Source organism: Rutidosis leptorrhynchoides, chromosome 4 (assembly GCF_046630445.1).
Source record: "Rutidosis leptorrhynchoides isolate AG116_Rl617_1_P2 chromosome 4, CSIRO_AGI_Rlap_v1, whole genome shotgun sequence".
In the NCBI taxonomy this organism is placed as follows: domain Eukaryota; kingdom Viridiplantae; phylum Streptophyta; class Magnoliopsida; order Asterales; family Asteraceae; genus Rutidosis; species Rutidosis leptorrhynchoides.
The window spans coordinates 354,993,532-355,065,620 of NC_092336.1; the positions used below are offsets into that span (position 1 = coordinate 354,993,532).

Here is a 72,089-nt window from a genome sequence, read left to right on the forward strand (position 1 = left end):
TTAGAAACTGTATAATCGTTACTCTATTAGTACCATAGAAAGAAGATTGCAAAGGAGAAAAGAAGATTGCAAAGGAGAGACATACTACTATAGAAAGTGGAAGTGCCAATCCGGCCAAAACAATGCATAAACTAAAGACTCGAGCATTCATTGTTAACTACTCAAAGAATAGGCTTTTAAATATTATAACTATGGATTTACATTAGCATTTATCATTATAACTACTCAAATTATCTGCCACTTTATGTGTGTACGTTTTGCACCATCACTTATTCCAGTTCCATAATCTGCATATGTATACACAACTTCTACGGGATTTTATTATTTAAAAAACTTACACACTGATACACATAAGTATATAGAACAAAAACACACTTTTATAGTTACATGAAAACACCCAATTAACGTATCATTCATATGTAAATTATACACAATAATCAACATTCAAATAAATAAATTAAATCAAACATAAATGATGTTGAATTAAATACATTACTAATGGCATTTAGTTTCATTCAAGCATTTCAGCAAACAACTAACATGCATAACCAAATAAGGATAACAAAAAAAAATTTAAACCATCTATTCAAGTAATAAGACACCTTTGACCATTGTTAAAAGCCATATAAGAGAGCACATATGAGCATAATAATAGTTCAAGCATCAGGGATAGCTCCACCTCCTATACATTCATAGTTCTTTGTTCTATTAATCAAATTGTAAAATGGTCATGCCATAAAAGCAGGTCACTAAGCATGTCACCAAGTAGCTCAATTAGTATATAGCAAATTAACATAATCAAAAAGTTAATAATTAGTGGTAGTGATGTGTAGGCTGTAACTAAATAACAATTCCACCATTTGACCAAAGGGTGTCAAACATTTGAAGTAGTCATAATAACAACAATCCACCCTCTCCAAAAATTTATTTTCCTATTTTTATTACAACTATTCCAACTAACTTTGCAATATATCCAGTATATTCCACCCTTCCCAATTCATATAGCTAATAACATAGGTAGATATCTTTACATATTGAATGTCTAGATTGTCCGCTATTCTAATAGCTAAAGATTGTTTGGATCTTTGTACCTCAAGACCGTTGATTCATTAAGGATAAAATTCCAATCATTTAGGATAATATCATAACTTCTAATTTAAACTTTAAAAGATATTAAAAAGTACTTGTTTCAAACAATAACCATTAGAAACTTAGAAGTTATAATTATTCATAAATATAACCTGAAAACCCATATTATATTGTCCACCAAATCTTATTCATTGCTTACTCTCATGGTTGCAAAACTCGGCTGACTCGGCCGAGTTCTCGGCGATAACTCGGAAAAATTGTTCAACCGAGAAATCGGTGTCTAACTCGCTCTATTACTCGGTCAACGCCGGTCAACGTCGTCGGAAAACTCAAAAATTGACCGGAAACGAGGAACGATGATGAAAAAAAACAGAAACGGGAAAGAAGAAAGGATTGAGGAAGAAAACAAGACGAGATCTCAGATCCATAGCGAGCTTGTAAAACAAGATCTGGGATTTTTTGGATATTGGATGGTGACACGTTTTTCAAGAGAGAGTGCTTTTACTTTTTACAACTTGTTTTTATCATATGTCTGATGCAGTGATGCTCCTTGAGACTTTGAGTACCATATACGAGAGTATTTATTTTTAAAATATTTTAATTCAATATTCTTTTATCAAATGACAATAATAACCCCTAAACTTTTACTTAACTTTAATACCAAGAACAAAATTTATATGCACTCTTAAAATAAATATTTATATGTAACTAAACTTTACATATTTAACATATATATTTATAAATTTTATATATTTAACATATATATATTCATAAAATGTTTGTTTATAGCTAATATATATATTATATATCTATAATATATTGAAAATATTTAGTTATATTAGAAAAGTCAACAAAAGTCAAAATCCGAGTACTCCTCCGAGTACTCCCCGAGTTGCCGATTACTCCTCAAAAACCTCCGGCCGAGTACTCCCCGAGTCGCGAGTTTTACAACCTTGCTTACTCTAACACCTTTAAACCAAAATCATAAGAACATAGACGTTAGTATTAAGAGATACATCAATGTAATGCAAACGACAATAAGGGTCAGCTAAAACAAAACAAATTTTAGCTCTGTCATTTCATCGAGCACGTTGTGTGCATTCAACATGACAAACTTTTGAAACTAAGCATGAAGATATCTTCTTCAGCCTCATACTTCAAGTAGAAAATCAAAAATATACATTTAGAATGAAACGTAGCTAGTGTGATATTAGTCCAAATCTGAGCTGAAAGCTTAAACATATACAAATCTATAGAAATAAAGATTATATGGAACTTTCAGTGTGCATAATAGGTCTTCAATAACCATTACCCGATACCAATTTTAATTCGCCAGCTTAATATCTCTTGATAGCTACAACCTTCAATGATCAGAATAAAAGCTTTCCATGATCTCACTATACTGACTCAACTGTAACTATATATTTGTAGGAAAAACCCATACATTTGTAGGAAAAAATGACAAACTGATCCTTGGAATACTAACCTGCTAAAGCAAGACACTGTTGGAAAAAATGACAAACTGAAGGTTCTTAGCAATGAATAATTATTAAGCAACAGAGTTATTTATATTTATAAATTGTATAAAAAAGAAAAGAGATGGAAAAGAAATATTTGACCTTACCTTCTCAAATGGCGATGAAGAAGGAAGATAAGAATAGAAGATAATGAAAACCTAATACTCCGTATTTAATGTCACGTAATTTAAATTTTGAAATCTCTACCAAAGATAAAAAAGGAAGAGTGCAAGAGTAGATGATGGTGGAGCACGTGACTTCGTGGTGGTGCTTGTAGATGATGGCGGAGATGGTGGCGGAGATGTGGCGGCTATAGATTGGAATCAATTTAGATGATGCCTGGCAGTGGACATGTGGTGATGCCTGGCCCCCGCCTGACTAGAGGTATGAGGTTCCAGCCTCGTCACCTACAAAGTATATTATTTGAAAAAAATTCCTTGAGTGTGGTCCAAAATGATGGTTGACTAAGGTCCGGCCCGCCTGTCCCGTATAGGATGGTTTAAGGGTCGGATCCCCCTCAGTGTGGTTCGGGTTTCCTGTCCGAATACGTGTGTGTGCAAATGATGAATAGGCTTCGGTCCGAACTGATGCAAGTTTGCAGTTCAAAAAAAATTAGATGATGCCTGTAGATGATGAAGGAGATGGTGGCTGAAATGAATTTATGGTTTGTGTCAAATGAAGGGGTTTAAAGGGTTAAATTGTACAGGTAAAAGGCACGTGTGAAGCTTTTTTTAGCTGCATTTTTTAAAAATTTTATCTCTTTTTCTAATTACTAATTAATAATACAAAAATATTTAATTATTTCAATTAATTAATTACAAATAATGATGTAAGCATCATGTTATTAGAATGTGCTATGTGTCCTTGATTATTTTTTTAAGGTAATGTTTTAATTATAAAATAAAATAAAATGATAATTTACTAGCATGTATAGAAATAGAATAAAATACTTTTAATAAATCATCAACTATTCATAAATCTTACATGGCGCAACAACAACCTTAAATAAAAAAATAAAAATCTTAATCAAGACCCTTCATTTAATTGTATACGTTTTCTAAAGAGTGCAAACGTCATCAGCAAAAGAAAATTACAATAATATCCCTACTATATCAAAAACGTACGCGATAATCTATTTCTCATTTGCACATTCCCCACTACTCTTTTAATACTAGTTAACATGTAACAACGATGAACCTCAAAATTAGCGTAAAAAATAAACCCTAACAAGTTGGCGATGATACAGTTAGCGTACGCAAATTTTGTGCACTACTTGTGACGACCCGATAAAATCGCCATTGACGGCGCCGTCAACTTAGGTCCCGTTACGTGATCATAGTCCCTAAATGAGACGCGTTTGACCAAAATTATGTCGCATTCATTTGAAACTTGTATGACTTGCAAAGTTTTAAGTAAACCAAGCGGTTCGACAACAGGTTTAAGTTTACAAAAGTTAATAAGTATAAATGAAATAACTTGCGATATAATATAAGTTGAAAATCACGAAAGCTATCAATAGCATATGCATGTAAACATTAAGTTTGAATTCAAAGGTGCTATTACTAGCGTATGCATGTATGCTTGACCCCAAGCAAGTAATCAAAGTGTGCAGAAGCATGTATCAAGTAGCAAAGTATGAGCCTGAGAAACATATAGAGAACTGTCAACGAAAAACGTTGGTGAAATCATAGGTGTATTTGTAAACGTTGTTTTTGAACCACAAGATTTAGTTTGAAGTTGATTATCCAAATCGTTTGCATTTCAAAGTTGTTGTACGTTTGCCGAGCACCCAATTATCAAGGTTTAACTGAATGGTACCTCTGAATCATAGTGTTAGAACCTACACTATACCCGAAAATATATTTCATCCACCGACGGTAGCGAACCGTCCGAATGAGAGTTCGTCAAACCCGTATTGCCACACAACATAAGTTCACGCTTACACTTACACCCTGCAAGTGTAACTGGTGATAATTGGACTTGAGGATTTTTGTTCTAACTCGTGCGTGGAATGTTTGTCTCGTACTTGTGTTCAAAGTATAAAAGTATAAACCGTATATGTTTCTCATCCCATGATTTAAAAGTATAAAAATTGTTGAAAAGATGGGACTATGATCTCACCGTAGTTGCATGCCAAAGTACTTGAAATTAAACGTTGTGCAAATGAAAGTTGCTTAGCCTTGACCTAAACAAATAAGTTGTATCAATTACCGGTTACGACACAAGGTCGGGCGAAATGTGTTCAATTAGTCCTATGGCTCGTTACGACTAGATTATATAGCATGTGAATCACGTTGTCAAGTTTCATGCGAGATACAAGTACAAGAGAGAGATTATAACGATTAAACAACGTATTGGTTAAGTTTGAATAAAAGTCAACTTTGGTCAAAGTCAAAGTTAACGAAAAAGTCAACACGTTCGGGTCGGGTCTCGGACAATTTTTCTAAGTTACATAATCATATATGAGCATGTTAGAACAAGTTACATGTTAATCGGAGGTGCATAGCATAGTTATAATTAAACGTGAAAACGAAAATTTGAACAGCCCTTGACAGACCATCTGGACGGCGTCCAGCAAAGAAGGCATGGACGGCGTCTAAGGTTTGGGACGGCGTCCAAAAACACCTGGGCTGCTGAATGCTGAAATTTCACAAGTCTCGAACCAAAACTCTTTCAAACACAAATGATTAACCGCAAACACTAAAAACACGTATCTTATATCGTTGGAAAGGTATTTTGATGAGGGAAACAACTAAACACATATCATCAAACAATTACATCATTTAAAATGACCAAATCCTCGTCGAATGATCATTAAAAGTTCATTATTAAAGTTTCAAGTTTGTAAAACGCATTTCATGATTCGGGAACTTACTACACACATATAATATGCCATTTCGTAGGTAATTATGAAACAACCCAACCCGTATTAAACCGGCCCATAAAAATTTTTCCTTTTAATATACGTTAAATAACACTTTAGGTCCTATTACACAATTTCCAAAACGTATTTATTACCAAAGTAAGTTCAACGAATCTTGAAAACATACAATAATAATTAAAACTCCTTAATGCAATAATACGTTGGTTAAAGCATAAACCGGTTATAATCATTATGACCCGACTAGTTACGTTTACACAAAACCGAGCATGTTGATTTGGGACTACGCTACCCAAATTCTAATCGAGTCCAAAAGCAAGATCTTATAAAGCAACCTAGCTAAGATCTCTAATCCCCACGCTTACCCGAGCCTCCAACGCGCGAACCTATAAAAATATCAACAACGAGAGGGTAAGCTAATGCTTAGTGAATGTAAAGATACTATACACATACATATGCATAAAAATGGCTACGCATCATCAAACATCAAAATAACACATACCGGCTCCGCATGGTAAACAAACTACAAAAGAGCACATACACAAAGTAGCTACACGCTACGTAATCACCAAGCTAACGCCACAAGATTAGCTACAACACAATAATAAGTATATACGCGTATACCATAAATATAATCAACAATAACGATAAGGTTATCCCCTTAACCCAAACCACTTGAAGGTCGGCCGAACTACCCGAGCCTTAGTGAATTCGCACTACCCGAGATTCACTTCCTTCGCCACTTCTACAATCGAGGTTGGCCGAACTACCCGAGCCTTAGTGAATTCGCACAACCCGAAATTCACCACCTCATCACCAAGATGACCGAAACAACCCGAGTCATCATGAATCCGCACTAATCGAGATTCATTTCCTCAACAACAAATGCTAGTAACCTATCGCCAAAAGGGTTATCCAAAACGCTAGCCAATTCACAATGTCAAGGGTAAAAACCCACAACGCATAAGCGTATCACATGGACCCGAAGCACAAGGTCCATTCTCCCACACGAACTGATGTTATGCGAGGTGTATATAAAATAGCTTATATTTTTACAGGAAAAACCAAGGTTGTAAAAGTCGCGAGTCGGGGACGCATCGGTCGAGACCTAAAAAGGACGCGCCGGCCGAGTCGGGGACGCGTCGGGGGACGCATCGGTCATTGACCAACGTTGACTTTATTAATAATTTCTTAAATATATATTTATATATGTATAAAATAGTTGATTATGTATCATAAATTTCTTAAATAAGAACTTGAATCTAAATACAATCAAACTTCAAACTCAATTAATGTTACCGAGTACATAATCAGTAAGGACACAGAGAAAAGAGCGGCCCGAAAAATGAAAACAAACCCTAATTTTAAAACATATCACATTTTGACGAAAATTTGACTGATTTTGACCGTGTTTGACCAACTTTGACCGTCTTTGACAGACTTTGACTGAACTTTTAGCTTTGCCCGTCTTTTGAGTCGTTTTTAGAAAAAACGGGACGGAGAACCCAAAAAAACGACGCATCGGCCGACGCGTCGGCCAAGTCGGCCGACTTTTACAACACTGGGAAAAACTATTAAATACGATACAATTTTACACAAGATATTTATTTATTTATAGAATGGATATACTTAAACCTTGCTACAACACTTATAGGCAGTGTACCTAATCGTACAGTAGTATAGTTTTTAGTAAGTCCGGTTCGTTCCACAGGGAATCTTTTAATCAAAGCTTAACGCTATATTAGTTTTATTTTATAAAAATACAAATATATATATATAAGTAATATTATTATTATAAAGGGGGTTTTTACCGTTTAATGACCGGTTTGTCGATTTTAAAACTTTAGTCGCAGTTAAAACCTAATGTAAAATAATAAAAATAAATATAACTTAATTTAAAGCGTAAAGTAAATAACAATAATGAAATTGCGATAAATAAAAGTGCGATGAAATAAAATACAATAATTAAAAAGTACGATAATTAAAAGTGCAATTAAATACAATAACAATAAATTAAAGTGCAATAATTAGAAGTGCAATTAAATATAAAATAAAGGAATTTAAATATGAAATAAAAGAATTATGCTTATTTAAACTTCCGTAATCATGATGTTTGACGTGTTGATTTTAGTTTTATGCCCATGGGTTAATTGTCCTTTGTCCTGGATTATTTAATATGTCCGTCTGGTTTTTGTCCATAACAGTCCATCAGTCATAAATATAAAGTGCGAGTATCCTCGTCAAATTATCCTATTACCCGAAGTTAAATATTCCAACTAATTGGGGACTTAAACTGTAACAAGATTTTAATACTTTGTTTAATAATTACACCAGGTTATCGACTGCGTGTAACCCAAGGTTTTAATACTTTGTTATCAATTATGCCAAGTGTCCTTGTACATAATTTTACCCCTGTTTTAATAATTCTAGTGACTATTAATTCATTTCCGTGTCCGGTTAAATGAACAATTATTCGTACATATAAATACTCCGCCCATCGTGTCCGATCGAGTGTATATGGTTATTTATAGGAACGTCCAATTGTAAATCTTTATATTAAAATTAACAAATTATCATTTAGTTAAACAAATATAAAGCCCATTAATAGCCCATAGTCTAATTTCCACAAGTGTCGTTCTTTTGTCCAAACCCCAATTATAGTACAAAGCCCAAATACCCAATTTTAATATTTTTAGCCCAATATCATGATTACTTCAGATTAAATAAGCATAATAATAACTTAGCTACGAGACATTAAATTAAAAAGGTTGAACATAACTTACAATGATTAAAAATAGCGTAGCGTTACACGGACAGAATTTCGACTTACACCCTTACAACATTCGCTAACATACCCTTATTATTAGAATTAAAATTAAAATTATAATATATATATATATATATATATATATATATATATATATATATATATATATATATATATATATATATATATATATATATATATATATATATATATATATGTTTACGAGATAGAGAGAAAGATATGGATATATGGTACACCAGAGCTCGTGTTTTATAGGCCTTGTGAACTGAAAAAGTTGGCCATGCGATCGCATGGCTTTTGTGCCTCCAGGCCATGCGATCGCATGGTGGTAGGTGACAGCTCAAAATTCTTGTTTTCTTGTTTGTCGACGTTTTAATTAAATAAATATAATATATAAATAATTATAAGAATTATTTAAATATTATATTATATTTATGTGCATAGTTGACTTGTAATTTTTAGTCCGTTGCGTCGAGCGTTGAGAGTTGACTCTGGTCCCGGTTCCGGATTTTCGAACGTCCTTGCGAATAATTTAATATCTTGTACTTTGCTTTTTGAATCTTGTACTCTTGTAATTTTGAGACGTTTCTTATCAATAATTGGAACCTCTTTGATTGTATTTTGTACTTTTGAGCTTTTTGGTCGTTTGCGTCTTCAATTTGTCGAATCTGTCTTTTGTCTTTACCTTTTATTATTTAAACGAATATCACTTGTAAATAGAACAGTTGCAACTAAAAGCTTGTCTTTCTTGAGGGATAATGCTATGAAATATATGTTCGTTTTTAGCATTATCACGAACATAGAGTTAACCCGAACAAGGGTCACCCTACACACACGCACCCATTTTACACATACACATGTGCATAGTAAATTTACACTCACCTTGAAGTCTTGATGGATGCCAAACCAAAGTCCGCAAACTCCAATAGAACATACCTATTCCATTATCACATAACAAATAACACGATTATGGTGGATTTACAAACCAACCCAAACCGACAACTGTTCAATTTCGACCCAATTGCAATTCCAAGCTCAAACCATGCCCAAACTAACCAATAATCACTAACAATAGTGACAATGGTCCTAATACGCCAGTTAAACCCAATCATAGGTGTTAAACACCTATCTTGCCCAAAATGACACTTAAACCCTAATTTTGACCCATTTCAAAATTAGTCAACCACATGAACCCTAATGGCTTCCAACACCTCAATAATCACTAAATACTAGTGATTTCACCCATTTACAAGTCTTACAAGCTTACACTTGCTCACCAAACCCAAAACCCGCCAATAACAATAATAAACCCGAATCTTAGTGTTAATCTTCAATTAACAACTAAATGGGTTCCATCTATGAACATACAAGTCAAAAGCCCCAAATTTGAATGATGAACACAAAAATAAAATTCGGAGTTAGAGCTTACCGCTAGTATCACCTTGTAGCTAGGAACGAGGAGAACAAACTTGTCTCTTACGCTTTCGATCAAAACCCGCTTCTTCCTTTCCAAAAATCCCTTTGAATCAATTGGGGTTTGAAGTTTTTGAGAGGAAAATGAGAAGAAAAGGAAAAAGAAATATAGAAATGAAATGAGTGGATGAGATTAAGATCTCAAATCTGACTCACACACGAAAAGACCAAAATGCCCTCGAATATCCTTTAAAATTGCAAATCTGGTACCAGCTCGCCCAGAATGCCGCGCCGCGGCCTTAATCGTCGCGCCGCGACCTATAACGTATTCTGGTGGTTGCCTTAACATGCCTCCTGGAATTGAAATCAGCTGAATGCCGCGCTGAAAAGAACCGTCCTAATCCATCTGGACGAAGTCTTCAACAGTTGGTCCCATTTCTAGGTTCTGACCTCTATATGCCATGAACGACTCCATGTAATATGAGCAAATGCACAGCGAAAGATTTCTTTCACACCTGAGAATAAACATGCTTTAAAGATGTAACACCCTAGGCAAATCCCACATCGCCCATGGATATGAGTGATCATGGGATTATAAGGTAATACTCACGCTTAAATGACACAACGCGTTTTGGGACCACAGGTTGAGCAGAAGTGTGAATACGTTGAATTTAAACGTGCTCGGGCGAGAGCACTACCAGGATGGGTGACCTCCTGGGAAAGTGCTTCTCGTGCGTGGTCACCAAGAAAAAGCCGTGCGCCTACGGGCAAAGCGGACAATATTGTGGTCATGTTAAGTTGGGGTGTTACAGAATGGTATCAGAGCCACTCATGTGTTGTTGGGGGTGGTGGGGCAAACCTCATCGAAGACGATGAGTCCCTGAGGGGGGGTGAATGTAACACCCTAGGCAAATCCCACATCGCCCACGAACATGAGTGATCATGGGATTATAAGGTAATACTCACGCTTAAATGACACAACGCGTTTTGGGACCACAGGTTGAGCAGAAGTGTGGGTACGTTGAAGTTAAGTGTGCTCGGGCGAGAGCACTACCAGGATGGGTGACCTCCTGGGAAAGTGCTTCTCGTGTGTGGTCACCAAGAAAAAGTCGTGCGTCTACGGGCAAAGCGGACAATATTGTGGTCATGTTAAGCTGGGGTGTTACAAAAGTGTCAACCAAAAGGTTGGTGAGTTCATAAGTTTATCATAAAATAATAAAATTCATCATTTTGATAGACCACAAGATTTAAATCCTGCATGGTACAAATGGGCCCGAATCCTATACCCACCTGTAATGTACATGCGATATCTTTTAAATACACTACACCTTTCTCGTGTATGAAATCATCTTTCATAAATCTTAGTAACCGTACACATATCTCGTGCACAAAAATAACATACACATAACCTGTGTATAAAATCATTCTCTCGATACCTAACATTCACTTTTCATTTCTTTCATAGCTTAGCTTGGTAACCGACCTTTACATATAATGCGCATAATAATATCCCCAAAACAGAACATCTCGTCTGTATAATAATCATATAAACTTCGTAGTACTAAACACCACACCCACTAGCCCTTCCGTCTAGTGAACATTCTGGGTGGGGGTGTTAAACCCGGTAGCTACCTTTAGGATTCGCGTGAATTAGGGCCATACCCAATTCTAATTCTTAGGTTACCAAGCAATAATAATCAGGGAAAAAATATTCACAACAATTAGTGGCAATTATCAAGTCCACATAATTCAATAATAATCCATAGAACTTCTGTCTGCATAATAATTCATTCGAGGAATGTTTTGCTTGTGTCTATCTCGTCAAACATTTATAAAAGCATTTCTTGTATTCGCAGTTCAAAAATATATTTCAAAAGCATTTAATAAAGCAGTTGTAAAAACAGCGCATGTATTCCCAGTCCCAAAAATATAAAGAGTAAAAGGGAGCAAATGAACTCACCTAATGTATTTTGTAGTAAAAATACATATGACTATATTGAACAATGCAGGGTTGGCTTCGGATTCACGAACCTATATCATTTATATATATATTAACACATATAATGGTAATCGAACGAATTTATATATTACTACAAGTGATATAATTGTTTTATGTTTCATTAATTCATTTATTAATATTAATAAAATAATTTCTTATTAAGGTAGTTTAATAATTTATTCATAAAAGTAAGAACTTTACATTAAGGTCTTTATGATAAAAATATATAGTTTAATTACTAATATTTTATTGATAAAATATAATAATATGTAATATCAATATAATTGTAATGTATTTTTTTTATATAAATACCTTCAGTTTGCAAAACTTAATATTTGTAATAATACTAAATTAAGGATAATAATAATGATGATAATGTTACCTTTTAATGATGTTATTTTTTATACGGAAAATGATAGTTTTTTTTAATAATAACAAAATAATAATTTTAGTAAGAATGATACTTTTAATAATAATAGTAGTTTTTAATAAAATTCTAAGTTTAATAATAATGATAAAAATAAAATAATAATAATGATAATAATAATGTTAAAAATAATAATAATAATAATAATAATAATAATATTAATAATTAATAATAATAATATTAATAATAATAAGAATAAGAATTATAATATACCATGATAGTGGGCTAGTTCAAACTACCATTTCTACGGCCCATTCAAATGATAAAGTCCAAAACAGATTAGTTGGCCTGTTTATAAACAAACCGCTCCGGTATAAGTTGTTAATCCGGATCCAAAAACAGCTCTAGCACTCACAGTTTCAAATCATCCCTAAATCTTCAACCATAACCCTAATGTGTTTGTCAACGATTTACATCATAAATCAATCTCTGTTCGTCGACAAAAGCAGGAACCAGAATTTGATTATCATTAGGAATCGAGTAGAAGGAGGTTGTAGCAACAATCAATCGATTGAATAGGTCATTAATTCTCCTATCGATCAATAAATCATCGATTCATCAACGGATCAGGTATGTGATTGACTTCTCAATTTCTATTAATTTCTTAAATCCTTTGATATATCCGGTACTTTTATTTGATCGAACTAGGGTAACAATCTTTGGTGTTCTTGATGAGTATGAGGATGGTGATTAATAATTATGATGAGGGTTAGTGATTGTTTGAATAGTGATTCAAAATATAAAAAAATGAAGCGGTAGTACTATAGAATCTGAGTAACACTAGTCATAGAGGTTACAGGTTCAATAAGGATATGGAACGGGGTCTTGTTTTGGATCAGAAAGCAGAACAATAGATGATGTTCTTTTATTTAGTTACCTAATTATATAATTACGTATTTTTTTCTAAGCTATCATCGTTCATCATAAATTATTAATCAATTTATTATTATCTGTTTGATTTGTATATGAAGGATTGAGTATCATATTGTAAACAGGTTCGATTCATGATTTAACATTAGAAATCGAAGGTGTACTGGCTTGATGATTTGCAGGTGTAATAACAGCAAGTTAGTAGCACAACGGTGGTGCTTGGTTTGTGCTTGAGCTTGAAATAAAAAGTATTAAACAGTATGGCTGCAGTAGCAGTTCCTTCAATTGAAACAGACATGAAACCTGGTATACAGCAGCAGAAGTAACTGTTGTATTAGCAGCAGTCCAGTGGAAACAATAACATAGCAGGTAGCTTGGTGATGATGATGGTGATTATGGGCAGTTGAAAATGGCAGCAGCAGTACAATAATTGATGGTGATTACCTGGTGGAGGAAAATGGTGAACAAGGATTGCAGTGGTGTGTTATGGTTCTAGGAGGGTAGCTTTTGGTTGGTGTTTTGGTTCGATCCTAAACAGGAAAACAGAACCTGTGACCGGTGGTGTGGTGTTCTCGATTGACTGAAATCAAGAAGGCAGGTTGAAGTAATCAAGAAGGATGATTCATGTACACATGTTATATCTATATGTGCAATGTAATTATATAATATATGGTAAAGTATTATATAATTTTACTTATATTTGTGTGATTGTATCAATTAGAAATAGTGGGTAGATTGACACAATCAAAACATCCGTGATTATTGGTTATTTGTCCATTGGTGTTTGTCTAATAGAGAAGGAATATATGGTGGTTGATCATGCAATGTATGTGTCTATATATGCTTTCCATAAAACACATAATAAAGTTTCCACATGTCATTTACACAGTAAAGCATCTTGTGACCCAATAGTATAGTAGATATAATTATGAGTGGGTGTCTATATTTATGAGTTTATATAATATTGATATGTATACACATGCTAGTTGGTCCGAACATATATATACTAATATGATCTACTAGTAACCAGAATTATTAAAAATTCAGAAAATAGAACATGGGTGTGTTTGAGGGTTGATTCATGAATGTGATATATATAAAGTTTAAAATGATACTAAAGCAATACTACTAATCGAAGTGTCTTGGTCAAGGATATATAAAGTGTCTAAATTGATTACTATGTTGACCATAAACCATATATCTTCAATTCAAATTAACACGTGTAAAGGAATAAGTTAGCAGCCATTTTATTGCCTCTCATTATGCATATGATAAATGACCCCATAATTCACATGCATCAGTTGTTCTAATCAAAATAATAAACAAGTGTTACTTTCATACATTATTCTAACAATAAATCATATAAGATCTTTCTTACGTATTTCAATTTATTATGTAACAATATATATATATATATATATATATATATATATATATATATATATATATATATATATATATATACATATATTTATATATAAATTTATTTATCAAAAGTTGTTCATGAATCGTCGGGAATAGTCAAATGTTACATGAATTCATGGAAATAGTTCGAAAAACTTTGAGACTCAACATTACAAACTTTACTTATCGTGTCGAAATCATATAAGATTAAGTTCCAATTTGATCGAAAATTTTCGGGTCGTCACAGTACCTACCCGTTAAAGAAATTTCGTCCCGAAATTTGAGTGAGGTGGTCATGGTTAACAATAGAAATGTTTTCATGACGAATATGTGCTGATGAATAGAGTTTTGTTACTGTTGAGTAATATAGATAAAATAATTCGATTACTCGAAGAGTACGAGTGAAGCAATCGTAAAAAAAAAAATGAAATGATAAAATAAAGATTTCATCATAAATTTTGACTAGTCATGGTTGAATTTAGAAAATAAGGTGCGTCTTAACCTTTGACGTGGTCACGTTTGAATTCCAGAATTCAAGAGATTTAAAGAAAATCTTCAAAATCTAAAAGATCTGATTCTTCGGTGAATAGAGGAAATTAAGATCTCTATAATTAAATACGGTGATCTGTCTCGATTACCCTTTCTGATATTTCCATTATAAATTAAACTATTCCGTTCCATTATTCTCACCATTCCTATACTTTATTCCTAAATTCAAAAGATTGCGAAAATGTTTAATCCAGTTCTGATTCTTGTTCTTATCCTCACTATCGCAACAATCATTCTCCTTTTCCATTTACCACCGGTGGAATCTGTTTTCTTCTACTTCTCCCTTGGGGTTGTAATGTTTTTAATTTTCCCGTGTCTTTATGTTGCGATAAACATTGATATACACGGTTTGTAATTTTATGTGTTGTTATCGAGCTTTATATTCCCCCTTATATTTTGGAGTTCCATGCTTTCGTTTTCTCTTCCTGACTTCAAGTCAAGTGAATAATGATCCAGAATTTGTAGATATAGAGTTTCTTATGATTATAATATTCCAAGCAGGAAGGAATGGGATAGCACGATTTGATTTTCAAATTTATCAAAATCACGAAAGATAGAACCATCAAGAATACATTTTCTTGATATGTTCAGAAGTTGAATAGAATGAAAGAGTTATGTAACATAACACATGATGATGGTATGATCTACTATGAACCATCATGACGTTTCATTAGAAACTCAGCATGACTTACTGTAATATAATCACGTTGGCCCGGCGTCATTATATTATACTAACCCATGCTTCAATTCCCAACACTTCTCCACCATTCATTCATAATTTATACTTAGATTTTACAGAAGTTTCCAATATAATGGAATACAGAAAACACGAAGAGGTAGATAATTTCGGACAAGAATATTTATGAAAATATCCTCAGAAATATCGAAGATATTTATGATGAAATTTTGAAATTTCTAAGTTCGAAGGTTGATGAAGAAAAATTTTCCGCAAGATTTTAACATGACTTCGGAGCAAGATATTATCTAAAGATTTCATCGGATCCAGAATTACCTGGATTCTTTGAATATAGGTTTTGATCTGTGTATTTGTCCTTGGTCTCCTTCATGGTTAGCTCAATCCGTTTTCCAGTTCCAATTTTTCTGAGCTTTTCCAACATACCATTCTTTATCATCAAACTTCCGATGATTAAGGTCGTTTAAGGTTGTCTACGGTTTCTGCTGCTTCATTCAGCGTTTTCAACATTCAGAGTATTGATTTGTAGACTGAGTGCTTTTAAGAATTTCAGAATGGAATATCATTATTCTAAGAGATAAATGTTATACATATAACTGTTGATGTAGATATGCTGTGAGTTTTCAAAGTACTGATTGCTGATTCCCGGTAATTGGTATGTCAGTTTTCGTTACAAGATGCGGATGAGTATATGATAGGATTTCAATGAACAAAAATAATGATTTATCAAAGAGATTTAAGCCAAGAAGCAACGAGGTTGTTGGTACGTCTACTGGTAATATGGTGGAATATAAAAAGATTCCCTGGTAATAATAAAAGAGCACGCATATATGTCAAAGTTATAATAAGGTTGTTTCGAACGAAAAGTCGAAGTTGACTTGCTGGAGTTGTGACAAAATGAGCTACTTTGGAAAGGGATTGCAAAGTTATTTTCGGTAATAACAATGCCAAAGGAGCTAACACATATACATGTTAAATGTTTACTCAGGTTCCGAGTGTTTTCAGGTGCATAACTATATGCATCAATCTTTTCTTCCGTAGATAAAGTGCGGTTGGTTCATCTTCTTGATTGAGGTGTTTTCAAGAATCATGAAAGTTTGAACACAGATTGTAATCATCAAGATACAAATGAAATTTAAGGTGAAATCAAGTGGCAAACTTGAAGAAATGTTTAGTTTCATATGTTATAATCAGTATTTTAATTCATTTTAATTGTCCAATGTTATTAGTCCACAGTCGATAGTTCACAGTTAACAGTTCAATAATTCATATATAGTTTAATATATAATATTCGAATTAATTAAAATGTATCGTGTACATGTCTTAGACTCGATCACAACTCAAACTATATATATTATTGTAGAATCAACCTCAACCCTGTATAGCTAACTCCAGCATTACTGCATATAGAGTGTCTATGGTTATTCCAAATAATATATATAGATGCGTCGATATGATATATCAAAACCTTGTATACGTGTCCCGATATTTAAAGTGCGTAAAGTAAATAACAGAAATTAAATGACGATAAATAAAATTGCGAGAATTAAAATTGCGATAAATAAAATGCGATAAATAAATTGCGATACGGAATTAACAGTTAGCTAGGAACAGTTAGCTAGGAACAGTTAGCGTGGATTCTTAACAAAATTTCTCATAGTTAATTTGTTTGTTTCTAACAAATTTTATTTTGTCATATGTTTTCTTCATTATGCCACTTGTTGGATTCTGATAGGTCAAAATTCGAATGTGAAATTGAATGAAAATGGTTATTCTGCGGTGAACAGATTCGTATATCGGTGGTTGTAAGTAGGATAGTAAATGACTGTTGAATCAGATTTGAATAATGTACAATGTAACTTATTAATGTGAAATCTAAATATTTCTAGGGTATTACCTACCCGTTAAAATATTTTTACCATTAACAGTTTGTACAAAAGAATTTATAATTACAATCTTTATGAAAATATACTTACATATATATTTTCCTCGGATGTAATCATGAATTTAATTAGTTAATATGATATTAATCTCATTTGCTTTTCGGTTTGAGCTAGAATAAATAATCTCTAAGACTTTAGAGATTGCATAATCACCACGAAGAACGAAGGTAATTGATGTAGATCGATACGTAGAACGGTGATTATACTCGAGGTACAGAATGAGATGTTGAGGCGTGTGTTGTTGAAGCTTGTGTTGCGGATGTTGTTGTTGGTGGTACTGGTATTGCCGGTGCTGTTGCTGAAGCTGGTTGGTTTTGCACCACGTATTCCAAATTGATTACTCGAGCGCGAAGCTCGTTGGCTTCTTCTATTATTCCGGGATGATTGTCGGTCGGAACGAGTGGATGAATAAGGTTTAGAATTGTGGATAGAATATAATCGTGTCGAGCTATTCTGGAAATGAGGCTAAAAATGGTGTTTTGGATAGGTTCGCCGGTAAGTGCTTCAGGTTCATCGTCAAGAGGGTAATTTGGTTGGTGGAAAGGATCGCCCTCTTCTCGTCTCCATTGATTAAGTCGAATACGAACCCATCTCCAATTCATCCAGAATAGATGATGGCTAATTGGTTGATTCATTCTGGTGATGCTGCTTCCGGAGCTTAGGTGGATATCCATGTCGGAATAGTTGTCGGAATAACTATCGGAATAGCTATTGAAATCTAAGGGACTCGAACTGGTTAAGGGATTCATCTCGTACGATCAGATGAAGGATTTTCGATAAGAAATAGATTGTAGGATGTAGATTATTACCCTACAATACATAGTTTACATATGCATATATAATACTAAAATCCCATAAGTTACGAAGGAATCTACGGAAGCTGCCAGGAAAAGTTAACAATAACAGACACGCTAAGATATGAATTTATCTATATACTGTCTATGCAATAGAGGCAGTAAGACGTGTCTAGACTTTAAGGATGATAAGCTAATAATTTTCGACACTAAATGATAAGCAAAACTTTTGACATGCAGACACAGTCGAAGTCCAGACTCATTAATGCATCTAAACAACTACTAGTTAGACACATTAATGCAAGACCTGGTTCGCTAAGACCACCGCTCTAATACTAACTGAAAAGAACCGTCCTAATCCATCTGGACGAAGTCTTCAACAGTTGGTCCCATTGCGAGGTTCTGACCTCTATATGCCATGAACGACTCCATGTAATATGAGCAAATGCACAGTGGAAGATTTCTTTCACACCTGAGAATAAACATGCTTTAAAGTGTCAACCAAAAGGTTGGTGAGTTCATAAGTTTATCATAAAACAATAAAATTCATCATTTTGATAGACCACAAGATTTAAATCCTGCATGGTACAAATGGGCCCGAATCCTATACCCACTGTAATGTACATGCGATATCTTTTAAATACAATACACCTTTCTCATGTACGAAATCATCTTTCATAAATCTTAGTAACCATACACATATCTCGTGCACAAAAATAACATACACATAACCTGTGTATAAAATCATTCTCTCGATACATAACATTCACTTTTCATTTCTTTCATAGCTTGGCTTGGTAACCGACCTTAACATATAATGCGCATAATAATATCCCCAAAACAGAACATCTCGTCTGTATAATAATCATATAAACTTCGAAGTACTAAACACCACGCCCACTAGCCCTTCCGTCTAGTGAACATTCTGGGTGAGGGTGTTAAACCTGGTAGCTACCTTTAGGATTCGCGTGAATTAGGGCCATACCCGATTCTAATTCTTAGGTTACCAAGCAATAATAATCAGGGAAAAAATATTCACAACAGTTAGTGGCAATTATCATGTCCACATAATTCAATAATAATCCACAGAACTTCTGTCTGCATAATAATTCATTCGAGGAATGTTTTGCTTGTGTCTATCTCGTCAAACATTTATAAAAGCATTTCATGTATTCGCAGTTCAAAAAAATATTTCAAAAGCATTTAATAAAGCAGTTGTAAAAACAGCGCATGTATTCTCAGTCCCAAAAATATAAAGAGTAAAAGGGAGCAAATGAACTCACCTAATGTATTTTGTAGTAAAAATACATATGACTATATTGAACAATGCAGGGTTGGCTTCGGATTCACGAACCTATATCATTTATATATATATTAACACATATAATGGTAATCGAACGAATTTATATATTACTACAAGTGATATAATTGTTTTATGTTTCATTAATTCATTTATTAATATTAATAAAATAATTTCTTATTAAGGTAATTTAATAATTTATTCATAAAAGTAAGAACTTTACATTAAGGTCTTTATGATAAAAATATATAGTTTAATTACTAATATTTTATTGATAAAATATAATAATATGTAATATCAATATAATTGTATTTTTTTTTTATATAAATACCTTCAGTTTGCAAAACGTAATATTTGTAATAATACTAAATTAAGGATAATAATAATGATGATAATGTTACCTTTTAATGATGTTATTTTTTTATAAGGAAAATGATAGTTTTTTTTTAATAATAACAAAATAATAATTTTAGTAAGAATGATACTTTTAATAATAATAGTAGTTTTTAATAAAATTATAAGTTTAATAATAATGATAAAAATAAAATAATACTAATGATTATAATAATGTTAATAATAATAATAATAATAATAATAATAATAACAATAATTAATAATAATAATAATAATAATTAATAATAATAATTAATAATAATAATATTAATAAGAATAAGAATAATAATTATAATATACCATGATAGTGGGCTAGTTCAAACTACAATTTCTACGGCCCATTCAAATGATAAAGTCCAAAACAGATTAGTTGGCCTGTTTATAAACAAGCCGCTCCGGTATAAGTTGTTAATCCGGATCCAAAAATAGCTCGAGCACTCACAGTTTCAAATCATCCCTAAATCTTCAACCATAACCCTAATGTGTTTGTCAACGATTTACATCATAAATCAATCTCTGTTCGTCGACAAAAGCAAGAACCAGAATTTGATTATCATTAGGAATCGAGTAGAAGGAGGTTGCAGCAACAATCAATCGATTGAATAGGTCATTAATTCTCCGATCGATCAATAAATCATCGATTTATCAACGGATCAGGTATGTGATTGACTTCTCAATTTCTATTAATTTCTTAAATCCTTTGATATATCCTGTACTTTTATTTGATCGAACTAGGGTAACAATCTTTGGTGTTCTTGATGAGTATGAGGATGGTGATTAATAATTATGATGAGGGTTAGTGATTGTTTGAATAGTGATTCAAAATAAAAAAAATGAAGCGATAGTACTATAGAATCTAAGTAACACTAGTCATAGAGGTTACAGGTTCAATAAGGATATGGAATGGGGTCTTGTTTTGGATCAGAAAGCAGAACAATAGACGATGTTCTTTTATTTAGTTACCTAATTATATAATTATGTATTTTTTTTCTAAGCTATCATCATTCATCATAAATTATTAATCAATTTATTATTATCTGTTTGATTTGTATATGAAGGATTGAGTATCATATTGTAAACAGGTTCGATTCATGATTTAACATTAGAAATCGAAGGTGTACTGGCTTGATGATTTGCAGGTGTAATAAGAGCAAGTTAGTAGCACAACGGTGGTGCTTGGTTTGTGCTTGAGCTCGAAATAAAAAGTATTAAACAGTATAGCTGCAGTAGCAGTTCCTTCAATTGAAACTGACATGAAACCTGGTATACAGCAGCAGAAGTAACTGTTGTATTAGCAGCAGTCCAGTGGAAACAATAACATAGCAGGTAGCTTGGTGATGATGATGGTGATTATGGGCAGTTGAAAATGGCAGCAGCAGTACAATAATTGATGGTGATTACCTGGTGGAGGAAAATGGTGAACAAGGATTGCAGTGGTGTGTTATGGTTCGAGGAGGGTAGCTTTTGTTTGGTGTTTTGGTTCGATCCTAAACAGGAAAACAGAACCTGTGACCGGTGGTGTGGTGTGGTGTTCTCGATTAACTGAAATCAAGAAGGCAGGTTGAAGTAATCAAGAAGGATGATTCATGTACACATGTTATATGTATATGTGCAATGTAATTATATAATATATGGTAAAGTATTATATAATTTTACTTATATTTGTGTGATTGTATCAATTAGAAATAGTGGGTAGATTGACACAATCAAAACATCCGTGATTATTGGTTATTTGTCCATTGGTGTTTGTCTAATAGAGAAGGAATATATGGTGGTTGATCATGCAATGTATGTGTCTATATATGCGTCCCATAAAACACATAATAAAGTTTGCACAGGTCATTTACACAGTAAAGCATCTTGTGACCCAATAGTATAGTAGATATAATTATGAGTGGGTGTCTATATTTATGAGTTTATATAATATTGATATGTATACACATGCTAGTTGGTCCGAACATATATATACTAATATGATCTACTAGTAACCAGAATTATTAAAAATTCAGAAAAGAGAACATGGGTGTGTTTGAGGGTTGATTCATGAATGTGATATATATAAAGTTTAAAATGATACTAAAGCAATATTACTAATCGAAGTGTCTTGGTCAAGGATATATAAAGTGTCTAAATTGATTACTATGTTGACCATAAACCATATATCTCCGATTCAAATTAACATGTGTAAAGGAAGAAGTTAGCAGCCATTTTATTGCCTCTCATTATGCATATGATAAATGACCCCATAATTCACATGCATCAGTTGTTCTAATCAAAATAATAAACAAGTGTTACTTTCATACATAATTCTAACAATAAATCATATAAGATCTTTCTTACGTATTTCAATTTATTATGTAACAATATATATATATATATATATATATATATATATATATATATACACACACATATATATACACACATATATATACACACATATATATATATACATACATATATATATACATACATATATACATATATATATATATATATATATACATATACATATATTTATATATAAATTTATTTATCAAAAGTTGTTCGTGAATAGTCGGGAATAGTCAAATGTTACATGAATTCATGGAAATAGTTCGAAAAACTTTGATACTTAATATTACAAACTTTACTTATCGTGTCGAAATCATATAAGATTAAGTTCAAATTTGATCGGAAATTTCTGGGTCGTCACACGCGCCGCGGCCCTTTCTGTCGCGCCGCGACTCAAGGCGTGGTCTGGTGCCTTCCTTACCATGCCTCCTGATTCTGATTTGTTTGTAATGTCGCGCCGCGACCTACTCCTCCGCGCTGCGACCTTTAACTTGATCTGATCACTTTTCGCATACAAGAACTTTAGCGCACGAACATGTCTCAATTCCTTTATACACTTATCGTACATACGCGATACACCTGTAAATCATGTTCGGGGAAAAACGGGGTGTTACAAATTACGCATACAATACAACTAAGGACTTACCAACAAGGTCTCATACCATTCAAGGCATCAAAAGTCCGTTTTAAAATCTATCAAACCCTAACCAAGAATCACAAAATCGATAATCATGTTAATGTAAGGTTTTCATGTCCTCCAACATACCAAAACGAAGCTAATGATGCTAGTAACATTAACACATAATGTTTAACATCTAACAACACTTAATCAACCAAAATCAAAGATCTGACAAACCCATTTCAAGTATTCATGCTAGTTACTCAAAATAACGAGATCGAACAAACAAATCACATATTCATGTTAGACTTGAGCCGTAGACACTAACTAACACAATTTTAAGTTTAAAGGTCTAATTTTTGGAAATTAGAGATTTTGAAAAGCTTACCCCCAAGCTATGAAATTGGTACCAAATTGAAGAGGATGATGCAAGGATCACAAATATGTAATTTGTTTTGTGATGAGCTTCCTAGATTAGATTTAGATGATAATTGAATGATTTGTGAGTTTGAGAGAAAAAGATGGAAGTAGTAGAGATGATGAGGTGATTGAATGGAGTGAGTGGTGGTGTTGGGGTTTGACTAGTTGACATAGTCAACTAGTTTGACCCCTTGGCAACCTTGGTCCCTCAAGTTTGAAAACGGGTGCGTGAATTAACCAAACGAATTATTCCAAATACGCTAGAGTAAACGGGAGATGTTATAATTTAATAACGAAAATATTGAAAACGCTAATTAACGAAAGATACGAATCTAGATACGAAAGGTATTATTAAAAAAAAGACGGGCGTTAAAATAATTTAACGAAAAAAAGGCAATACTAGTAACTAGTCTACTACGCCGATATCCAAACTCAAATTGACGAGTTTCATAAATTTCCAAACTTATTTCAATTGTTAGATCAAAAATCCTAAAACTATTTATTGTCCCTAAACGGACAATCAATCTTTCTGTGTATTATGAAGTTTTCATTAGTAACTACTTTAACGGTTACGACGTATTCATATACTTTATTTCAGGAAAAGAAGGTAAGTGTTCATTGGAATTTGGGCTTTTCTTTTAGTTTTGTAATTCGATTATGAATCGTGTATTATTGTAGTCTGGCATTCAATTATTCTTCTATTTTCTATATGGATTTTGAATTGAAGAAATTGGAATCTAAGCTTTAGGTACTCATATATCGTCATGTTTTTTTATTGTTGAATACTTTCTTCATAAAGTCAGAGTAATTTCTTTGAACATTGGAACGTTATGTGTTTATAAAATTCAACAATAGATTAGGTTTTTTTTTTTTTTTTTTTTTTTTTTTTTTTTATTATGGGTGATGATATGTACACAACCAATTTTTACACATACATAACCAAACATACTTTACAGTGTTGTACAGTACAACACTGTAAAGCATTTTGGTTGTGTATGTGTAAAAATTGGTTGTGTACATAGCACTCTCCTTTTTTAATATCCAATTTTCATATCTTACAAATTGGATATTTGTTGGTCCCTATGACAACAGTGAGTTTGTAGAGAGGGTGAATACATTTCTTTTTGTTAATTAAAAGTTTTTGACAGTTTAGGTATATAATTAACAATCAGTTAAGAGTTTTTTATAGTGTTTTTCTCAAATCTGTTTGAGGCGGGTTAGAGTGAAGATAAGCTTATACTTTTTTCAAAAGTAAGATCTTTGATTCGTTCGGTTATCTCAACATAGAGCTTTGCTTTCTTTTTCTCAAATCTGATCTGAAAATTAGCTTCCCTCTTCTTTCGATGTTCTAAGTGCTTCTTGAGGTTAGCTATTTGATCTTTTCTTTGCTTCTGATCATCAGAGAGATTAGGTCGTTCAAAGATCTTTTGATGCCTTGTTCAGTAGTATTCATTGAAGCGAGCATTGAAAGCATCATTACCAGCTTGTTGTTTCCTCTGGTATCTCTCAACTAGGGATGGCAATGATCATCCGATTCGATGGATATCCACCCGATCCGATCCGCTTAAAGCGGATATGGATGATTTTAAATGTATATGGATACAGATATGAATGAATCTAAATGGATATGGATATAGATATGGATGAAATATTTCATCCATGGATATATCCATTTACACCCGAAATGCATATACAAATACAAAATATAGATGTATGCATACACAATAACTATTACAAATGTATTTACCATCACACGTACATTTTGTTTGCGACCATATAATGAATTCATTGTGAGGAATGACAATAAAACATGTAAATATAACTTAATAAACATAAATATTAGACATATAATTGGTCATAATTCATGTTTGATGGTAAATTTAACAAATTATGTTGAATCTTCGACAAAATTTTAATTTATGTTATGTTAAATTTATTTTTGTTATATTACGTTTTTTTTTTTCATTACATATTAGAAAATTTTATAACATTTCTTAAATATCCAATGGATATCCATTAACCCGCTTAATCTATTGGATATGGATATGGATGGATGAACTGAATCTAAATGGATATGGATATGGATATGGATATGGATAAACAAATACTAAATGGATATGAATGTGGATATTACGTCACCCGATCCATTGTTATGCCTACTCTCAACATACCTTTGCGTCTTTCTTTCAATACTTCAAGACACATATATTTGTTGGACGCAGAAAAGCCCATTAAGAGTCCAGCCTATCTAAGGCCCAGAAAGAGCTCGCATTATTACAATTCTACCCTTTCACACATTTTATCTTATATCGCCATTTCCATCTCAACCCGCCGCGCTTTATCAGAGCAACCAAGTTACCGGTAATTCATTCAACCTATTTACGATTTCAATTTAAATTATATTTGTTTGTTGTATTTGAATCTGTAATGCTATCAATAAATCGTAGTGTGTACATTCATCAATACTGTGTATGTAATGCTTATAAATGATGTTAAGCAATTTTTCCAACTTTCAGCTGAGCTAGTTCTTTTTTGTCCTAAGTTAGTTCTTATTTGTTTTATACTCCATATATATTTAGGGTTTTTGATATAGTCTTACTTAATAAATTGAGATGCATAACATTGTTATATCATATGTTAGGTTGTTTGTTTTATAGTTTAATATTTAATTAAGATTAATTATTAATTGAGATTGAGATGATATAACTTTTAAGTTGAGAAATATTAAGATTACGATCTAAATTTTGTTTTGCACTGCAGATGTAATACATTTTACTGATTCACATATGTATATAAATATTTTATAAGTTAATATCTCATAAAACATAAACAGTGAGTATACTACGTGATGCATCATTTATATTATGTTGTATATATTTACGAAAACAGATGTCATTTTATTAAATTTTTTATGAAGTTAATCATTTGGGCTAGATTATGTTGTGAGCTCGCTGTTAAAGTTATTATGTTATGATATTGAAGTTGAAAAGCATTGTTTTGTAGTGAAGGTGTAGAAACAATGGCACCAAAGAGTAGCAAGCCCCGTTCGTCAAGAAATCCTGACTTGATCAGAGGTGTGGGTAAGTACTCACGATCCAAGATGTATCACAAGAGGGGTCTTTGGGCTATCAAGGCAAAGAACGGTGGTGTTTTCCCGAAACACGAGAAGAAAGCTGCTGCTGCTGCTCCAGCTGAGAAGCCACCTAAGTTTTACCCGGCTGATGACGTGAAGAAACCGCTTGTGAACAAGCGCAAAGCGAGACCTACCAAGCTTAGGTATATGATTAATCGATTTGATGATGTTTGTGCTATTGATAGCAGATACATATATGATTAGTATTGATTTTTATGATGTTTTTGTGTATGTGTTTAGGGCTAGCATTACCCCAGGAACCGTGCTGATTATTTTGGCTGGGCGGTTCAAGGGAAAGAGAGTTGTTTTTTTGAAACAACTTACTTCTGGATTGTTGCTTGTTACTGGTACTCTAGTGTTCTTTTTTCTCTTAGCTCTATGTATATGTAAATCATATGTTCTATTCTTAATATAGTTTACATTTTTCTAGTTTTTGTCTGCAACATATGATGCTTACTGCTTCTTTAGTTTTGTTTAATTTTGGGAATTACTGTATGATACCATTACAATGTTAAGAATTAATATAACTGTGTTGCGCTCTTATTTTAATGATAACCATGATGATGATTACTGTATAATTTAAAGCTGTTAGTAGGGGAAACTGAACCTAACTGTTTTGTTTACTTTTTGTGGATTATTCTTCTTTTTAACGTTTCCAATTCGATAGTTGTTACAAATAAAATACTGCTGTACTAAGTCTTATGCAATGCAATAGAAAGGTAAGTATATCAATTGTGTTGTCGCCTTTGCTATTATTTATCGCAGTTTGTTTTTAATATGCATGCATTTCTTTCTATTTTTTTTGTCTTAAAGGAATTATTTATTTATTCATGCAATTTTTAATTTCTCAGGACCATTCAAGATCAACGGTGTTCCATTAAGGAGGGTTAATCAGTCATATGTTATCGCCACATCAACAAAGGCAGATATCTCGAAGGTAGATGTCGAGAAATTTGATGACAAGTACTTCGGAAAGAAGGTTGAGAAGAAGAAAAAGAAAGGAGAGGGTGAGTTTTTTGAAGCAGAGAAAGAGGTAATAACATCTTCACTCACTTCATATACATACGTTCTTGCCTGTAATTGTTTTTGTAGTTTCTGCTGTATGCGTAATCTGATTTATGTTTGTATTTTGTGTATTATAGGAAAAGAACACCTTACCTCAGGACAAGAAAGATAACCAAAAAACCATTGATGCAGCATTGATAACGTCGATTGAGGCTGTACCAGAGTTGAAAAGCTATTTGGGTGCTAGATTCTCACTCAAGGCTGGCATGAAGCCACATGAGCTTGTCTTTTAAGGGAAGAACCAAGAAGTATTACCAGCATTAAGTTTGTTTTTGTCAACATAGATCTAGAGGATGATGCATTGTTGGTTTTGTATGTTGAATCTATGGATTTCTTTTTCTATATGCTCCGAGTACAATGAAATTTTGCAAAGAATCTTCATATCAGTTGTCAGTTGTTATCTTACTAGTTTGTTTGCAAATTACCGGTGTGCAGTGTTGTAATAGTTTGCGAGTTAGGGCTACTCCAACCCAACTAGCCCTATATCGACTTGGCAATGGTGGTCAATGTCACGGTTAACATTTGAAGTGGGATTAATTAGTCAAAACTTTAAGTATTTAAACAATTAAATTGGTCAAATTTAAACTTAGGTTAAACTGTAAGTATTTAAACAATTGAACGATTATGCTTATATTTTTAGACATTTATAATTATGTTTTATAGTTGCACATAATTTGGAATTTGTTATTCCATTGTCGATAAGTTCTTGATTTGCTCTTCCGTTTATATATTTTACAACCTTGCCCTTATGTTTACATATCTTATCTGCTTAAATATTTCATTATTTCATGGCTTTATATCTCGATGTTATTATGTTAAATCTAGAAATATAATTAATATTGAAGGACATGGTGCCTGCTTTTCTTTGATATTAGCTTCATACAATTATTAAAGTTGATTTTGTTTGAATGAATTGCTACTTGCACAAGTAATACGAGATAATGCATGACAGCCAAATAATGAAATGAACTACAGTGAATTGTCCTAGTGGCTCTAAATACATTGAATTGCAGTGAAATGAACTATAGAATGGTCAATACTCCACCACACAATTGCTTCCAATTTAAAATTAAATTTATCATAAGACAGCAAGTAATTGTAATAACAACCTAGTTGATATCTGATATTTTAATCAACATTCAATTATAAAGATGGCAATTATCTAACTTTGGCCATATCAGTACATATTAAATCTGATATAGTTAGAGGTCCACTTTATATCTTTTAAAAGCAAAGTCAAAATTTGCAGTTCACCAATTCTGATTGGTCAAACTTCACAGCACATTCATTTGCTCAAAGTCCATATATAAAACATCATAACCCTCCATCACAAATATACAATCCTCCTCATATCAACTCATTACAAATGTTGCTACTTCTTTTCTTCCTTTTGTCGCCGTTGGTGGCAACAGGCGAGCGTTGCCACCCAGACGACAAAACCGCCATCCTCAAATTCAAAAACAGCTTCACAAACGGTCCCGAACTCTTGCCAGGGTGGACCCAAGATCGGGATTGTTGTGACATATTCGATTGTGATGAGACCACAAATCGCGTTATAGACTTTTCACTCACTTACTCTAACCTCGCAGGCACCATTCCTGACGTTATTGGCGATCTAACATATCTCAAATCCCTTCGTCTCAAAAAAATGCCATTCCTCGTTGGCCCAATTCCTCGAGCCATCACACGACTCAAGCACGTCACATTTCTTGATATAAGTTGGACCAACGTATCGGGTCAAGTTCCTTCGTTTTTATCCGAGTTACAAAATGTTATGATCCTTGATCTTTCATTCAACAACTTATCGGGTCCAATCCCATCATCACTAGCCACTCTACCAAATATAATCGGGCTAGATCTTAGTCGAAACAAGCTCACAGGGCCAATCCCCGAATCATTTGGGCATTTCGTGTCTCAATCCACAATATCGATCCTTTTATCTCATAACATGTTATCCGGAGAGATACCTAAATCTCTCGGTAACACGAATTTAGATAGTTTTGATGTATCAAGAAACAACTTTTCAGGGGACGCATCGATGGTATTTGGTGCATCGAAGAATACTACTTCGATCGACATCTCAAGAAACAATTTTGAGTTCGATTTCACAAAAGTGAACTTCATGGTTGATACATTAGTGTCGTTGGATATATCACATAACAAGATATATGGCGAAATATCGCCTCAAATACTACAAGCTTACATGTTACAAATGCTAAATGTTAGTTATAATAGATTGTGTGGAAGGATTCCTTCGCCGTGGAAACTAAAGTATCGATCTGAAGGCTTCGATAACTCTTCGTTCATACATAATCGATGCTTGTGTGGTTCGCCACTCGATGAATGCAAATAGATGTCAAGACGCCAAACTCTAAATAAAGTTTCAAACTTTCTACTTATTGAAGCATAACTCATTCAGTGTTTAAATTTACTTTGTCAAGTACATCAAATGGGTCTTAATTTTATTTTATTTTATTTTATTTTATTTTTGCTAAAATAACGAATACTAATAAAATAAAAGGAAACTTCATCAATAGATGGGAAAAAAAAAAAAATCCTAAACCGTTACAAGAAAATGAAACAAACAAAACGACGAGAGGCTCGAAGAGAGTAAACCAACCTAAAAAAATATAAATAAACGCTATCTCAATACAAGCCTAACTATGCCGAAAATCACACAACACAAACTAACCTATCAAAACACAAAAGCCCAATATCAGAACTGCCAAAATGATCAAAGCACAAATCCACAAAAACAGCCCCATGAGCGACAAACACAAACTAAAGATATCAGGACGGGAAGTCATTCCGTGAACCTTGTCAATGTGTATACCCTTACCTCTCCTAGAATAGAAATTGAAGGAGCTAACCTCTGCCGCATTACCGTTTAGAATCTTACCCGGGGCATAAGGTAGAATCACTCCACTGTCTGCTTGATCATCCGTTATTCCTTGGAAGAAACCTTTACCAGTTTACCGTCGTTGTTCGAATGAACCTCCTCATCCTCATCCCGAAGTATGAACGAAACTCTATACTTCTTTTTCTCGTTCTTGTCTTTCTTAGAACGAGGAGCCAAAGGACAAACGCCACCAATTTGGCCAGCACAAGAATTCTCCGGTGCGCAGTCCACTTGAGAATCAACCTCCAATTGTCTTCAGCCCCTCCTTCTGCACACTCTTTACTTAGAACAGAACCAGAAGCAGCAACAGGTACATCAAGAGATTCATAAACCGCAGTAGGGCCAGACACAAAGGTGCACTTAATAGAAACTGAAACATCATCAGGTGCATGCGAATCCGAAATGGAAAAAGTAGCAGTGACATGAGCATGATCCGCAACAGAATCAGAAGCATCATTAAGTGCAGGCTAACCAACCGAGACATTACCCACATATTCAGTCACAGAAGCTTTACTCCCATCATCTTGTCCAACAATATCATGATGTAAATAAACCATACAAAGTTGGGTCTTCAACTAAACCATATCATGATGTAAAAATCTTGAATGTGACGGTACCAAAGTTGTGATCAGCATGAGCATTGTGGAATTGGACACATCTTCTGACTTTGTTAAGACGTGTGAGTTGACTTTATAAAGAAAACAGACTAACACAAAAACAGAATTGAGATGATGTTGCAAGAAAAAGAGCACACTTTTATATAGTTGTCTTGAGACATTGTTTTCAGTCAGTTTCAAGTTTAAGTTTAAGATCTATATCAACTCAATGCCTGCAAAAGGTTGATACTTTATCATCTTAACTCAACTATGAAAGGAGAGCTAGGGTGTGTTTGACACCCTGACTTATTGGAGCTTATGAAAGTTTATAGGAGCTTGAGCTTATAATTTTAATAAGCTCCAAGCCATAAGAGGTTATGATTTTCATAAACTCAACTTTTTATATCTACCAAACAAAACTTATGACTCGTAGCTTATTAAAATCACAAGCTCAAGCTCCAATAAGTTTCCATGAGCTCTAATGGTGTATCCTATCGTATACACACATAAAAGGCATAATGGTTGCATAAAAGTAGCATCAGGAAGGCTGAAAACAACAGTTTTGTGGAGATTGTCCATCCAGCGTTCTCCGCTGTACAGGCTGCTCCGTCATGCGTAAGCCCTGAAGGCCGCCTAGCGCATAAGCCCTGGCCGGAGAGCGCCGCATTTAGCATAAATTTCGGAGCACATGTAACAGAACGTATCATCATTTGACACGTGTCCCCAAACAAATCTGGTAGATCTGACACTATAAATAGACCCCTTGGGTCGTCATTTTACACAGGTTCAGATATTCTGACAACTTTGAGAGCTGAGACTTCACTTCTCTTTCTCTCTCTACTTTCTCTCACTAGAAGTTATCCGGCTAGCACTCTTACGCTCTACGGACGACAGATTGATTAAGCCACCCCACAAGTTTCTACACTTGTGAACCGGGTCTGCAGGGATTATTTTCCGAGGGTAAAAATCAATCGGCAACACTCCGCCCTCCTAAAGCTAGATCACTTCTAGTCTCTTGTTGACATACTAAGCCTTACCTCATAAGGAAATAGGTGTTAACAATGGCGCCATCCACTAATGCAAAGAACACACGAAACGGAAAAGGAACGAAAGCAGCTGAAGCTCCATTTGTACTTGAAGCAGTCAATCATCCATCAACTGACGACATGGTCACTGTTGAAAATGTACCTATTTCACCACTAGATGGTACAATTGAAGAAACAGTTGCTGAAACTACAGAGAGGCTTAAACATTTGGCAACTAATTCGGAGAAAAGGCCAGTAATCGAAGAAGCGACAGCTAAAAGTGCAGAAAGACTTCCAAATTTTGTTACTAATCCAGAGCGACGACCATTGATGCATCCACGGCGATGTCCGTCATTTATACCTTTTCGGCGGATGGCGGATGGCAAAGACAAGCAGATAATGAAAAGGCAATCTATATCAAAGTACAAGTTATCTGTAACATCCCGCATTTTTCCGTTAAATTACTTTAACGCCCGTCTTTTTCTTTTTAAATAATACCCTTCGTATCTAGATTCGTATCCTTTGTTAAGTAACATTTTAAATATTCTCGTTATCGGAATTTAATATCTCCCGTACTCCCGTGAAATTTAAAATAATTCGTTCGGTTAATTCCCGCACCCGATTCATAGTTGAGGGACCAAACTTGCCAAGGGTTCAAACCTTTGACTAGGTCAAAGGGTCAAACCCCTTTCACCCATTCATTATCATCTCCATCTCTCTCTTTCTCTCTAGCAAGAACACACACCCATTTACAAAATTCATTCAATCATCATCTAAATCCGATCTAGGAGGCTTACAACAAAATAAATTACATATTCGTGATCCTCTCTTCATCCTCTTCATTTTGGTACCAACTTCATCTCGTTTGGGTAACATTTCTAAAACTCTAGATTTCTCTAAATTCGTGTTTTTGACTTGAAATGGTGTTAGTTAGTGTCTATGGCTCATTGTGATGTCGTGTATATAATTTGTATGCTCGATCTCGTTGTTTTAGTGTAACTAGCATGAACTTGAATTTTGGTGTGTTGTTCTTGAATTTTGGATGATCATATGTTGTTAGATGTTAAAAGTTCATGTTCTAATTGTGTTCCTAGTATCATTAGCTTCATTTTGATGTATAGATTGATTTAAGAAACTTCATAAACGCGATTATTGATTTTGTGAACTTTTGGTTAGGGTTGACAACTCTTAAAACGAACTTTTGATGCGTTGAATGCTTGTTAATGTTATTGATAAGTGTTTAGTTGTGTTACATGTTTCATTACCTTCAAAACGGCATATCATATGTATAAATTGGATTCCCGAAACTTAAATTTCAATTGATAAACTTGAAACTTGAAAATAAACCTCTATTGATCACTTGACGGGATTTCGGTTATAGTATATGATGTTTTTGCTTGATGAAAAGTGCTTAGTTGCGTTCCTTGTCGAAAGAGCTTTCCGATGATATAAAATACATGTTCTAATTGTTTGCGGATCATAAAATGTGATTGTTTGTGTTTTGGTTCGTCCATTTGAGGAATACAGCAAACAGGGCCTGGGAAAAGATCAGGACGCCGTCCAGATACTTGGGACGCCGTCCCAGCTTTTGAACCGGGACGCCGTCTAGCTTCTCGAGACGCCGTCCCAACCTTAAAACCAGGACGCCGTCTAGCCATTTGGGACGCCGTCCCATTTGACTAAAACTGGCTGTTTGCTTTGGTCATTTGACATGAAAATGTTTGCTATGCTACGGACCTCCGATTAACATGAAACTTGGCCAACATGCTCATATATGATTATATAACTTAGAAAAATTGTCGGATATCCAACCCGACCCCGTTGACTTTTCTGTTGACTTTGACCCGACCAAGTTGACTTTTAATCAAACTTAACCAAATAATTGTGCAATCGTTCTAACATGTTTTTATACTTGTACCTTGCATGAAACATGACAATTTGATTCACATGCTATTAGGATCGAGTCTTAACGAGCCATAGGACTAATTGAACATCTTTGACCTATCGTGTTTACCGTTATTGATACGACCTATTTGTTTAGGTCAAGACTAGCACTATCCTTCGCACACGTTATTTTGTGAAGTACTTTACTACTCGTGCACTCAAGGTGAGATCATAGTCCCACTTTTACTCTTTTTTTGAACTTATATTGGGATGAGAAAACATAAACGATTCTTTTGAACTAAGTGAACACAAGAACGGGAAAACAAACATTCTACATACGAGTTTAGAACAAAAATCCTCAATTCGATTATCATTAGTTACACTTGCCGGGTGTAAGCGAGAACTTATGTTATATGGCCATATGGGTTGACAACCCTCATCTTTGACGGTTCGCTACCGTCTACGGATGAAATATATTTTCGAGAATCAGTGTTTGTTCTAGCACTAAGTGATGGGGTATACAATGGAAGGAATGTTAAGCTTTGATAATTGGGTGCTCGTGAAACAAACTTTTGGAATGTATTACTATTATTTCATTGATGCAAATCTTGTGGTTCACTTGTACTTACTTACTTAAACCTATGATTTCACCAACGTTTTCGTTGACAGATTTCTATGTTTTTCTCAGGTCCTTGAACGATACATGATACATGCTTCCGCTCATTATTTGATACTTGCATTGGATGTCGAGTATATGTGCATTTCATGGAGCGTCTTTTGACTTTACTTTAAACCGTGTCGCCTAGATTTCATTCGTATTATAACGTTGTAACTTAACTATTGGTTGAACAATTCTTGTAAACTTTGGGAACAATCTTTATTTTGAAATGAAGGCGACATATTTTGGTCAAACGTTATCTTAAGGACTTATAATCAGGTAATGGGACCCACGTATCCGACGCCGTCACTTGACGATTTGTCGGGGTCGCTACAGATGGTATCAGAGCCTTGGTTGTAGGGATTTAGAGTTCATTTGTGTCCACCCCGAGTCATAGGGTACATAGGTGAATCTAGACTACAACCGGCATATAGACTGAAGTAGGAATTATTTGACTAATTGTGCATTTATACTCGAACTCTTCTATCATATCTAACTCGTATTCGATCTTGATCTTACGTTGATAAATTTTGTTGATGCGCCACCTTGACTTTATGAAGTAATGTTAAATGCACATGAGAATCAGGGTAATATAATTTCCGGGATTATATTACGGTGATTCACATGGACGTTCCGACATTATGACATAGAGAATTTAAGGCGAGTCAAGGAAAATTTTCTCTCTATCCTTATTCCATGCCACGGTTAGTATTGTTGAAAATACTAACCAACGATATTCTTGTCTCATGAAGGAACAATGGCTCACCAAGGTCAACACAACACTCCTCTCGAAACTCTAGAACAAGCTCTTCAACGAATGATAACCACCGCCGTGGGTACGGCCGTGGCCAATCACTTTTCTAACAACAACAATCATGGAGCCGGTAATTCAATCGAAGGTTGCTCCTACAAGAACTTCATGAAGTACAATCCTCCCACTTTCGATGGAACCGGGGGACCGGTTACTCTCACCCGATGGTTTGAACAAACAGAATCCGTTTTTAGCATAAGCGGTTGTCAGGACCAAGATAAGGTCAAGTTTTCCACCCTCACTTTCACCGGCATTGCTCTCTCGTGGTGGAACACGTATGTACAATTGGTGGGAAGCGATGAAGCCCACACACTCTCTTGGACCGAATTAAGAGAAAGAATGATCACCGAATACTTCCCGCGCGACGAAACTCGAAGGCTCGAGCAGGGTCTAAGGAATTTAAAAACGGTTGGGAATGACCTCGAAGTTTATAATCAACGGTTTACCGAACTAGTCTCGATGGGTCCAAATCTCATGACTCCCGAATCCCTAAGAGTCGAACTTTACATGGATGGCCTCCCTAAGAGCATTCAACACAAGGTAATGACATCTCAACCCACTAACCTACAAGAGGCTTTAACAATGGCCCGCCAAGCCTTAGAAACGGTGAATGAAATGGAAGCACCGGCACCAATGGTCGAGAACCACCCGAGTAACAACAAAAGAACATGGGAAGCCTCTCAATCAAGCAACCACAACAATAACAACAACCCCGCCAAGAAGCCTTTTACCTCCAACGACAAGAAAGGCTATACCGGAAAACTACCTTTTTGTAACGAATGCCACAAGCATCACTTTGAAGGATGTGGCAGGTTTCGCCACCGGCGCCAAGGACCCGTCGCTCGAAAGATGCCCAACGCACACAGAACGGGTGCTTGCTTCGAATGTGGCCAACTGGGTCATTTTAGGAATGTGTGCCCAAATAAGAAAATCAACCCCAACGCACGCCGTTGAACCTTCAACATCGACACCTAGGATGCCCGGAACGACGATGGACTAGTAACGGGTACGTTTCTTCACAACAAACCGTATACTTCATACTTATTCGATTTCATTACCGTTAGACGTTTTATAACCAAGTCTTTGACTCGTGCTCTTTGCACTCCACTCTTTCCCTAGATGCTACTTAGGCAATTTAAGCGACCAACGGAAAAATATTGTGTGCCTATAAATATTATCGGAGGATATACGTTAAGAAATTGAACTCGACACCAATAGAACTAAGGAACTCAAAACCTATTCATTAAGGAGAAATTGTTGCCCTACATTTATGTATAGATTATTGTGAACTAAGAAATTTTTGGTTGGAAACCGATACCCTCTCCCTCGCATCCATGACCTCATGAGTTTTTGCACGAATCCCGTATGTTCCAAATCGACCTCCGTTCCGGTTATCACCAATTGGGGGTTAAGGGAGACGATGTCTCCTAAGCCATTTCCGAACTCGCAACGTTAGTTGTAAATCTCTCTTAGTACCGTTTGATTTATTTAGGACTCCGTCCGTATTCATGAACCTCCTAAACCGCGTATGCAAATTCATATAGACTAATCTGTTATCGTATTTATAGATGACATCTTAACTTATTCAAGTAAAGAAGGAAAACGAACAACATCACCATCTTAAGCTCGAACTTTTGAGAAAAGAGCAACTCTATACCAAATTCTCCGAGTGAGAATTTCTGTTGAACGAGGTCCAATTTTCTAGACCATGATGTTAATGGTCAAGGCATTACAATCAATCTCGAAATCAAGCCACATGTAATCAGGAAACTCTCCCAACTCAGACTTATATTCGTAAAAATATTAGATCTCACCGGTTGTTACCGAAGATTAATTTCTGACTTTTCTCGTGTGTTATCGCCAAGAAAAAGCCGTGCGCCTGCGGGCAAAGCGGACAATATTGTGGTCATGTTAAGCTGGGGTGTTACAGAATGGTATCACACGGTGTCACACGACTTTTAAACTCGTTAACTCACTAAGGAAAACTCTAAACCTCTCCGTGTTCGAACCTTGAGCGTGATTCTTCACACCAACATTTCTAGTTAAAATCGTATAGCAACAGATGAAACTCGAACATGGAAATATTTTCTATTTGAACGCCGAAAGGCATACTCTCTCGACTAAAAAAAAAAAAAAAAAAAAAAAAAAAAAAAAATTCGAATACTAAATTGTGGATCCGATCAAACTTCCCGTCATCACGTACCACACTACATACCTCTGTTATTTCACCGTCACCGTCTGATATTACTGGAATTTAAGATAACACACAATCCAACGATACTTCACTCTTCTTTGACTTAACGCCCTTGTGTTTCTGATAATCGGTCAACTATTATTCAACCCCGAACTATACAACTACGTGTACTACCTCGTTCCTCTTTCAGACTTCAAGTTTTGACAACTAGAGGCACGTTATGGCAACCTCGAGATGCAAGCTCATCCTATTCTAAGTCCTCATTTCACTCCTATCTTTATCGCTCGCATTTCCGTTTAAAGAAATTCCTCATATTACCTAAGTATTCTCCACGAGGGTGAATAGTCCTAACGAACATTTTTCGAACCCTAACTAACTTGTTCAAACGTATCTTAAGAGATTCTATTCCAACACGGCGTATCTTTGTCAATTATTCCGTATCGAAATACTCGTTTCACTTCTAGTTTTACGAGAAACCTTGGAGACCCGTTTAGACATGAGTACCGCGTACCACCCACAAACCGACGAACCGAGCAAACGAACGATTTACGTCTTGGAAAGACATGTCACAAACTCGTATTGTCACCTTTAGTATATCACTCTTACAACAGTAGTTACCACTCGTGTGTTCACGCGCACTTTCCGAAACCCTACATGACCGCTAATGTCATACCCCTGTTCATTTAACCAAAGCATGCGGCAAGCAAATCGCCGAATCTGAACTCCATCAAGAAACAACAATTGAGATCGTTCAAGACCGAGGAGGGCTAGAGACAACCCATGGTCGCCAGAAGAATTATACCAAACTTAGATGAAAACCTCACAAATCCCAGTGTGTAATCGCGTAATATTGAGAAACCGCACCTTGGAAAGGTGAAATTCATTTTAGGAAATCGAGAAAGGCTATATCTGCAATATTGAACCTTTTGAAACCTTGGGGCGTATTGGAACCGCTTCCTACCGTTTAGAACTTCCGATGCAATTAAGTTTCCGTTTACCCTACATTTCGTGTAACAAACTTAGAAACGTGTCCTGCGGAACAGGAATGTGCAATCCTGCTGGATACATCAACTATCGATGACAAACTCCTCTTCATAGGAAGACCAGTTGAAACCGGGGATCGTAAAAACCGAACCTTAATGCAACGTAAAACCCTGACTATCCAAATTCATGAGAACCCTCAAGAACGTACTTTCACTTATTCATAGCATTGATAACGTAAAGTCTCGAGTAAGAGATATCGACTACTACTTCCAACTAAATTTCGGGACGAAATTTCTTTTGAGGTGTGGATAATGTAACATCCCGCATTTTTCCGTTAAATTACTTTAACGCCCGTCTTTTTCTTTTCAAATAATACCCTTCGTATCTAGATTCGTATCCTTTGTTAAGTAACATTTTAAATATTCTCGTTATCGGAATTTAATATCTCCCGTACTCCCGTGAAATTTAAAATAATTCGTTCGGTTAATTCCCGCACCCGATTCATAGTTGAGGGACCAAACTTGCCAAGGGTTCAAACCTTTGACTAGGTCAAAGGGTCAAACCCCTTTCACCCATTCATTATCATCTCCATCTCTCTCTTTCTCTCTAGCAAGAACACACACCCATTTACAAAATTCATTCAATCATCATCTAAATCCGATCTAGGAGGCTTACAACAAAATAAATTACATATTCGTGATCCTCTCTTCATCCTCTTCATTTTGGTACCAACTTCATCTCGTTTGGGTAACATTTCTAAAACTCTAGATTTCTCTAAATTCGTGTTTTTGACTTGAAATGGTGTTAGTTAGTGTCTATGGCTCATTGTGATGTCGTGTATATAATTTGTATGCTCGATCTCGTTGTTTTAGTGTAACTAGCATGAACTTGAATTTTGGTGTGTTGTTCTTGAATTTTGGATGATCATATGTTGTTAGATGTTAAAAGTTCATGTTCTAATTGTGTTCCTAGTATCATTAGCTTCATTTTGATGTATAGATTGATTTAAGAAACTTCATAAACGCGATTATTGATTTTGTGAACTTTTGGTTAGGGTTGACAACTCTTAAAACGAACTTTTGATGCGTTGAATGCTTGTTAATGTTATTGATAAGTGTTTAGTTGTGTTACATGTTTCATTACCTTCAAAACGGCATATCATATGTATAAATTGGATTCCCGAAACTTAAATTTCAATTGATAAACTTGAAACTTGAAAATAAACCTCTATTGATCACTTGACGGGATTTCGGTTATAGTATATGATGTTTTTGCTTGATGAAAAGTGCTTAGTTGCGTTCCTTGTCGAAAGAGCTTTCCGATGATATAAAATACATGTTCTAATTGTTTGCGGATCATAAAATGTGATTGTTTGTGTTTTGGTTCGTCCATTTGAGGAATACAGCAAACAGGGCCTGGGAAAAGATCAGGACGCCGTCCAGATACTTGGGACGCCGTCCCAGCTTTTGAACCGGGACGCCGTCTAGCTTCTCGAGACGCCGTCCCAACCTTAAAACCAGGACGCCGTCTAGCCATTTGGGACGCCGTCCCATTTGACTAAAACTGGCTGTTTGCTTTGGTCATTTGACATGAAAATGTTTGCTATGCTACGGACCTCCGATTAACATGAAACTTGGCCAAAATGCTCATATATGATTATATAACTTAGAAAAATTGTCGGATATCCAACCCGACCCCGTTGACTTTTCTGTTGACTTTGACCCGACCAAGTTGACTTTTAATCAAACTTAACCAAATAATTGTGCAATCGTTCTAACATGTTTTTATACTTGTACCTTGCATGAAACATGACAATTTGATTCACATGCTATTAGGATCGAGTCTTAACGAGCCATAGGACTAATTGAACATCTTTGACCTATCGTGTTTACCGTTATTGATACGACCTATTTGTTTAGGTCAAGACTAGCACTATCCTTCGCACACGTTATTTTGTGAAGTACTTTACTACTCGTGCACTCAAGGTGAGATCATAGTCCCACTTTTACTCTTTTTTTGAACTTATATTGGGATGAGAAAACATAAACGATTCTTTTGAACTAAGTGAACACAAGAACGGGAAAACAAACATTCTACATACGAGTTTAGAACAAAAATCCTCAATTCGATTATCATTAGTTACACTTGCCGGGTGTAAGCGAGAACTTATGTTATATGGCCATATGGGTTGACAACCCTCATCTTTGACGGTTCGCTACCGTCTACGGATGAAATATATTTTCGAGAATCAGTGTTTGTTCTAGCACTAAGTGATGGGGTATACAATGGAAGGAATGTTAAGCTTTGATAATTGGGTGCTCGTGAAACAAACTTTTGGAATGTATTACTATTATTTCATTGATGCAAATCTTGTGGTTCACTTGTACTTACTTACTTAAACCTATGATTTCACCAACGTTTTCGTTGACAGATTTCTATGTTTTTCTCAGGTCCTTGAACGATACATGATACATGCTTCCGCTCATTATTTGATACTTGCATTGGATGTCGAGTATATGTGCATTTCATGGAGCGTCTTTTGACTTTACTTTAAACCGTGTCGCCTAGATTTCATTCGTATTATAACGTTGTAACTTAACTATTGGTTGAACAATTCTTGTAAACTTTGGGAACAATCTTTATTTTGAAATGAAGGCGACATATTTTGGTCAAACGTTATCTTAAGGACTTATAATCAGGTAATGGGACCCACGTAGCCGACGCCGTCACTTGACGATTTGTCGGGGTCGCTACATTATCCAGGCTACTTGACAAGCTGGGCAGTCTTATTGATGATTCTGGGGATGATAATGACCTGAGTTGTGATAATAATGACTCTGATGATGAAATTGACAAAGATGAGTTCATGTCAGAAAAGCAGGCAGTGTTGCTTTTAAATGACATTCTTAAGCAGACAGCTCCAGCAAAATACAAGCAACGCTTAGCGCAGCCCGCCGTCCGTGCTGTGGCTGTGGACAACTTTTTTGCCCTCATTACTGGAGAACAAGCCACCAAGCCACCAGCGATGGCAGAATCAACGCAGTGTTTCATTGATCGAATTGCTAATTATCCATTGCCCAGAAATCTTGCTATACCAGCAATTGGAGTTTATGATGGTACAACGGATCCGGAAGATTTTCTGACTATGTTTGAAGGTGTTATGAGGTTGCAGCATTGGGAGGATGAAACTGCGTGCCATATGTTTCCTATGGTATTGCAGAAAATGGCACGCGAATGGTTTGCTAGTTTGCCGCCAAGGAGTATTACCAGTTTTCTTGATTTGAGAGCAAAATTTGTGATGCAATACCAAAATCTATAGAGCTGTACTCTGACACATCTTGATGCACACGAGATCACAATGCATCATAACGAATCTTTGAGCAATTTTATGAAGCGTTATACACTTGAAGCACAGAAGATTCCTGATTGTCCAGAATCACAGCTTGTATCTGGTTTCATTTTCTGTTTGGACCAGCGACGGTTTAGTGCACTTGTTCATGCATTACGGTATGACTTGCCAAAAACATTGCATCAAGCTTTGGAGGTTGCACAGAGGCATGTTCGAGCTGGTGAGCTTGGGTTGAACAAGTTTGATACTGGCAGTAGTAGCAAGCCGCACAACGGAGGACGGTATTTTGACAGAAATCAGAGAAGGAATGACAATTCAAATGGAGGATGGAGAGGAAACAATCACCCTAATGATTTTCACCACAACAGAAAGACAATAGAAAGGCACCCATTGATAATGGCGCTTACCAAAACGCCGAAAGAGATCCTTTTCACTGAACCAATTCGAACCACTTTCAATGCTCCAGCACCTATGGAAGAGAGGGAGGGTCCAAAGAGTGAGTTGTGGTGTGATTTCCATGAGGCTTGGGGCCATGATACGGACAATTGTAAATCTTTGATGAGAGAAATTATAGCGAAAATCAAGGCAGGAGAACTGAATCATTTGTTGCCTGGAAAACAGTACAGGAGGAATGATCCTCGCAGGAAATTTGCGTGGCAAAGGAATGATGGTAGCAGAGGACGCCGTGGAGAGAACAGAGGAGAGCAGCATGGCGGAAGAGATAATCGGAACCAACCGCAGTACGGAGAACGGATCACAGAGTGTGAGACAACTCCAGAAGTTGTAATCAGGATGGTTTGGATTAACGATGGTCATTATGAAGAAGGTGAATCATCAAACAGCAATTTGGACAGCTGGAGATATGCCCCAATTATCTTTCAGCCAATTCAGAATTGGGCGTTGTCCGTCCAACCAGTGATCATTTCAGCAGAGATAGCAAATAAGTTTGTCAATTGTATCTACATAGATACAGGAAGTGAAGCTGACATCATCTACTGGCATTGTTTGAGAACTTTTCCAAGGCATGTGCAGAGCTGAGCTAGGCAAACGAGGTTTAAAGTTTCTGGACTAACAGGAGAACCGATAAATGCCATGGGGCAGATTCGTTTGGAAGTTGTTATGGGCACATTCCCATTGTTGAGATCGGAAACAATTGATTTCACAATCATAGATGGCAATTCTCGTTTTAATGTCCTTTTTGGAAGAAAAGCTTTGGCTAAGTTTAGAGCAATAACATCGACGGCCCATGCAGAGGTCAGATTCCTCACTCCAAATGGAGTCGCAGCCATACATTCACAGTATGTGCAGCCAACAAGGGAAAGATCAACGTTTGCAAATGGGCCAGAAGGCAGAATGAATCAGAGAAGGCGTGATAGGTTATTCAGCGAGGAAGAAGTTCAGGAGTTTTTCATTCCGTAAGCAAGTGTGAAGGCCGGACAGCGCTGGGCGCTCGGCATATGAAGAAGCAATTTGTCAACAAGTTATCAAGAACAGTGTTTATCTTTTCAATAAAGAGCAGTTTCATTTAGCATTTCAATAAAAGCAGTCTTTTACAATCGTTGTACTCATGCCTGTTTGGCATTTGAAGAACACATTTCGAATTATAAGATGAAGCAGCGTTTATCAAACTTACTGTGAACCATTGTGGTTATTTTGCAGTGCATACATTAGCAATTGCATACATTAAACATTCATGACGTACTAATTAGGCTTGATCCACCTAAAAGTCGTCATCAATCGTTTATGTACTGCACAGTACTGAACAATAATTTTATATTTTTCTTAAACAAAGTGCTGCCCGTGACAAATGTAAAACATTACATTTATAACCTGCCCACAGAAGGATCGTATTTTTAAATACCTCCGATGGCGGAAGCTTTTGTGCCGGCCAGTAAAGGCACAAGGGATCGGCTAGAAAACGTTTAAGTTTTACTAGAACGCACCGAGGCATGATACAAAACTCAGATACTTGTCATGACAAACATTATAAAAAATTACTTCACAGAACGAAGTTATATATTTTATGTATGAAGGCAAAATAATTAGCAATTCTTCCTCATATACTTTATGACGGAAGGCGTAAGACGGAGAGTTTATTGATTTATAGTCATTCTTCTAAAACACTTCATAATTCTTCCTCATTAATTTTATGATGGAAGGCGTAATCAGACATCGTATTCTTGATACTGCAAGGCATTTACATATGAGTTACCTTATGCACTTTTCAAAATGATTTGCTCAAATTATACAATGTACAATTGTGTATAGAAATTTTATGCTCAGGTGCATAATTGATTGGTTTTAAAGCGTTAAGCATAAAAATATTTGCAACAAGCATATAAGCACACATAGTCATCACAATAAAGTCAGTATATATATATATATATATATATATATATATATATATATATATATATATATATATATATATATAATGTTAAAGTCAGTAAGAAGTTTATTACAAAACATTGTTTGAAATTTTTACAAAGATCAATTAAACTACACGCCAAGCACATCTTGAGCAGAAGAGTCTTCTTTGTTGCATACTTCATCATAAACATTTATCTTCAGATTTATCAATTTGTTCTTGGCCTCATCAACTTTTTCTTGAGTACCAGGAGGCATAAGTTTGGCAATGGCAGCAGAAGGCGTTTGGTTGGGAGCAAGGCGTTTAAACAGCTTGCCGGTCACATCAACAATAGCATGGGCGCAGGCAGCATCAACATAATCATTGTAGGGATTCCTTACAAGACTGGATCCAAGCACCTTAGCTATCAGACCTGGCACACCTTTCTTAAGCTCAGCAAAATTGCCCTCGCCTTTCTCCGCCCTCCGGAGTAGCTCAGCAGACTTCTCTCTCTCTCTGCACTCATCTGTTTCTCCAGCTCACCCACTTTCACCTGCTCAGCATCCTTTTCCCCTTGCAGAACAGCAGCAACATCTTGAGCACTTTTTAACTCAACTTCTTTAGCCTTTATTATTTTCTGCGTATCATTTAAGGCACGCTCAGCATCAGCAGCTCTTTTACGAGCATTTGCACTTTCAGCTATGTCCTTACGAGCAAAGGCAAGAATAGACTCTTGATGTTCCTGCAGTTGCAGCACAGAGTCCAGATGGTTGGTTAGCAGTATATGAGCTGCCATAGTTGATTCCCTGAGTTGATGAGAACGAAGAGCAGAGAATTGGGGTTTCAGCTCAGGGATAACACAACCCTGTACATCAATAAAATTTTATGAGTTATTTCAAACAGCTCACATCAATAAATTACAAGCATATATATGCAGAGGGTCTTATCGTTCATACCTGAATAAGAGTTGCAAATTCTTTATCTTTAGTGGCGGGGTTTGCAATGATGGCTTGCAAAGCCCTCACATGAGCAGGAAGAGTTGGCTCTTGAACATTGGAGGAGGTGACAGCAGGATTAGTGATATTAGGAAGAGGAGAATCATAAGCAGAGTTGCCTTCAGGCCTATCTTCATGAAATTCAGATTCATCGAAGGGGGCAAAGTTTGGGTCAGGCATTTTCAGGCCCTTCTCTCCTTCACTTTCAAGATTCCTCTCCGGCCTAAGGTCACCGTCCTCCGTAGCCTTCCCTTGGCTATCATCCGACTCTGCTAAAATTACTAACAAAAACAAATTAGTATTATGAACAAACATAACAGTTATAAGCAAAAACATGTGCATTTTCAAAAGAGAGCAGAATGGACATACTTCTCCTACGTTTTTGCTTTTTGCCCTCCTCAATACTCTTCACCCTTTTAGAGCCTATGCTCTTCTTTCTTGTCTTTTGGATTGGAGGAGGAGTAGGGTTGGTTTCACCCGTAATGTCAACTGATGCCGATGTTTGCTGATCGGCGGTGGTGGTATCATCCGTTGTCCGCTCAGTGTCTGTATGATCAGACCCGGATTCGCTGTCTGAGCTGCTCACAGCAATTTCTTTCCCCTTTTCAGCATCAGCAGCAGCTTTAGCTTCAGCTGCAACTCTCTCCGCCTCAAGCTCTTCAACAGTTTTGTCACGAGCAGTGACCTCCACATCATCATCAAGATCAGGGGATAAAAGAGCAGAGCGGACCTGCATCACGGAGTTGCCTGCAAAGATTACATATTAATAGCAATATAAATACACATGACAAACAGTAGACAAAAATCTATATATATAATAGGATGATCATATCACATCCTACCCTGTTTTTTCTCACGAAGTACTGGCACAGAATTGCTTGGCCATTCTTGGCTCACTTTGCACAGCACAAGGATTCCCTCATACCTTTCGTATGATCTGGGTGGAATACGGAGTCCTTTCAAGCTATTTACTATCCGCTGTTCTGCGGGAGAAATTTTAACACCCTTTCCTATGCCAGCATCAATAGCACCCCACTCCCGGACAACGGAGTATTCTTCTGGAATAACAGTTTCATCAACAAAGAAAAATGGACTTTTCCAGTCCTTCAAGTTTGAAACTCTATTTAGACCAACAAAATGATTATTTTTCTTACTCTCAATAGTAAGCCAGCAATCGCTAATCGTGCGGATTCTAAACAAAGAGATAAAAACATTAATGCGAGGCTTTATATTAATAGCATTGCAGTACATTTCAAAAAGGATGATTTTTTGAAGACCATGGGGATGTATCTGACTAAGACAGGCCCCGTAATATCTAAGAAGGCGAAGAAGAAAGTTAGCAAGGGGAACACGGAGGTTGCCGTGGGTAATTTGTAAAGCGTATAAAGTAATTTTCCCCTCAGGAGGGTTGTCAGCAGTTTGTTCGATGGTGGGAAGAACAGGGTTGTATTGATTGAGATGGCGAAAGGCAATCTTTAATCCATCTAAATATACACTAGTCAATGATGAAGCCATCGTGCTAACTTCTGGAATGTTAGCAGTATTTGATGAAGAAGGCTTGGCGTGTTCTTGGCCAGTACTCCGTGAAGAAGCCATGATAATACAGTAACAGATATCAACAAGAAGAAAATAGCAGTAAGATGAAGTGTACTGACCTTGGAAGACGGTAAACCTTAAAAAGTTGAAGATTGAAGAAGGCGATGAAGATTTGGGAGAAATATGCTTTTTGGATCTTGGCAAAGGTGAAAAAGTGATGGTAACAGGGTTATGACGGTTTTTATAAGGGTTCATCGGTGCAATTTTTATGGTCATGATTGAGACACGTGTATGGGTGAGTTTAAACGAAGGGTGCAAGATAACACTTTTTACAGCTGGAGGCGCGTGGATGATCTTAGCCGTAAAAAATTAATCATAAAGTGACAGTAAAATTCGTCTGCATTTAATGCCTAAAATGTTTTCCCTATGCAAGTGGGCAATGAACAGGCTGGTTTGGCATGCGTTATCAAAAGTTTAACAACTTAATCATTTTTCAAATGCTTAAGTCCTTAAACTGGGGGGACTTAATGGTGTATCCTATCGTATACACACATAAAAGGCATAATGGTTGCATAAAAGTAGCATCAGGAAGGCTGGAAACAACAGTTTTGTGGAGATTGTCCGTCCAGCGTTCTCCGCTGTACAGGCTGCTCCGTCATGCGTAAGCCCTGAAGTCCGCCTAGCGCATAAGCCCTGGCCGGAGAGCGCCGCATTTAGCATAAATTTCGGAGCACATGTAACAGAACGTATCATCATTTGACACGTGTCCCCAAACAAATCTGGTAGATCTGACACTATAAATAGACCCATTGGGTCGTCATTTTACACAGGTTCAGATATTCTGACAACTTTGAGAGCTGAGACTTCACTTCTCTTTCTCTCTCTACTTTCTCTCACTAGAAGTCATCCGGCTAGCACTCTTACGCTCTACGGACGACAGATTGATTAAGCCACCGCACAAGTTTCTACACTTGTGAACCGGGTCTGCAGGGATTATTTCCCGAGGGTAAAAATCAATCGGCAACACTCCGCCCTCCTATAGCTAGATCACTTCTAGTCTCTTGTTGACATACTAAGCCTTACCTCATAAGGAAATAGGTGTTAACAAGCTCCAATAAAGTGTGTGCCAAACACACCCCTAGTCTGAAAACTTCAACTGGTACAGAAAACGCTTGAATTTTGAGGGATTACAACTTCAAGCGCGGATAGACGTTGACAGAGGTCATCCTGTGACTAATAAAGAGAGAATTTTAGCTTTTTCCAATTTAAACACATTACCAATATAAGCCAAAACTGCTTGAAGTTGAATAGTTACATGAAAAACAAAAACTTGTATATGAATGTTTTTATTTATTTCATCTCCCAGAGAATGCCCAAAATAGTAGGAAATCCCAAATTTCAAGACTTTTTCACATTGTAATTCTAAAGAAAACAAAACGATGGTGTCAGTCAACTTGTGAAAGAATGACAAGTATATGCAAAAGTTAGAAGTTAATTCAAATCTTGTTGAAAGTATTCTTTTTTTCAGAGCAGCAAACAAATTTGTTTCGATAAGTACACGTATATAATCATTGTAGAACATTGAAGTATATGGAAAAGAAGATAACTTTCAACCAGTTTTGGAAATTTTGATGGTAACAACATGAACCGAATCCCGGTTTCCTGATCACTAAACCTTCATCTAAAATAGAGAAGAACCAAACTTAACCCACTCAAAACAAAGAAGCAGTAAATGTAGAAAATCAAAACCACTTCCATTAAGAAAATTCTCACAAGTCAGTTTGGCAGTAAAATTAAAAGACTATAACAATATCCGTTACTTAAGATAAAACAACAGAAAAAAAAGAACGTTCTTTTAGTCAAATAAGCTGAATCCCATATCCTGCAAAAACAAACAAAAGACGTGGTTCAGAATTTAGAAATCATTAAACAGATAGTGATTGACATTCAAGCAAGAGATCACAAATAACTTCAAAAGGGAACGCTAAAGAAAAAGAACTTACATCATCGGACTCCTCTTTCTCTTCAACCTTTTCTTCTTTCTTAGACTCAGCAGCAGCTGCTGCAGGTGCAGCACCACCACCACCAGCTGCAGCGGCGACTGCCACACCACCACCACCTGATGGAACTGATGCCAGCTTTTCCCTTCCAGACGCGATCAACTCAGTGATATCTTTTCCTTTGACCTCGGACAACAGCAAGTTAATTCTCTCATCATCAGCATCAGCTCCAACTGCACACAATAATTTTCTAACTTGTAAAAAGTTATGTATTAATTTTATCATAACACTACTAACTTAATCAATGCAATCCATTTCAAACTCATGTGTAAAGCCATAGAACATATAATACCAGTTACATTCCATGTGTATCCAACCACATTACAACACATTACACATAAAACCAACACGTAGTATAGAATGATACATATATACATAAATCACTGTGATGACATGACAATATAATCTCATTTAAAGATATTTCGAAAAATATCAGCCACGACTAGCATATGACATGATTAACTATCTATAAGAGTCTATATCTATAGTAATGTTTGCTACCTGCTAACAATATAAGCACTTCAAATCATTAATAAAAGGTAGCCAGTAAGTCAATTATCGTAACCCAATTTTTTGTTGAGTGAAGAAAAGAATAACAAAAATTAGATACCTGAACCAAGAATGTTCTTCAAATCTTCAGCTGAAGGGGTGGTATTACCTCCCAGAAGAGCTAATAAATAAGCAGCAACAACCTTCATTCTATCAAAAATAAAACATGACACATTTAATAACAAATCAATAACAATTAAACAAAAAATTACATTCATCCGTATTGACCAACAAAAAAATTGAATCGTTAAGATTTGTTTCCCCTAAATATTAATTTTTAATCGAACAATGATGATATCTAGAGGATGTAAACGTAAATTAACTGATACAAAAATCTCATTTCAATTTAAACAAGAAACAATCAAAACACTTACATTTCAAAATCCGCTAGAACAACAGTCAATTGCACTCAAACAATTATATAATCAAAATTCATAAAATTAGAATAATAAGGTGAATAACATTAAACTTAACTGTAACATATATACGATAAACAAACCTAATTAAGTGATTCTTAGAAAAATTAACGTACCTGTAGATTCTAGTTACGGCCGATTATTATCGTGATTTAGAAGTGTGTAGGGCTGTGGGCGTTAGGGTTCGGCAGGCAACCTAAACATTTTTTTAAATACGGTTCGATGTCTTTACTTTTTGGGTGGGCTGGTTTGAACATGTTCTTACTGGGCTGAGCGGCCCATCTGTCTTTAAACAAATTGTGGTAGACATTATTTATATGGAAATGGGTCAAAATCCCCCATTTTCTTAAGTCTTCTACAACATGCCCTCTAAATTTTTTGCAATTGCAATAAAACCTCGTAACCACAAATTACGCATCACGCATAATGCGTGTACGTTAATGCCTAATGCGTGTTTACCGAGCACCAAGTCAAAACAAGCACGTGGTTAGGATACACGCACTAATCAACCGGCAACATACATGGTGTGTCATTAAGTTTTAGATTTTCCTAATAAAAAATATATATTTCCATGAGCAAAAGCTCATGCCATGATGAATAATGCGATGTATTTTTTGAATATCTAATATAGTTGAGAGATTTGGTCTATACTTGTAAATAGAATTAGGAAGTACGAAGTGTACACTCATTAAGTAATTACTCAGACCCAAAAGTGCTTTTTCATTATATAACATCATAACTCGGTCTACTCGAAATTAAAAGGATGCTTGTTCATCAGAAAAAAATTCCCGAAAAAAGAAAATTTATCGAAATCCTACAAGTGCTTCGCAAAAATTGTCAGCACTCCTATTTATCTCTCATCATTTCATCAGAAAAGTCTTCAAAAAGACTATTTTACCCTTTTCAACTTTACACCTTATTTCACTAAAATAAAACAACGTCACCACCACTCCATAATAAAATCACCCTTTTATTTCACCTTTCATTCATTCAACATTTTCACCAACTGACAAATGACCTAGAAGCTATGGTTATCACCGTTGTTGCACTAATAACGAGAATTTGAGACTTGATCAAGCCTATGATGAAGAGTGTATGATGACTGACTTTGAGCGAATTCATTTCTTATATCTATATAGAACCACAAAAACTTGTGTGATTGAGTTACCCGTGCGAGATAGCCTAAAAGTCATGTAACCTCCTCTCATGCTTGCTGAGATAGTTTCTCCCCTCACATAGAAGACTCGTCCTTATTTTCTCCCTTATAATGAAAAGCAAACCGCTTAGACATATAGAACAGAAACCTCGAAAGATGTCTTGAAGTTACAAAACGAGAAATTTGCTTGAGGACAAGCAAAATCTAAGTGTGAAATATTTGATATCGGCCAAAAAGTCATATTTTTACCCCGATATTAAAGCCCAAAACAATAAAGTTACAAACTTTATCGTCAAATCAAGTGTTTATTTGCTATATTTGATAGATCAAATGATTACGAAGACGATGCAAGAAGAATCGAAGAATACATGCTTATAACAAAGAATTTAGAGCGAAAATGATGAAACTCAAGTTACGACCTTGGAAACCAAGTTACGATTCAGGAAAAAAGCAAAGACGACCAAGGAAGACTAGGCAACACGGGCTGCCACACGGCCTGCCCAAATGGCCTACACGGCCTATCATTGATCAACACGAGCTGCCTAGTACACGGTGTCTCTACACGGGTTACCAGGCACACGGCCTCTCCACACGGTCCGTGTGCCCGGCCTGCCCACTCCACATGGCCTCTCTACACAGACTGCGAGGCTGGAAAGCTTCTATAAATAGACTCATTTGTTATCCATTTCAAAACACACTTCGAACACACAATTATATCTCAATCTCCCTTCTTTCTCTAGTTTCACTCTTGTCTCTCGAGGCTTGGTTATTGTATATATGTATGTTGGTTAGTGATCCAATATTAGTATTCAAATGTTAACCACTTTGTTTTGATGATGACACCAAGTCTTGTGTGCTTAAACCACGTGTTGAACAACACAAGTTCACAAGCCTAAACTATCTCTAGCAAAAGACCAATACATAAGTAATTATCTTGGTAAAAATGTTACCCGGCTGCACCACGGTCGACCGTGAACCTGACCGTGTGTGTCCTGTACCAACGAATTTAAGTTTCTCTAAAACTGTCAATCTACGGCTAACCTCACGGACGACCGCAGCTCGACCGCAGTTTTCTCTGTTACCAAAATCATCCACTTTAAGTTAGACCACTTTGAAAAATCTATAATTTACAAAACCTTTTTAAACATACTTATAATATTTGCCCTTTTTGATCTCAAAAGAGTTTTGAACCAAAAGATGTTAATTTTTACTAATTACACCTAATGACATCTTAATGACATTTTTAGCCAAATTAAGATTAAACACACAAGTGTTCTATCTTTTTATCCTATTACATAATGTCATTTAAACATACTAATAATGGTCATTAAAGTCCCAATTAAAGAGGTGCTCTCCCATTAATTTTATGTACCATTGTATGTATGTAAATGTAATTAGTTCAAGCTAGTCAAGGTTGTAACAAGGATCATTAAGTTCCAACTAGATTCAAACTAGTTCATTTGAGATGTAACAATGTTCCAAAGAGCAAGATACTTTCATCAAAGAAAAGACAAGTAGGTGAAGACATGGGTATGAGGTTTGGAATGTAGTGATATATCTTTGTGATTAGTGCAACTAGTCAAAGTGTTCTCAAACTAGTTCAATTGAGTTGTAACAAGGTTCCAATGGGTAAGATACTTCCATCAAAGATGAAGACAAGGGTTTAAAGATTTGGGGAATGAAGTTTGGATGCTAGTGGTTTGCCAAGGGACAAAAATCTGCATTTACCTTTTAAGGAAATCAATGACAATGGTCAAGGACATTGGATTTTCCTCTTTAGCTAGCACATGTCAACCTCCATGCATATGTCCAAGATCAAAGGGGTAATGGAGTTAACTTCTAAGTGTATTAAGCATATTTTGAAGGCTCTATGTTAGGTAAAGAAGCCAAAAATTCAAAGAAAAAGGAGCTCCAACGGATATGTTGAAATGCTGACAGAAGTTGTACGGCTGCCTGCAAGGTCGACCGTGGTTCGATCGCAGTTTTTGTCTGTCAATATTTTCTTGGAATATAAATACACCACTTTGCCAAACTAGAAGACCACCTCTTTCCAACATTATTTCAAAGTCATATCTACTAATCTCCCAAGCCTCAAGCACATATTTATGGAGAGATTATAAGAGAGAAAGAGAGATTCTACTTACACTAAGTAGAACTGAAATGTAAACTTTGTACTTATCATTTGTATCTTCAAGTTTACTTTGTAAGACACTTCCTTAGGGGGTCAAGGAAGTTAGATAGTTCTTATGATAGGAAACACCATCTTGCTTAATGATTCAACTTTATTAAAGGGATCTAGAAAGTTGATCAATTCCATTGGGAATTAAGTTGGTGTGACCTATTGAAGAATTATGAGTGATTGTTGTAACATCCCGCATTTTTCCGTTAATTCATTTTAACGCCCGTTTTTTTTAAATAATCTTTCGTCATCTACATTCGTACCTTCCGTTAACTAACGTTCTTAACATTTCCGTTATTGGATTATAACATCTTCCATTTACTCTCGCGTATTTAAAATAATTCGTTTGGTTAATTCACGCACTCGCTTTTAAGCTCGAGGGACTATTGTTGCCAAGGGACCAAAGTGGAGACTAGTGGCCAACTAGTCACTACCACCCACCTTCCATCTCTCATTCTCTCTTATCTCTTCTTCATACTTCCATTTTTACTCTCAAACACCCAATTCACTAATTCATCATCTATTTCGCATCTAGAAAGCTCACAACAAATCCGACTACATATTTGCAATCCTTGCATCATTCTCTTCAATTTGGTACCAATTTCACTAGTTGGGGTAAAGTTCTAAAAACTCTAGATTTCTCTAATTCGTTTTATAGACTTTAAATGGTGTTAGTTAGTGTCTATGGCTCGTTTATAACATGAATATCTAATTTGTTTGCTTGTTCTTGATGTTTTGAGTAACTAGCATGAACACTTGAAATGGGTTTGTTAAATCCTTGATTTTGGTTGATTAAATGTTGTTGGATGTTAAACCTTATGTGTTAAAAGTGTTACTAGCATCATTAGCTTCTTTTTGGTATGTTGGATGACATGAAAACCTTACATTAACATGATTATTGATTTTGTGATTCTCGATTAGGGTTTGATAGATCTTAAAACGAACATTCGATGCATTAAATGCTTTGCAATGTTATTTGTAAGTGTTTAGTTGTATTGTATGCGTAATTACCTATGAAACGGCATATTATATGTGTGTAGTAAGTTCCCGCATCGTAAAATGCGTTTTACGAATTGAAACTTCAATGATGAACTTTTAACGATCATTCGACAAGGATTTGGTCATTTTAAATGATGTAATTATTTAATGATATGTGTTTAGTTGTATTCCTCGTCAAAATACCTTTCTAACGATATAAGATACGTGTTTTGAATATTTTCGGTTCATATTTTGTGTTTGAAAGTGTTTTGGTTCGAGACTTGTCAAATTGCAGCAGCAGCAATCTGTAATACATTTGGACGCCATCCCAATCCCTTGGACGCCGTCCCACCCTTCACTGCTGGACGCCGTCTGCAGTGATCCGAACTTTTCCATGTTTTTATATATTAAATGAAATTGATATTTACATGATTAAGTGTTTCCAACATGTTAAGCAATCAAACTTGTTAAGACTTGATTAATTGAAATAGGTTTTATATAGACAATTGACCACCCAAGTTGACCGGTGATTCACGAACGTTAAAACTTGTAAAAACTATATGATGACATATATATGGTTATATATATAGTAAACATGATATTATGATAAGTATGTATCTCATTAAGTATTTTAACAATGGATTATATACATAAAAATGAGACTATTGAATTAAGAAACTCGAAAACGATATATATAACGATTATCGTTATAACAACGTCTTACTAAATACATATGAATCATATTAAGATATTGTTACATTATGTTTAATCATGTTAAATGATAAGTAAACATGTCATTAAATGTATTAACAATGAACTACATATGTAAAAACAAGACTACTAACTTAATGATTTCGAAACGAGGCATATATGTAACGATTATCGTTTTAACGACATTTAATTGTATATATATATCATATTAAGATATATTAATACATCATAATATCATGATAATGTAATACTTTAACATCTCATTAGATATAATAAACAATGGGTTAACAACATTTGACAAGATCGTTAACCTAAAGGTTTCAAAACAACACTTACATGTAACAACTAACGATGACTTAACGACTCAGTTAAAATGTATATACATGTAGTGTTTTAATATGTATTCATACACTTTTCAAAGACTTCAAGACACTTATCAAAGTACTTCTACTTAACAAAAATGCTTACAATTACATCTTCGTTCATTTTCATCAACAATTCTACTCGTATGCACTCGTATTTGTACTCGTACAATACATAGCTTCTAAATGTATTTACTATTAGTATATACACTCCAATGATCAGCTCTTAGCAGCCCATGTGAGTCACCTAACCATGTGGGAACCATCATTTAACATCTAGCATGAAATATCTCACAAAATTACAAACTAATGGAGCCTATATTGCTACTCCATATTCACATGAATGATATGTACCACAAACACATTCACTTTGCAATTTTCTTGAATCAAATTACTCTCTCTCAAGTGTTATTCCTTTGTTCTAAGTGTTCTTCATCATCTTCAACAAAATATAGCTCAATCTAGTTTATAAATCCATACATAAACCAAGATACAAAACAACTACTCAAGAACACACCAACAACACTTCCAATTTTACTAGCTTGCTTTCAATCTTGCAAATCCATTTCAAGTGATCATTCAAACTCAAGAAATCTTTTTTATTTACAGTAAGATATCTCTCTAATACTAGGTAGTACTCATATTCAAACTTTGATTCAATTTCTATAACTATAACAATCTTATTTCGAGTTGAAATCTTACTTGAACTTGTTTTCGTGTCATGATTTTGCTTCAAGAACATTCAAGCCATCCAAGGATCCTTTGAAGTTAGATCTATTTTTCTCATTTCCAGTAGGTTTATCCACAAAACCTGAGGTAGTAATGATGTTCATAACATCATTCGATTCATATATATGAAACTATCTTATTCGAAGGTTTAAACTTGTAATCACTAGAACATAGTTTAGTTAATTCTAAACTTGTTCGCAAACAAAAGTTAATGCTTCTAACTTGACTTTTAAAATAAACTATACACATGTTCTATATCTATATGATATGCTAACTTAATGATTTAAAACCTGAAAACACGAAAAACACCGTAAAACCGGATATACGCCTTCGTAGTAACACCGCGGGCTGTTTTGGGTTAGTTAATTAAAAACTATGATAAACTTTGATTTAAAATTTGTTCTTCTGGTAAAATTATTTTTCTTATGAACATGAAACTATATCCAAAAATCATGGTCAAACTCAAAGTAGAAGTATGTTTTCCAAAATGGTCATTTAGACGTCGTTCTTTCGACTGAAATGACTACCTTTACAAAAACGACTTGTAATCTGTATTTACAACTATAAACTTATACTTTTTCTGTTTAGATTCATAAACTTAAGTTCAATATGAAACCATAGCAACTTGAATCACTCAAAACGGATTTAAAACGAAGAAGTTATGGGTAAAACAAGATTGGATAATTTTGCTTGTTGTAGCTACGTGAAAATTGGTAACAAATCTATATTAATCATATCCTAGCTAACTCATATTGTATTATACATGTATTATAATATATTATGTAATCTTGGGATACCATAGACACGTATGTAAATGTTTTGACATATCATATCGACCCATGTATATATATATTATTTGGAACAACCATAGACACTCTATATGCAGTAATGTTGGAGTTAGCTATACAGGGTTGAGGTTGATTCTAAAAATATATATACTTTGAGTTGTGATCTAGCCTGAGACGTGTATACACTGGGTCGTGGATTAATTCAAGATAATATATATCAATTTATTTCTGTACATCTAACTGTGGACAACTAGTTGTAGGTTACTAACGAGGACAGCTGACTTAATAAACTCAAATCATTATAACGTAATAAAAAAATGTTGTAAATATATTTTGAACATACTTTGATATATATGTACATATTTGTTATAGGTTCGTGAATCGATCAGTGACCAAGTCTTACTTCCCGACGAAGTAAAAATCTGTGAAAGTGAGTTATAGTCCCACTTTTTAAATCTAACATTTTTGGGATGAGAATACATGCAGTTTTATAAATGTTTTATAAAATAGATACAAGTACGTGAAACTACATTCTATGGTTGAATTATTAAACCGAATATGCCCCTTTTTAGTCTGGTAATCTAAGAATTAGGGAACAGACACCCTAATTGACGTGAATCCTAAAGATAGATCTATTGGGTTCAATAAACCCCATCCAAAGTACCGGATGCTTTAGTACTTCGAATTTATTATGTCCGAAGGGAGTCCCGAAATGATAGGGGATATTCTATATGCATCTTGTTAAAGTCTTTTACCAGGTGTTCTCCATATGAATGATTTTTATCTCTATGTATGGGATGTATATTGAAATATGAAATCTTGTGGTCTATTATTACGATTTGATAAATATATAGGTTAAACCTATAACTCACCAACATTTTTGTTGAAGTTTAGAGCATGTTTATTCTCAGGTGATTATTAAGAGCTTCCACTGTTGCATGCTAAAATATGGACAAGATTTGGTGTCAGCATGCTTGTATAATATTGTTTAAAACAGCATTCGAGATTTATTCTGTTGTAACATATTAATATTGTAAACCAATATGTATTGGTAGTGTGTAAGTGTGATATTTTTAGATTATCATTTCTGGATAATCTAGGTGGTGTCCTTTTAACCTTGACGATAATATAAAGGTTATGGTTTGTTTTTAAAAACGAATGTAGTCTTTGAAAAACGTCTCATATAGAGGTCAAAACCTCGCAACGAAATCAATTAATATGGAACGTTTATAATAAATATGAACGGGACATTTCAGTTGGTATCTGAGCGTTGGTCTTAGAGAGCCAGAAATTTGCATTAGTGTGTCTTATCGAGTTTGTTAGGATACATTAGTGAGTCTGGACTTCGACCGTGTTTTCTTTAAAAATGATTGCTTAACACTTTTGTTGGAAACTATATATTATTAACATGTAATTATTATGTGATATATTAACCTCTTAATGTGTTTGATATTGTGTGATAGATGTCTACCACTAGTACAAATCCCATTGGCTCACCTAATAATAATGAAGAGTCGAATATACTTTGGGAAGATTCACAAATTCTCGAAGAGGAACCGGAAGAGGAGGAACCGGAAGAGGAGGAACCAGAAGAAGAGGAACCGAAAGAGGAGGAACCGGAAGAGGAGGAACCGGAAGAAGAAGAGATTCTGGAGGAAGAAATACTGATACCTACAGTAAATCGATTAAATAAAAAAATCCTCAACCAACGGACCAAAGTTAAAAATGGTCAATGGTGTTTCCGCCGAGGAAGCAAAATATTGGGAAGATTACCAATTTTCCGATGAATCGGATCCCGATGAGGATTCCGATGATGTTATAGAAATTACCTCGACCTAATTTAATAAAGCAAAAGAATATAATAAGGGAAAAGGTATAAAAATAGAGAAATCTGTTTCCAACCCCGATGAACTTTTTATGTATCGGCAATATCCGTATTTCCTAAATTGTAACAATAACTCGGGAACCTCTAAACCACCAGGTTTTTCTAAACCATTGTGGAAAACGACGGCTCGTATTAGAGGAACACCATATATCCATAGAAAATTAGGAAAACGAACCAAGTTCGAAGAAGAAGAAACTAGTGATTCAGATTAGAGGGTTGTAATCATGTTGTGTATTATATGTATTATAGTGTGCTTGTACTTTTATGTTCTATGTAAAAATTGCTTGTATTGTTTGTTAATTATCTTTTACGAATCTAATCCTTGTCTATTTTACAGTATAAAAACAAAATGGACGTTAAGGGTAGACAACCAAATATTTTAGAAGACCTACCAGAGGATATGATTGAGGAAATCTTGTCTAGAGTCGGTCAGAATTCTTCAGCACATTTAGTTATGGCGAAATTAACTTGTCAAACATTTGAAAGACTTTCCAGAAATGCCTTAGTTTATAAAAAGGTTTTCCTTTGATAGGTGGGGTATATCACATTGGGGAGACCGTAAGTTACGCCGTGTTTTCTTTAAAGCGTTAAATGCGGGGAATCCAAATGCAATTTTACGCTACGGGTTAAGAACCTATTTTGACTCAACATATCCCAACATAGTATTTCGTGAGTTAGAAAGAGCTTCTAAGATGCAACATAAAGAAGCATGTTATACTTACGGGTTAGTGATGTTCGCTTCTTACCAAAGTGAGAAAAAGAACATCGGATTACAACTTTTAAATAAAACCTTCCCACAAGTGACGGATTCAGTAGTTGGGGTGATAAACAAGGTTTTTAGATTATTACGGGGCTGTTGGACATTACGAAACCCTCGTCCTTTGGACGGCATTACAACATGCTGCCTAGCCAATGGTCATAACGGTTACTTTCCACAAGACCAAGGATGGGAAGTCGTCTTAGTAAAACCAGAATGCATGACTTATTTCTGGACTTATGAATTACGTGTCTTTATTTCTTTTGCTGAACAACTTGCGTATTAACTAGAATTACCTTTATAGCTGCCGGGTAGCAAAGTTATTATGTGCTATATTTCATCCTATATGTATAATAGCGGTATTGTAAGTTTGTAAAATATTGTATAAAATTGGAACGTGAAATTTTATTATAATCAGTTTTTTCATATAGAATTGTAGTAGTTGAATTGTATATTAGCTACTAAGTATGAGCTTAACGGGTAGGTACTACCCGAATTAAAACTATAAAACGCTAATATGAAGAAAAAACTTTTATAAATGAGTTCATACTATGCTACGAAATACTATTGACTACTCTTAAAATTCTATATGATTAACTTAATTCTTTTGGGCTATTTTTGAAGGAAATGGCACCGACGACTCGTCAGAATTTGAACATGAGCGAGGAAGACTTTCGTGTTTTCCTTGCAGCAAACATAGCCGCAGTACAGGCTGCGATGCAAAATAACAATAACTCTGTATCTAGCAGTGGAACTAATTTCATAAGAAATCGTGTAGGATGCTCCTACAAAGAATTCACTGCCTGCAAACCTTTGGAATTTGATGGAACCGAAGGACCAATTGGATTGAAACGGTGGACCGAGAAGGTCGAATCGGTGTTTGCCATAAGTAAGTGTACTAAAGAGGACAAAGTTAAGTACTCTACGCATACCTTCACAGGTACTGCGTTAACGTGGTGGAACACCTATCTTGAACAGGTAGGACAAAATGATGCTTACGCACTACTGTGGTCGGCATTCAAGCAATTGATGAACGAGCAGTACCGTCCTAGAAACAAAGTCAATAAGCTCAAGGTAGAACTTATAGAGTTACGAATACAAGGGTTCGACATTATCACATATGAACGACGATTCACAGAGTTGTGCCTATTGTGTCCGGGAGCGTTTGAAGATGAAGAAGAGAAGATCGACGCGTTTGTAAAAGGGTTACCAGTAAGGATTCAAGAAGATGTGAGTTCATACGAGCCCGCTTCCATACAGAAGGCAAGTCGAATGGCTCATAAACTCATAAATCGGATTGAGGGGAGAATTAAAGAGCATGCGGCTGAAGAAGCCAATACGAAACAACTCAAGAGGAAGTGGGAGGAAAACGGTGACAAGAGTCACCAGTACAACAACAACAACAATTACAACCACAACCGCAACAACAATCGAAACAATAACCGCAATCCTAACAATAACTACAACAAACGTCCCAACAACAGCAACAACTACAACAACCGTTTCAACAATAATAACAATCCCAACAACAACCTCAATAACAACAAACAACAGAAACAACCATGCTTCAGGTGTGCAGAGTACCATCCGAATGCGTTTTGCACAACATTTTGCACCAAGTGTAAGAGAAATGGTCATTGCGCGGCAAAATGTGAGGTTTACGGACCAAAGAACAACAAAAATAAAGGAAAAAATAATGTCGGAACAAATAATGCCGACGTAGTTTGTTATAAATGTGGAAAATCGGGCCACATTATTAGAAATTGCCCAAACCAAGGGAATACTAATGGGCAAGGTCGCGGAAGAGTTTTCAATATTAATGCGGCAGAAGCGCAGGAAGTCCCGGAGCTTGTTACGGGTACGTTTCTTATTGACAATACATCTGCTTATGTTTTATTTGATTCGGGTGCGGATAGAAGCTATATGAGTAGAGATTTTTGTGCTAAATTAAGTTGTCCACTGACGCCTTTGGATAATAAATTTTTACTCGAATTAGCAAACGGTAAATTAATTACAGCAGATAATATATGTCGGAATCGAGAAATTAAGCTAGTTAGTGAAACATTTAAGATTGATTTGATACCAGTAGAGTTAGGAAGTTTTGATGTGATAATTGGCATGGACTGGTTGAAAAAGGAGAGAGCAGAGATCGTATGTTACAAAAATACTAATTCGCATTGTAAGTGAAAAAGGAAAACCCTTAATGGTGTACGGAGAAAAGAGCAACACGAAGCTAAATCTTATTAGTAATTTGAAGGCGCAAAAGCTAATAAGAAAAGGTTGCTATGCCGTTTTAGTACATGTCGAGAAAGTACAAACCGAAGAAAAGAACATCAATAATGTTCCCGTCGCAAAAGAATTTCCCGATGTATTTCTGAAAGAATTACCGGGACTACCTCCACATCGATCCGTTGAATTTCAAATAGATCTTGTACCAGGAGCTGCACCAATAGCTCGTGCTCCATACAGACTCGCACCCAGTGAAATGAAGGAACTCCAAAGCCAATTATAAGAACTTTTTGAGCGTGGTTTCATTCGACCAAGCACATCACCAGGGGGAGCTCCTGTTTTGTTTGTCAAGAAGAAGGATGGTACATTTAGGTTGTTTATCGACTACCGAGAGTTGAACAAACTTGCCATCAAGAACGGCTACCCACTACCGAGAATCGACGACTTATTTGATCAATTACAAGGCTCGTCGGTTTATTCGAAGATTGATTTACGTTCTGGGTATCATCAAATGCGGGTGAAGGAGGATGATATTCCAAAGACTGCTTTTAGGACGCGTTACGGTCATTAGAGTTTATGGTTATGCCATTTGGGTTGACTAACGCACCAGCTGTGTTCATGGACCTCATGAACCAAGTGTGTGGACCATACCTTGACAAGTTTGTCATTGTTTTCATCGATGACATACCTATTTACTCAAAGAATGACCAAGATCACGAAGAACATTTGAGAAAAGTGCTAGAGTTGTTAAGGAAAGAAAAACTGTACGCTAAGTTTTCAAAGTGTGCATTTTGGTTGGAAGAAGTTCAATTCCTCGGTCACATAGTGAACAAAGAAGGTATTCAGGTGGTTCCAGCAAAGATTGAAACCGTTGAAAAGTGGGAAACCCCGAAAACTCCGAAGCATATACGCCAATTTTTAGGACTAGCTGGTTACTACAGACGGTTCATCCAAGACTTTTTCAGAATAGCAAAACCCTAGACTGCCTTAACGCATAAAGGGAGGAAATTTGAATGGAAGGATGAACAAGAGAAATCATTTCAATTGTTAAAGAAAAAGTTAACTACGTCACGTATATTGTCATTACCTGAAGGGAATGATGATTTTGTAATATATTGTGATGTCTCAAAGCAAGGTCTCGGTTGTGTATTAATGCAATGAACGAAGGTAATTGCTTATGAGTCTAGACAATTGAAGATTCACGAGCAGAATTATACGACGAATGATTTGGAATTAGGTGCGGTTGTTTTTGCATTAAAGACTTGGAGGCACTACTTATATGGGGTCAAAAGTATTATATATACCGACCACAAAAGTCTTCAACACATATTTAATCAGAAACAACTGAACATGAGGCAGCACAGGTGCATTGAATTGTTGAATGATTACGACTTTGAGATTCGTTACCACCCGGGGAAGGCAAATGTGGTAGCCGACGCCTTGAGCAGAAAGGAAAGAGAACCCATTCGAGTAAAAGCTATGAATATAATGATTCGCACTAACCTTACTACTCAAATAAAGGAGGCACAACAAGGAGTTTTAAAAGAGGGAAATTTAAAGGATGAAATACCCAAAGGATCGGAGAAGCATCTTAATATTCGGGAAGACGGAACCCGGTATAGGGCTGAAAGGATTTGGGTACCAAAATTTGGAGATATGAGAGAAATGGTACTTAGAGAAGCTCATAAAACCAGATACTCAATACATCCTGGAACGGGGAAGATGTACAAGGATCTCAAGAAACATTTTTGGTGGCCGGGTATGAAAGCCGATGTTGCTAAATACGTAGGAGAATGTTTGACGTGTTCTAAGGTCAAAGCTGAGCATCAGAAACCATCAGGTCTACTTCAACAACCCGAAATCCCGGAATGGAAATGAGAAAACATTACCATGGATTTCATCACTATATTGCCAAGGACTGCAAGTGGTTTTGATACTATTTGGGTAATAGTTGATCGTCTCACCAAATCAGCATACTTCCTGCCAATAAAAGAAGACGACAAGATGGAGAAGTTAGCACGACTGTATTTGAAGGAAGTCGTCTCCAGACATGGAATACCAATCTCTATTATCTCTGATAGGGATGGCAGATTTATTTCAAGATTCTGACAGACATTACAGCAAGCATTAGGAACTCGTCTAGACATGAGTACTGCCTATCATCCACAAACTGATGGGCAGAGCGAACGGACAATACAAATGCTTGAAGACATGCTACGAGCATGTGTTATTGATTTCGAAAACAGTTGGGATCGACACCTTCCGTTAGCAGAATTTTCCTACAACAACAACTACCATTCAAGCAATGAGATGGCGCCATTTGAAGCACTTTATGGTAGAAAGTGCAGGTCTCTGATTTTTTGGAGTGAAGTGGGGGATAGACAGATTACAGGCCCGGAGATAATACAAGAAACTACCGAGAAGATCATCTAAATTCAACAACGGTTGAAAACCGCCCAAAGTCGACAAAAGAGCTACGCTGACATTAAAAGAAAAGATATAGAATTTGAAATTGGAGAGATGGTCATGCTTAAAGTTGCACCTTGGAAAGGCGTTGTTCGATTGGGTAAACGAGGGAAATTAAATCCAAGGTATATTGGACCATTCAAGATTATTGATCGTGTCGGACTAGTAGATTACCGACTTGAGTTACCTCAACAACTCGCGGCTGTACATAACACTTTCCACGTCTCGAATTTGAAGAAATGTTTTGCTAAAGAAGATCTCACTATTCCGTTAGACAAAATCCAAATCAACGAAAAACTTCAATTCATCGAAGAACCCGTCGAAATAATGGATCGTGAGGTTAAAAGACTTAAGCAAAACAAGATACCAATTGTTAAGGTTCTATGGAATGCTCGTAGAGGACCTGAGTTCACCTAGGAACGAGAAGATCAGATGAAGAAGAAATACTCGCACTTATTTCCAGAAGATACGTCAACACCTCCAACTGCTTAAAATTTCGGGACGAAATTTATTTAACGGGTAGGTACTGTAGTGACCCGAACTTTTCCATGTTTTTATATATTAAATGAAATTGATATTTACATGATTAAGTGTTTCCAACATGTTAAGCAATCAAACTTGTTAAGACTTGATTAATTGAAATAGATTTTATATAGACAATCGACCACCCAAGTTGACCGGTGATTCACGAACGTTAAAACTTGTAAAAACTATATGATGACATATATATGGTTATATATATAGTTTACATGATATTATGATAAGTATGTATCTCATTAAGTATTTTAACAATGGATTATATACATAAAAATGAGACTATTGAATTAAGAAACTCGAAAAGGATATATATAACGATTATCGTTATAACAACGTCTTACTAAATACATATGAATCATATTAAGATATTATTACATTATGTTTAATCATGTTAAATTATAAGTAAACATGTCATTAAGTGTATTAACAATGAACTACATATGTAAAAACAAGACTACTAACTTAATGATTTCGAAACGAGGCATATATGTAACGATTATCGTTTTAACGATATTTAATTGTATATATATCATATTAAGATATATTAATACATCATAATATCATTATAATGTAATAATTTAACATCTCATTAGATATAATAAACAATGGGTTAACAACATTTGACAAGATCGTTAACCTAAAGGTTTCAAAACAACACTTACATGTAACGACTAACGATGACTTAATGACTCAGTTAAAATGTATATACATGTAGTTTTTTAATATGTATTCATACACTTTTAAAAGACTTCAAGACACTTATCAAAGTACTTTTACTTAACAAAAATGCTTACAATTACATTTTCGTTCATTTTCATCAACAATTCTACTCGTATGCACTCATATTTGTAATCGTACAATACACAGCTTCTAAATGTATTTACTATTGGTATATACACTCCAATGATCAGCTCTTAGCAGCCCATGTGAGTCACCTAACCATGTGGGAACCATCATTTAACATCTAGCATGAAATATCTCACAAAATTACAAACTAATGGAGCCTATATTGCTACTCCATATTCACGTGAATGATATGTACCACAAACACATTCACTTTGCAATTTTCTTGAATCAAATTACTCTCTCTCAAGTGTTTTTCCTTTGTTCTAAGTGTTCTTCATCATCTTCAACAAAATATAGCTCAATCTAGTTTATAAATCCATACATAAACCAAGATACAAAACAACTACTCAAGAACACACCAACAACACTTCCAATTTTGCTAGCTTGCTTTCAATCTTGCAAATCCATTTCAAGTGATCATTCAAACTCAAGAAATCTTTCTTATTTACAGTAAGATATCTCTCTAATACAAGGTAGTACTCATATTCAAACTTTGATTCAATTTCTATAACTATAACAATCTTATTTCGAGTTGAAATCTTACTTGAACTTGTTTTCGTGTCATGATTTTGCTTCAAGAACTTTCATGCTATCCAAGGATCCTGTGAAGCTAGATCTATTTTTCTCATTTCCAGTAGATTTATCCACAAAACCTGAGGTAGTAATGATGTTCATAACATCATTCGATTCATATATATGAAACTATCTTATTCGAAGGTTTAAACTTGTAATCACTAGAACATAGTTTAGTTAATTCTAAACTTGTTCGCAAACAAAAGTTTATGCTTCTAACTTGACTTTTAAAATTAACTAGACACATGTTCTATATCTATATGATATGCTAACTTAATGATTTAAAACCTGAAAACACAAAAAATACCGTAAAACTGGATATACGCCTTCGTAGTAACACCGCGGGCTGTTTTGTGTTAGTTAATTAAAAACTATGATAAACTTTGATTTAAAAGTTGTTCTTCTGGGAAAATGATTTTTCTTATGAACATGAAACTATATCCAAAAATCATGGTCAAACTCAAAGTGGAAGTATGTTTTCCAAAATGGTCATCTAGACGTCGTTCTTTCGACTGAAATGACTACCTTTACAAAAACGACTTGTAATCTGTATTTCTGACTATAAACTTATACTTTTTCTATTTAGATTCATTAAACTTAAGTTCAATATGAAACCATTGCAACTTGAATCACTCAAAACGGATTTAAAACGAAGAAGTTATGGGTAAAACAAGATTGGATAATTTTGCTTGTTGTAGCTACGTGAAAATTGGTAACAAATCTATATTAATTATATCCTAGCTAACTCATATTGTATTATACATGTATTCTAATATATTATGTAATCTTGAGATACCATAGACACGTATGCAAATGTTTTGACATATCATATCGACCCATGTATATATATTATTTGGAACAACCATAGACACTCTATATGCAGTAATGTTGGAGTTAGCTATACAGGGTTGAGATTGATTCCAAAAATATATATACTTTGAGTTGTGATCTAGCCTGAGACTGTATACACTGGGTCGTGGATTAATTCAAGATAATATATATCAATTTATTTATGTACATCTAACTGTGGACAACTAGTTGTAGGTTACTAACGAGGACAGCTGACTTAATAAACTCAAATCATTATAACGTAATAAAAAAAATGTTGTAAATATATTTTGAACATACTTTGATATATATGTACATATTTTTTATAGGTTCGTGAATTGACCAGTGGCCAAGTCTTACTTCTCGACGAAGTAAAAATCTGTGAAAGTGAGTTATAGTCCCACTTTTTAAATCTAACATTTTTGGGATGAGAATACATGCAGCTTTATAAATGTTTTACAAAATAGACACAAGTACGTGAAACTACATTCTATGGTTGAATTATTAAACCGAATATGCCCCATTTTAGTCTGGTAATCTAAGAATTAGGGGACAGACACCCTAATTGACGCGAATCCTAAAGATAGATCTATTGGGTTCAACAAACCCCATCCAAAGTACCGGATGCTTTAGTACTTCGAATTTATCATGTCCGAAGGGAGTCCCGGAATGATAGGGGATATTCTATATGCATCTTGTTAAGGCCGGTTACCAGGTGTTCACCATATGAATGATTTTTATCTCTATATATGGGATGTATATTGAAATATGAAATCTTGTGGTCTATAATTACGATTTGATAAATATATAGGTTAAACCTATAACTCACCAACATTTTTGTTGACGTTTAAAACATGTTTATTCTCAGGTGATTATTAAGAGCTTCCGCTGTTGCATGCTAAAATATGGACAAGATTTGGTGTTAGCATGCTTGTATAATATTGTTTAAAACTGCATTCGAGATTTATTTTGTTGTAACATATTAATATTGTATATATATATATATATATATATATATATATATATATATATATATATATATATATATATATATATATATATATTAGTGTGTAAGTGTGATATTTTTAGATTATCATTTCTGGATAATCTAGGTGGTGTCCTTTTAACCTTGACGATAAAATAAAGGTTATGGTTTGTTTTTAAAAACGAATGCAGTCTTTGAAAAACGTCTCATATAGAGGTCAAAACCTCGCAACGAAATCAATTAATATGGAACGTTTATAATCAATATGAACGGGACATTTCACCGTCTAGCCATTCTGGACGCTGTCCAGATTATCTATCAGGGGCTGTCCAAAATTGTCATTTTTCGTTTAATTCTAACTATGCTATGCACCTCCGATTACCATGAAACTTGGCCAACATGCTCATATATGATTATATAACTTAGAAAAATTGTCGGATACCCGACCCGACCCAGTTGACTTTGACTTTGACCAAGTTTGACTTTTAGTCAAACTTAACCAAAAACTTATGCAGTCGTTCTAATCCTCTTTTATACTTGATTCTCACATGAAACTTGACAACTTGATTCACATGCTAAATAATCGAGTCGTAACGAGCCATATGACTAATTGAACATATTTCGACCGACCTTGTGTCATGGCCGGTAATTGATACGACTTATTTGTTTAGGTCAAGGCTAAGCAACTTTCATTACACAACGTTTAATTTCAAGTACTTTGGCATGCAACTACGGTGAGATCATAGTCCCACCTTTTCAACAACTTTTACTCTTTAAACTATGAGATGAGAAACATATACGTATCATACTTTTATGCTTTGAACACAAGTACGAAAACAAACATTCCACAACGAGTTAGAACAAAAAGCCTCAATTCAATTATCATTAGTTACACTTGTAGGGTGTAAACGTGAACTTATGTTATGTGATCACATGGGCTTGACGACCCTCATTCGGACGGTTCGCTACGGTTCGCCATCTTGTTACTACCTCCAATACTCTAGGTGAGAATCGTCATCAATACTTATCACTACGGTTGCGTACTCCTCGTTATCATAATTCGTTACTCTTTTCGTACCTAAGGATGTTATTGTTTGACTTGAACCTCATTGACGTGAACAATCATTTATACACTTCCCTCGGGAAACGCTTTTTCAGACTTGCACTAATTCTTTCGATTCAATACGAGTCACGTTAGGGATGTCGTTACACTTTGTTCATTTTAAATCATCACGATTACAAGAACTTGATTCTATGGAGTGATGTGGGAATGGAGGTATGAGTTAGCATAATATAACGACACTCGATCAACGTAGTTATATTATGGTAATTCATACCAAAGTTCTAATGACTCGTGATGGTGATTGGACTCGATCAACCTAATCACCATCATGTGCCATGTACATGACTTTATTTTTCCTTATTGCCATCCGAAAACTTCGAGAATATTGATAACAACCATACCAGGGACACATCTTGATATTTCCAAATCCTATTTATGCTTTTGAACGAATGACCAAATCTTTCAACTTCAAAACATATGCTACACGTGTATACTATCTCGTCTTCGCACACTTTTATCAACGAACTACGAAACGCTTGATATGCTCACATCGAGGCAGAAACTCCTCTTGCATTACACTCATACATCCCTGTAAGGAAATCCTTTATCTAAATTCTCAATGGAGAGAGGGACTCTTATTCTCCTCGAGGGCGAATAGTCCTAACAAACATTTTAAGAAACCGATAAGAAACTTGTCCCAACAAACGTTCTTCAGAAACCGACAAAATGGGAAAAACTTGTACAACTATACATTATAGGAATTCTATCTCGACACGGTGTGCCTTTTTCATTTGTTTCGGATCGAGATGCTCGTTTCACTTCTAGATTTCGGAGTACCTTACAAGAAGCCTTGGGAACACGTTTAAACATGAGTATCGCGTATCATCCACAAACCAATAGACTGTGACGCCCCGTACAAAACCATCGTGTATGGTTCATCAACAACAGGATCATTACAAGGTCAAACACTATATGTTGTTCGAAAACCAGTTTTTCATTCATAAAAAGATAGCGTTTTACAAAAGATAACGTGCTTCTTATGAATAGAAGCATTAACGTAAGTATGGGACCCAAAGGTCGTTACAAAGTCATTGTTTAAAAATAATATAAGTTATGAATGCAAAATAAAAGTTTCATGATTGAGACATCTCTAAGTATTGCAGCAGAAATCTAACACAGCAGGTCCATAACAGCAAGTCTATTGAAGGAATTTCATATGCCCGAGAGACATATTAAACTAATGTGGCTAATATGTTATGATCCAAGTCGGGTCATACCCAATAGCAAGCTCATCAACACTTTAAGTATTTATCTTATCGAATGGATCGTTAAATAAATACTCGACACTTAACTTTAGAAAATTGGTTTTCTAAAATGTTATAACTTGAGATAAAATTATATGGATAATTTATATTAGATGGATTTAATTGTTTATATGGTTAGACAATTAAAGTGTGATCTACATTTATAAAAGGATTATAAAAGTAGAAGCAACAAACCCCTTTATGCTTACTTGATTTATGATTATATTGTTTATATGGGTTTCATACTTAAACAATATATCATACATGTATATATATATTTTATAAAGGGACTTATAAAATATATTATTCAAGTAAACTAGCATCATGCACTTATATAAAAGGCTTGAACAAAAAAAACAAAAAAAAAAAGGGGGGGGGGGGGCTAGGGGACGGTTTTGGGGCTCCCAAGGTGGCCACCCACTTTACTTGTTGCTTTAACTAATGTGTGGATTCTCAAGGCATGCATTCATTCAAGTTCACTCCATCTTGTTTTCTCTCTCAAGTGAAAAATTCAAACTAGCAAAAACTCTCCATCCCTCACCTCTTGGCCGAAATTTTTGGGAAGAAAGGAAGGATTCAAGCTTGTTTTCTAGCTAGTTATTAGTGTCTAGTAAATCCTAACTAAAGGTAGTGTTGATTGCTAAAGCTTGTGGGTATACTTTGCTTGAGGTTTCATACTTTTGAGGCTTGCTTCATCATCTTCTTCATCATCCTATTTTGCAACCCTCAACTAGCTTGAGGAGGTAATAATCCTTAAACCCACTTTTATATATGTAAGTATAATTCAAGACTTGATATGGTTATGGATTTTGTCTTTTAAAATGGTTAATTTATAATATGAACTACATGCTTCCGCTCACTTTTATCTTCATAAAATGGGTTTTATGAACTAGTTAAATATGTAGAACATGAAATTTTAAAAGTTTGTCAAAATCCATCAATGGTATCTAGAGCCGAGGTCTATGGATTATGCTTCTATATTGTCTTTGAACCCACTATTTTTTGCATTCCAAGTACATGCATGAAAATGGAATACAAAAATTGTCGGGTTCGGGTGGGTTTCTTTTTTGGGCCGAAAATTTGGAGACCCAAAATGGGTTTTGGGTGCTTCCATTTTTTCAATTTTGTTGTATGTTAATGTTCACAATCAATGCCTAGACCTTGTGGTTGTTTGGTTGCATGTTTGATGATTATTATTTATTCATATGGTTTGTAATAATTTTGGTAATTTTGGTTTGGAATAAGTTGTAAGTATCTTGTAATTTTTCATGTAATTTATTCTATTTGGTTTGTAATATAGAATAGGTTGTATTTCATTTTTTTAGAAAAATGTATTAGGATATATTTTCTTGTAAAAATGAAGATGCAAGATGAAGACATGGAAGATACAAGATTAAGTGGGAGATATGAAATCTCCTACTTTGTGCTATAACCCTTACCGGTGGCATTTGTTTTCGGCTAAACAAATGTCTACCAAATTGGCTTGATTGTGAACACTTTTATTTTGCATGCATGGTTGTTTATTGTATGATTGTGGATTGCATGTTTGTATGCTACAAGTTATTCACACAAGTTTACAACTTGCAAAATACTTTATAAATGGTTATAATAAAAACAACAATATGACACTAATAATTGGTTATTAGACCTAAATAAAATGGTTTATTTAAAAGGTAATGAAATAGTTTATAACTAGTAATTGGTTTACTAAAAGGACATGAAAATAGGTTTTTCATAAAACACTACACACCAAATGCATGTTGGTGTATAGCACTTTG

At 35.2% G+C, this 72,089-nt stretch overlaps 3 protein-coding genes and 1 long non-coding RNA gene across 5 annotated transcripts; 2 read left to right on the forward strand and 2 right to left on the reverse strand.

The window, feature by feature from the left end:
• Nucleotides 1–2,144: 2,144 nt before the first annotated feature.
• Nucleotides 2,145–2,969, reverse strand: LOC139845552 (uncharacterized). The gene is made up of 2 exons (XR_011758386.1): nt 2,714–2,969; nt 2,145–2,591 (listed from the first exon to the last, which is right to left on the reverse strand). It is a non-coding gene; the product is annotated as an uncharacterized lncRNA (long non-coding RNA).
• A 22,780-nt stretch (nt 2,970–25,749) lies between these two features.
• LOC139843772 (large ribosomal subunit protein eL6-like) lies at nt 25,750–28,018 on the forward strand. 2 transcript variants are annotated; one of them, XM_071833922.1, is made up of 5 exons: nt 25,750–25,795; nt 26,438–26,710; nt 26,808–26,914; nt 27,419–27,600; nt 27,710–28,018. In XM_071833922.1, the coding sequence occupies exons 2-5, from the start codon at nt 26,454–26,456 to the stop codon at nt 27,863–27,865; spliced, it is 702 nt and encodes a 233-aa protein (XP_071690023.1). In that variant the 5' UTR covers nt 25,750–25,795; nt 26,438–26,453; the 3' UTR covers nt 27,866–28,018. The 2 variants fall into 2 exon arrangements, with proteins under 2 accessions (XP_071690023.1, XP_071690024.1); XM_071833923.1 differs by having other exon boundaries at nt 26,443–26,710.
• Nucleotides 28,019–28,988: 970 nt separating this feature from the next.
• On the forward strand, nt 28,989–30,095 carry LOC139844110 (polygalacturonase inhibitor 2-like). Its single transcript, XM_071834322.1, has one exon. The coding sequence runs from the start codon at nt 28,999–29,001 to the stop codon at nt 29,983–29,985; it is 987 nt and encodes a 328-aa protein (XP_071690423.1). The 5' UTR covers nt 28,989–28,998; the 3' UTR covers nt 29,986–30,095.
• An 18,548-nt stretch (nt 30,096–48,643) lies between these two features.
• LOC139843774 (large ribosomal subunit protein P2-like) lies at nt 48,644–50,188 on the reverse strand. The gene is made up of 4 exons (XM_071833926.1): nt 50,052–50,188; nt 49,581–49,669; nt 48,914–49,143; nt 48,644–48,792 (listed from the first exon to the last, which is right to left on the reverse strand). The coding sequence occupies exons 2-4, from the start codon at nt 49,666–49,668 to the stop codon at nt 48,766–48,768; spliced, it is 345 nt and encodes a 114-aa protein (XP_071690027.1). The 5' UTR covers nt 49,669; nt 50,052–50,188; the 3' UTR covers nt 48,644–48,765.
• Nucleotides 50,189–72,089: the final 21,901 nt, after the last annotated feature.

Coding starts and splice junctions, on each gene's coding strand:
- LOC139843772 (XM_071833922.1), top strand. CDS start 26,454: ATGGCACCAAAGAGTAGCAAGCCCCGTTCGTCAAGAAATCCTGACTTG. Junction 26,915..27,418: donor TGGATTGTTGCTTGTTACTG/GTACTCTAGTGT, acceptor TTAATTTCTCAG/GACCATTCAAGATCAACGGT. Junction 27,601..27,709: donor TTTTTGAAGCAGAGAAAGAG/GTAATAACATCT, acceptor TGTGTATTATAG/GAAAAGAACACCTTACCTCA.
- LOC139844110 (XM_071834322.1), top strand. CDS start 28,999: ATGTTGCTACTTCTTTTCTTCCTTTTGTCGCCGTTGGTGGCAACAGGC.
- LOC139843774 (XM_071833926.1), bottom strand. CDS start 49,668: ATGAAGGTTGTTGCTGCTTATTTATTAGCTCTTCTGGGAGGTAATACC. Junction 49,144..49,580: donor GAAGAACATTCTTGGTTCAG/GTATCTAATTTT, acceptor TATTGTGTGCAG/TTGGAGCTGATGCTGATGAT. Junction 48,793..48,913: donor AGAAAGAGGAGTCCGATGAT/GTAAGTTCTTTT, acceptor TTGTTTTTGCAG/GATATGGGATTCAGCTTATT.